General features: G+C 49.1%; 1 protein-coding gene, 1 long non-coding RNA gene, 1 other non-coding gene and 1 pseudogene across 3 annotated transcripts; 2 read left to right on the top strand and 2 right to left on the bottom strand.

The window, feature by feature from the left end:
- Nucleotides 1-30480: 30480 nt before the first annotated feature.
- On the bottom strand, nt 30481-30927 carry LOC123356352 (annotated as a pseudogene).
- Nucleotides 30928-32129: 1202 nt separating this feature from the next.
- Nucleotides 32130-32203, bottom strand: TRNAT-AGU. Its single transcript has one exon. It is a non-coding gene; the product is annotated as a tRNA-Thr (tRNA).
- A 4707-nt stretch (nt 32204-36910) lies between these two features.
- On the top strand, nt 36911-44660 carry LOC123349438 (zinc finger protein 205-like). The gene is made up of 9 exons (XM_044987563.1): nt 36911-36959; nt 38734-38955; nt 39598-39620; nt 40821-40936; nt 41224-41256; nt 42131-42235; nt 43472-43560; nt 44270-44359; nt 44568-44660. The coding sequence occupies exons 4-9, from the start codon at nt 40834-40836 to the stop codon at nt 44658-44660; spliced, it is 513 nt and encodes a 170-aa protein (XP_044843498.1). The 5' UTR covers nt 36911-36959; nt 38734-38955; nt 39598-39620; nt 40821-40833.
- A 7383-nt stretch (nt 44661-52043) lies between these two features.
- Nucleotides 52044-53819, top strand: LOC123356377. Its single transcript, XR_006575346.1, has 2 exons — nt 52044-52993; nt 53632-53819. It is a non-coding gene; the product is annotated as an uncharacterized LOC123356377 (long non-coding RNA).
- The last annotated feature ends 17002 nt before the right edge of the window (nt 53820-70821 follow it).

The raw sequence follows: 70821 nt of genomic DNA, 5'->3' as shown, positions 1-70821 counted from the left end.
AGGCTGATGGTTCAAACCCAGGTGAAGATGGAGGTGGTTTTTTTAGTGAAGAGAATCAAGTACATTTTAACAGGCAGGAAAATGCCTCAATTTTGGTTTAGCCTCATTGGGCAAGCATAAGCAGTACTTTTGCTGGGTGAATTGGTGGTATAGTGGTGAGCATATCTGCCTTCTAAGCAATTGATCTGGGTTCAATTCCCAACCAATGCAATGATGTGATGTCTTCTCAGCTGGGAATTGATTTAATTTCAGTTACATTGTATCAGTTTAGCAATGGAATGAGAGAATCAATGTCCTGCAGGTCATTAAACACACAATGGAGGAAGAAAGGGGTGGTACTATACAATGAGTTGTTGGGGTCATCCTGGTATTGCAATGTTTGGGAGATTGTTTTTTTAAATTTCCTTTACTTCCCTCTCCTGTTTAGACTCAGAGGCTTTAAGGTCAGAAGGGACCAGTGTGATCATCTTGTCCAACCTGCTGCACCTTGCAGGCCAAAAGACCCCCCTCCTCCTGTAATAGACCTATGAGGGGAGTCAGCTCTGTGCACTGCCCCTGTCCCAGGCTGTGCATGGAGGCCCTCTGCTCCCCTCCCCAAATGGATGTGCAGAGATGTGCCAGCAGCACTAAGGTGGCTCCCTGCCCACTCTATCTCCATCCCTCCGTGCTGCTCTCAGAAGTGGCTGGCATGTCCCAGCATCCCATGGGGCAGAGGGAGTGTCTCCATGCACTTCCCCTGCCCTGAGTACCAACTCCACAACTCCCATTGGCCAGGAACTGCAGCCAATGGGAGCTCTGGGGGCAGCGCCTGCAGGCAGCGGCACACGGAGACCCCCTGGCCCCGCCCATTTAGGAGCTGCTGCCGGAGTGTTGTGTGTACCGGTCACTTTGGGAGCTGCAGTGCCTGGGGTAAGTGCCACCCCTTCTGCACCCCAACCTCCTCCCCCAATTCAGAGCCTGCACCCCGCACCCAAATTTCCTCCCAGAGCTTTGCTTGTCTTCCTTTCACCCAGAACCATCTTCCTTCTCCTGGGCTGCAAGTAGCCATCCCTGGGAAGCCAAGAGGCGGGGACAGTATTCTGCCTCCCAGCAGCCAACTGCACCTCCCCAGGCTTTGCAGAACGAATGGTGACGCTCTACTAACCCCACTTAGCCGCACTGAGGCGCTTAGCTTCTGCCCTGTCTTCCTCAGCTTGACTTTCCTCTTTTTCCCCATTCCTGCCTCACTTCCTCCTTTGGAAAGTCACACAAAGGAGGCCAGCAGGAAGAGCTGGCTGCCATAGGCCAGCCTCCAAGGGCAGAAGAGGCCACAAGGCTTCAAAAGGTGACTGGCTAAGATCCTCTAGCTTTCCCCTGCTGATGCCAAGGCTTTTTCTCAGCTCAGTTCACCACCCTGTATCCTGCAGGGGTTGAGGTTATAGCAGGTGTTACCCGCAATTGGGCCACCAGAGATTGGCAGAAAGCAGCACATTTATTATACTGACAGCTAAGCTCAAAAGAAGGAGGGGTGTCACACTCGCATACTCACGCTCTCAGGACAGACACGGCACTGGAGATGTCAGGATTCTGCAAGGTAAGTGTCCCACAGTGCACCTATGGATGGTGCGATGAAGGTAAGTCTCCCTGAGGCACAATGAAATACAACGCAGAGAACCACTGGCCAGGCGGTCCGGGCAAAGGGCATTCACTGGAGGTACAAGCTTGTGAGTGCACTCCTGAGCACAGGGCCCCTTCCCCTTTTAAGGACTTGCACCTAATGGCCTGTGACTAGAGATGACTTGGCTGCATCTGGTTGGTCACACTCCACCTTGGGCAGTGTCCATGCTCTGGGTGTGTGATTGCTGCCTAATTGTCTACCTGGAAGTTCTTCTGCTTGTCTATCTGGAAGTTCTTCTGCTCTTCAACCAGCCCATTCATCCCACGAGCATTCCAGGAGGGGGAAAGCCACTTCACAGGCATTCAGAGAGGGAGAGGAGACAAAAGTGGGAGCAGGGGAAGTATAACAGACCATTTGAGCTTAGAAATCACTGCTGCTCCTATGGGAGCAGGGACTGGCCAGTAGGAGCTGAGAAAATTTAACCAGCATGTTTCTGCCTGGTTTACAAACCAGAGACCTTTTGCATGTTAGACAAACATGATAACCACTACACTACAGAAACTCTATCAGAGTGCTGTGCCACTCCCTTCATAAGAACGGCCATACTGGGTCAGACCAAAGGTCCATCCAATCCCGTATCCTATCTGCCAATAGTGGCCAATGCCAGGTGCCCCAGAGGGACTGAGCCTAACAGGTAATGATCAAGTGATCTCTCTCCTGCCATCCATCTCCACCCTCTGACAAACAGAGGCTAGGGACACCACTCCTTACCCATCCTGGCTAATAGCCATTCATGGACTTAACTTCCATTAATTTATCTGCAAAAAGAACGAGGAGTATTTGTGGCACCTTAGAAACAAACACATTTATTTGAGAATAAGCTTTCCTGGGCTAAACACCACTTCATTGTATGCATGCAGTGGAAAATACAGCAGGAAGAGATACATATATACGCAGAGAACATGAAAAAATGGGTGTTGCCATACACACTATAAGGAGAGTGAGCACTTAAGGTGAGCTATTATCAGCAGGAGAAAAAATAACCTTTTGTAGTGATAATCAGGATGGCCCATTTCCAACAGTTGACAAGAAGGTGTGAGTAATGGTAGGGGGACAAATAAACATGGGGAAATAGTTTTACTTTGTGTAATGACCCATCCACTCCCAGTGTTTATTCAAGCCTAATTTAATGGTGTCCAGTTTGCAAATTAATTTCAATTCAGCAGTCTCTCATTGGAGTCTGTTTTTGAAGGTTATTTGTTGTAATATTGCAACTTTTAAGACTGTAAATGAATGACCAGGAGATTGACATGTTCTCTGACTGGTTTTTGAATGTTATCATTCTTGATATGTGATTTGTGTCCATTTATTATTTTACGTAGAGACTGTCTGGTTTGGCCAATGTACATGGCATAGGGGCATTGCTGGCACATAATAGCATATATCACATTGGTAGATGTGCAGGTGAATGAGCCTCTGATAGTGTGGCTGATGTGATTAGGTCCTATGATGGTGTCCCCTGAATAGATATGTGGACAGAGTTGGCAATGGGCTTTGTTACAATGATAGGTTCCTGTGTTAGTGTTTTTTGTGTGTGGTTGATGGTATTTGCTTCAGGTTGGGGGGCTGTCTGTAAGCAAGGACTGGCCTGTCTCCCAAGATCTGTGAGAGTGGGGGATCATCCTTCAGGATAGGTTGTAGATCCTTGATGCGCTGGAGAGGTTTTAGTTGGGGGCTGAAGGTGACAGCTAGTGGTGTTCTGTTACTTTCTTTGTTGGGCCTGTCCTGTAGTAGGTGACTTCTGGGTACCCTTCTGGCTCTGTCAATCTGTTTCTTCACTTCAGCAGGTGGGCATTGTAGTTGTAAGAGTGCTTGATAGAGATCTTGTTGGTGTTTGTCTCTGTCTGAGGGTTTGGAGCATATATGGTTGTATCTTACAGCTTGGCTATAGACAATGGATTGTGTGGTGGGGTCTGGGTGAAAGCTGGAGGCATGTAAGTAAGTATAGCGGTCAGTAGGTTTCCGGTATAGGGTGGTGTTTATGTGACCATCACTTATTAGCACTGTAATGTCCAGAAAGTGGATCTCTTGTGTGGACTGGTCCAGGTTGAGGTTGTAGGTGAGATGGAAATTGTTGAAATCATGGTGGAATTCCTCAAGGGCTTCTTTTCCATGGGTCCAGATGATGAATATATCACCAGTGTAGTGCAAGTAGAGTAGGGGCACTAGGGGACGAGAGCTGAGGAAGCATTGTTGTAAATCAGCCATAAAAATGTTGGCATACTGTGGGGCGATGCGAGTACCCACAGCAGTGCTGCTGACTTAAAGGTATACTTTGTCCTCAAATGTGAAATAGTTATGAGTGAGGACAAAGTCACAAAGTTCAGCCACTACGTTTGCCATGCCATTATCGAGGATACTGTTCCTGATGGCTTGTAGTCCATCTTTGTGTGGAATGTTGGTGTAGAGGGCTTCTACCTCCATAGTGGCCAGGATGGTATTTTCTGGAAGATCACCAATGGATTGTAGTTTCCTCAGGAAGTCAATGGCGTCTCGAAGATATCTGGGAGTGCTGGTAGTGTAGGGCCTGAGGAGGGAGTTTACATAGCCAGACAATCCTGCTGTCAGGGTGCCATTGCCTGAGATGATGGAGCATCCAGGATTTCCAGGTTTATGGATCTTGGGTAGCAGATAGAATACTCCTGCTGCTTTTTTGGCCTGCTGTTTCTCTGTCTGGGATGTTTTTGTCAGCCCTGGCACACAAAAAGGGCATCATTGCAAGTGCCCACAAAGGCGAGATGAATTTTTGCCTGCCTTGCTCAGCTTGACTTGCTTCCTCACCCCATTCCTGCCTTAGATCCTGGGTCACCTGGTGGCTGAAGATGGTCCATTGTCTCAAGTGGTGCCAGAGCCTGACACAGTGCCCCTGGGCAGCCTTTGCTCTGCACATGCCGGCCATGCACATTTGCAAATACCTTAAAGCTCCTGTCAGTAAGTTCTGGGGACAGTTGCTCACCTTCAGAGGAAGCTCCCGAAAATTGGCCTGTCTCACCCAGTGGTACATTGACCTCTGTTCAGATTGAGCCAAAGGGGGGGGCCTCATTGCTGTGGCTGCCACTGCTGTGAGGGCGGCCACTGTTGCAGATGAAGCCATCCTGCAAGCATCTTCCACCTACCCACCCACTGAAAATCCTGTAGGATGTAAGGTGGGAATAGAAGAACACTAGAGGGGGGGGGGCTCCCCCTTCCACCACCATCGGCCATCCCATACCCAGTGCTGCACCCAGCAGGGTAAAAAAAAATACAGCTATATCGGAAGAGTCAGTTACGTTCTTTGTGGTTGCCCCACCAATCCCCTCAGGCCTGACCTGATCTCCAGCTCAGCCACAAACTGAAAAACAAAAAAGTAGAGCCGTACAAGGCTTCAAAGCCCACCAGGCCCAACCCCTCTTCTAATACAGCAGAAAAGCCACACTTCTCCTGACTGGGTAGGGACATCCTATTGCCCCACAAGAGGTGGCAGGCCATCGTGTTTGGTCTCAGCAGCACTCGTGGAGCAGGGGGAAACACATGGCTGAGGAAATTCCCCACAGCCGAAAGATAGGTCTTGAGCATTACAACCTTGTAGGCTAATGAGAAGGTCCACTTACGCCACTGGCTGAGCCTTTCCTCACAGGCCAGCAACTGCTTCTCCCAATTTGCATTCCCCACCTCGTCCCCAACCGAATGCTACAAGGCCCAGCTCATCAACCTGCCCATTCTTGCAGCCCTCCTCTTCTGCCCTGACTGATAGGGATGAGTATTGAGCCTCCCTCCCTTAGGCCCTTCAGCATCCCTGGGGAACACCAACACCGCCCAAGTGACTTTGGGCCAGTAAGTCAACCAATAGGGCTGCCTCCTAGGCCAGGCTGCAACCCAGCTTCAGGACTCAGAGGAAATGGAGCTTTGCATCTCTACCTACAGGACTCCAGCCATGGCCAGGCTTCTGGATCAAACGTCCCCTCTTGTGCTCAAGTCATAACTGCTAGCGGGTAAAAGACAGGCTTTCATGGCATTTGAGAAAGCAAGGTAGAGTCTTGGAAGACTAAGCAGGGTTTGTGGCACAGGAATTGTCCTCAATAGGGAACCCCCAGACCCCTGCTGAGTTCTGGTGTGGATGACCCTATGGGGGCAGCCCTGCATTTGCTCACCAAGTTGGCATGCAGCAGTTTGCTGCAGCTCCCAGAGGCCTTTCTTAATCCAGACTGAGAGGCAAGTGGGCATGTGAGGAAGTTGCCCCTTCAGTCCCAGGCAGTACATGGCCCTTCCTAGGAAAGGTGAAGTCCTGAGGGAAAAAAAGTGATGTCTGATAACATTCAGTTTTTAGGGAAATGTTGCTCTTTCTTCTGACCAGGGACTCGAACCCTGGACCCTCAAAGTAAAAGTCTTATGCTCTACCAACAGAGCTAGCCAGCCTCACATTTAAGAAAGGGCAAATTTCATGCAGAAGAGAAACTATTCAAGAAAATGAGTGCAGGGGACAATACAGAAAACCTGCTACTCTCGCTCTCTTAGCCACAGCCTGATCCTTCATCTGGCGCCCGGAGAGCTTATTCTTTTTTTAGTTAAATATCAAATCCAGGAGAAAACACAGTTATACAAAGCAAAATGGAATCACAAACAGAAATGTCATTGGAAATACAAAAATTAAAAAGGAAAATGCAATCCCTATCGCTTTATCGTGTCTGGGCCATTCCTGTATCGAGAGCACCTGCTAAGGTCCCTGTGTGCTTATGAGAAACCTGGAGGAACTCATACCACAGCCTGAACATGAAACTCAACTGCTCCCAGGTGCCGCAGTAAAACCCTTTCCCTGCTGTGACGTTGATGATTTTATGAAAATATGCCAATGAGTGTGAATATAATGTAACTGGAATATGCTTCATGCAAAAGGTCTCTTGTGCAGTATCATTACAAAGCTTATTATCTACTGTGTGTGTTCATCCTATTTGTATGAACCGATCATTCTTGTATCTGAAACTAGAAATATGAAATATAACTCTGAGGTCCTGTTGTAATGATGCAAAGTGTGGGCCATTAATAGTGGTTTGGACTCTTGATGGCTCCCATTAACCACGACAATTAACTGGAGATGGCTCTGTCCTGCACCATCTGTGAGTCAGGCCAGGAAGAATGAAGGCTTGGGGGTCTCACAGGACATGTGACCATGTCATCTTAAACCTGGGGCTTTTCCCCAGGAGAGAGACAAAAAATTCCTGCCTTGTACCAAAGCTGTATAAGGGGGTGAACAGAAGAAAGGTGGCTGCAGTCATGAGAAATCCCCTAGCTACCACCTGAGCTGGAACAAGGACTATACCAGGTGAAAAGATTGGGCCCAGACAAGAAATAAGTCTAGTCTGCAAAAGAAGCTTATTGGAAGATCTCTGAGGGTGAGATTTTATCTGTATTGAGTTTCATACTGTATTAGGCTTAGACCTGCATGTTTTTGTTGTATTTTGCTCTATGGGGAATACAAAGTCCATAGAGAAGGAAAAGTTAATGCCTTGGAAAAGTCTCTGTGTGTTGGATGGGTGGGAGGGTGTCTAAAAACCACTCTTCTCTACTTTGTTTTCTCTGAATTCCTTTAGAAAATCCAAAGCAGGAAACAGAACCATTTTTTTCTCTGAGGCTTGAGCTCAGAGATCTTCAAATTATGAGACTGACACGCTGCCAACTGTGCTAAGAAGGCCCAGTGAAATGTTTAGGCTCAGTACACATAGGATCCTCCTACAGCAGTGACTGGGGCAGGGAAGGAGCCAGGGGTGTGCTGGAAAAAGCAGGGAGATCTAGTGCCCACCGACCTGTCCTGGCGGCTTTCACAGGAGCAAATAAATCAATTCTCCCTGCAAATGAATAATGTACTGGAGCTAATGGCAGCACAGGGTGGAGGTTTCCAAGATATGCACCCACTGTCACATTTTAGAACTCAGTCTCCTTTCCCTAGTATGGCACTTTCCCTGTGCATTGGGCAAAGCAAGTTGGGGAAGCTACATGGGTAACAAAAACCAGTGTTTCAGACAAGACTTGGACTCATAATCCCAGCAGTATCCCCCTTTATACCAACCAGTTGCACCACTGCAGGTGCTTTTTGGAGAAAACTGGGAAGCAGGCAGTTATCAGTCTCTGTGGTTCAAAGAACTCTTCATTTTAACAGGAAGAAAATCTTCTCAATTCTGGTTTAGCCAGACTCCTGCCCATCTTCTCTCCCTGCCTCCCTGCCCCACCCCGCCCCGTCTCTTTCCTTCCCCATTGGGGGTGTGCAGAGAGGAGCCCCAGTCAGTCTCTGTCACAGAGTCTGTATCCCATAAAGGGAGGGAGGGGTCGCTCTAAAACATTGATAATGGGGAGGGGAGTGGTGGGCGTGGTTAGGGGGAGAAAGGATGGAGAATTAACAGTGGGGCCCAGAGAGATTCCCCCAGATTGGAGATATCCCCTGCTGCCCACCATCAGCCAGCTGTGGGAAGAACAACTTGGGATTGCTTGGGGAAGCCACCTTTAAAAACACAACTGTAACATGCTAGTTATATTTTAATAAGACAGAAGCCTCCTCAAACCCAGGGTCACAATCACTGGAATGATTTTGCCTTGATATTTTACCGGCCGCAGACACAAAGCGAGTCAAATTACAGTTTCCGTTCTGAGTCAGTGCACACACAAGAATCCGGAGGCTTTTAATTCCTTAGGTTCTGCTGCCATTTCATTTCTGTCCTGTTCCAAGATTTGTTGTTGTGCGAAGCAATGTTAGGCCCTTGGGAGTGTCCCCCTGGTCCCACCTGCTGCCCCGGTCAAGTTAAAAGGGCCCAAGGATCCCTGCCACCACCACCACCAGCACAAGGGGACTAAGGCAGTTTCCTGCCCACCTTCGCTCCATGCGGTAAGCCACTCCCAGAAGTGATTGGCACGTCCCTGCGGCTCCTGGGGTGGGGTCTCCACGTGCTGCCCCCGCCCCAGGAGCCAACTCTGACAACTGTGGCAATGGGAGCTGCAGGGGTGGAGTCTGCGGGCAGCCATGCTCAGAGATGCCCCTGGCCCTCTTGCTTAGGGGCTGCTGCCAGAGGGGGGTGCGGGTTGCTTTCAGGAGATGCCCGAGGTAAATGCTGAACCTCTCACCCTCTCCTGTATCCTCAACCCAGACCTCACACCCGCACCCAAACTCTCTCCAAGACCCTGCCCCCCACACACCCTCCTGCAGCACAACCCCGTGACTGAGCTCAGACCCTGCATCCAAACTCTCTTCCAGAGCCCAACCCCTCTCCCTCCCACACCCAAACTCCCTCCCAGAGTCTTACACAGCTGTGGGGTGGGGCAGGACTTGGTCCTATTCCGGGAACTACCAAAAATTATACAAACCTGCCGCCCCTGTCCAGCCCAATCTTCTCCAGATGCACCTCAGCCCACACCCACGCAGGGTTTGAAGCTTCCATTGCTTAAATTCCAGGACAAGGAGGGATTTCAGCTCCCCTTTGCCCAGAGGGAACCTTCACCCCACTCCCAACCAGGTTCTTGTCCATGGGATCACTGTAGGGGGGCTGGGTCCCTCGGTGTGTTTTCTCTCTCTAGGACAGGCCAGGGTGCAATAACTGGGGCATCTGAGCACCCAGGACCTTCTGTGGGGCTGCCATTCCCCTTCCCCTTCTGTGGTCTCATCTGTCATTGACTCCAGCCTTTTTTCTATCCATCATCAACACCATCCGAAGCAAGCTGCACTCACCTCAAAAAGACAAAGAGTCCTGTGGCACCTTAGAGACTAACAGACGTATTGGAGCACAAGCTTTCGTGGGTGAATACCCACTTCATCAGATGCATGTAGTGGAAATTTCCAGGACAGGTATAAATATGCAGGCAAGAATCAGTCTAAAGATAAGGAGGTTAGTTCAATCAGGGAGGATGACGCCCTCTTCTAGCAGTTGAGGTGTGAGCATCAAGGGAGGAGAAATTGCTTTTGTAGTTGGCTAGCCATTCACAGAATTCCCACTACATTTATCTAATGAAGTGGGGATTCACCCATGAAAGCTTATGCTCCTGTACGTCTGTTAGTCTATAAGGTGCCACAGGACACTCTTTTGCTTTTTATAGATCCTGACTAACACAGTTACCCCTCTGATACTCAGAATGACAGTGTCCCCTGGTGGGTGTAAATCACTGACTTCTCTCCTCTCTGAGCACTGACTGCCCCTCTGTTTCCTTGCCTCTCAGTCTGAGCAGATGGGACCTTTCCCTCCAGTGCTGGAGGATTCGCCCTTCTCATCTACCATTGTCCCAAGCAGCACAGCGGGTGGGAATCTTAAATGTACCAAGGTGACTTAGGAACAGAAACCCCCTCAGACCTTCCATGCAATTGGCACTTGCCCCTGACTGAGCAGGATTGAAACTCCTGCAGGGAGACTGCTGGGTCACATCCCCTCTGGGCATGAGCAAAGAGCAGGGTGAAAAAAAGAACCTGGAGATTGAACCCAGGGCCTCATACAGGCAAAGCATGTGCTCTACCACTGAGCTACAGCCCCATGTGGATTGTAGGTACTATGAGCTACATTCAGAGCTCTCCTGTTCCCAGAGCATCCAGTGACCTACAAGCGTCACAAGAAGCTCATTCCCCTCTCTGAGGGCCAATCCTGCTCTCCTGGAGGTTACTTGTTCATAGGGGTCACTTTGCAGTAGGGCCAGAGTCTATGTGTGGGGCAGAGAGAGTTTGTGCCCTGGACTCAGGTTGCAGAGATACACTCAGCCCTCTCCCCTGCATTGGGTGGGTGGTGCTGCCACCTCCTGCTGGAAAGTCTTGATGGTGGTGGGGCTCTGTGAATAGCTCAATCCCTGACCTTGGTGGCAGAAGTGATGAGAAAGGGGTTCCAGCTGTTTCTAGGATCTACTATTTCCACCTGCCTGTAAAGTCCAACTTTCCCCACCACATTCACTGTGGTGCAACTGGGTCACTGTTTCCATGGCTGCACAGCAAAGAATCACTCCCAGTTTCCCTTCTATCTGCAGCAGGATTAGCCTGTGTCAGTGATTAATGAGGTGGATCTAATTGTAAATTGTTATTCATTCCCCACCTTAACAATTCACACAGTCCCTTTCCCATGCAGATTCCCAGCACCTCAGTGATCCTGGTAGAAGGGGTTGGGGCCTGAGATTTGCTGCACTGGTGCCTGGAGCCAGTCCTGCCATGGAGACACTGGGAAGATGGGGGAATCAGGAAAAACCCATGGATTTGTTTACATTGCAAGTGAAAAATAACTGAAGGTTTTTTGGTTTAAAAGTAACTTGCCCCTGAGGGGAAATTGAACCCAGTGTGTGGTAGTGAAAGTGCTAAATCCTGACCACCAGAGAGCCAATTATGTTATTTTTCTTCTCACTTATGCTACACTTTCTTAGGCTACTTTCTATCCACTTTCTGAAACTGCTCCATTGTCCACTCCCTGAGGGGTTAAGAGCAGAGAGTGCATGAACAGGGGGTCGCAGCTGGGCCAGGGGCTCAGGCTCAGGCTGAGGATAGGGTGGGCGAAGAGCTGGGACACAGTGGGGCTGAGTGGTGCTCCCTCTCTGACCTCCATGGGGGCTGGCTCAACCCTGAGGTGCCCCCATGAACATTCCTCTGTGCCCTCCTAGGAGGCATGCCTCACATTTTGGGAATCACTGCCCTAAACTGACCCCTAGTCACTAAGCAGGGGCTAGTGATGCCAAAACCCAGGGACAGGAAGCGTTGCCAGAGTGGAGCCTATAGGTCACATGCGGGGGCCCGACATAGGCTCAGTGCTCTGAAACAGCTCTGAACCCAATCCAGGCAGAGTCCCATCAGTGTGACACCGCCCAGGGGACGCTGTCACTGGGGGAACCTCCTTGCCTTCAGCATGTCCTGGGACTGACCTTGGAACTTTCAGCACCCCTGTTCCATGCCAGGAGCTTCCTGTAGTGAGTCACCTTAGCAGGACACCTGGGAAAGCCTTACACCCCCACCCCAAAGAAGTCATGCACCCCCAACTTCCACAATCACCAGTGACTCTCAGCCAGCGTTGTAAAACAGAAGGTTTATTAGTGGTCTGAAATAAAGCCTGGGAAAGTTTTTTGTTAGCACAGGAAGTAGGAAGATTCAGCAAAGTCCATGGGCAGAACTTAAGGAGGCAGAATTGTATTCCGCACCTGGGATTTTGTCCCATAGAATCACGGGGGACATTAGGGTTTGTCCTTTTTGTTTCACCTCTTCCTCCATCCATCCCTCCTTTCTCTTCGTCTCCTGCTTCTTTTGTCCTTTCACCTTTCCCCTCCCAACACCAGGAGCAGGGTGTGTGTGTGTGTGTGTGTGTGTGTTGCGGGGGAGTGCTCGGCAGCTCCCACTGTGGGAGGTCCACCCAAAAATGTGGGGCTGAAATAGTGCTCGGGCAGTGATCCCCACCGGTGGCCTGGGCCATCCTTTGGGCTGTCTTGTGAGAACCCTCAGCCTCCCGTCCTCAGTCTCTACCCTGATTGGCTGAGCAGGGGGTTATTGACAGGGAGGAGACTCAGGTCCTTGTTGTTCTCTTTTAAGACCAAGTAAATAAGTCATAACCAGTCATATGTTTGACAAATTTTGCTGTTTCGCTGCATTAATGGTCTCTGAGCACTTCATGATTCTCTCTAACATTACAGTTCTCCTAAAATACTTGCTGAATAATTACTGTGCACTGTTGTTGGTCTGGAGCTCATTTGAGAGCACTTTATTCAAGTCATTCAATGTTTGAAATTGTGATGTGATGGTTAGTTTGAAAATCAGGGCTCTTGGGTCCTATTCGCAACTCTGCCACTGGCTGGCTGTGTGACCTAAGACAAGTCAATTCTCCTTTCTCAGCCTTAGCTTCTCCCTCTTTCAACTAGGGATAATAATGATCCACTCCTATCTACCTCAACACACTTACTCTTCCCCAACACAGACACTCCCCCAACACACACACTGCCTCTCCCCACACACAGCAGTTGAAAAGCAGCTGGCAATCTAGTAGGATTCCCATGGAACAATGGGATAGAGAAACCTGCATCATGTGATGCTGTACCAGCCCATGAGGCATTGCAAACCCTTCCCAAAGCACCCTGCAGCCAGTTGCACAGTGGGATAGCTACCCACAGTGCACTGCTCTCTGCGGCAATCGGGGGAGGTCACGGATGACTGGAAAAAAGCTAATGTAGTGACCATCTTTAAAAAAGGGAAGAAGGAAGATCCAGGGAACTACAGGCCAGTCAGTCACACCTCAGTCCCTGGAAAAATCATGGAACAGGTCCTCAAGGAATCAATCCTGAACCACTTAAAGGAGGGGAAAGTGATCAGGAACAGTCAGCATGGATTCACCAAGGGCAAGTCATGCCTGACTAACCTAATTGCCTTCTATGACGAGATAACCGGCTCTGTGGATGAGGGGAAAGCAGTGGATGTACTATTTCTGGACTTTAGCAAAGCTTTTGATACAGTCTCCCACAGTATTCTTGCCAGCAAGTTAAAGAAGTCTGGGCTGGATGAATGGACGGTAAGGTGGATAGAAAACTGGCTAGATGGTCGGGCTCAATGGGTAGTGATCAATGGTTCCATGTCTAGTTGGCAGCCGGTATCAAGTGGAGTGCCCCAAGGGTCGGTGCTGGGGCCGGTTTTGTTCAATGTCTTCATTAACGATCTGGAGGATGGTGTGGACTGCACCCTTAGCAAGTTTGCAGATGACACTAAACTGGGAGGAGTGGTTGATACGCTGGAGGGTAGGGATAGGATACAGAGGGACCTAGACAAATTAGAGGATTGGGCCAAAAGAAATATGATGAGGTTCAACAAGGACAAGTGCAGAGTCCTGCACTTAGGACGGAAGAATCCCATGCACTGCTACAGACTAGGGACCGAATGGCTGGGCAGCAGTTCTGCAGAAAAGGACCTAGAGGTTACGGTGGACGAAAAGCTGAATATGAGTCAACAGTGTGCCCTTGTTGCCAAGAAGGCTAATGGCATTTTGGGTTGTATAAGTAGGGGCATTTCCAGCAGATCAAGGGATGTGATCATTCCCCTCTACTCAGCACTGGTGAGGCCTCATTTGGAGTACTGTGTCCAGTTTTGGGCCCCACACTACAAGAAGGATGTGGATAAATTGGAGAGAGTCCAGCGGAGGGCAACAAAAATGATTAGGGGTCTGGAGCACATGACTTATGAGGAGAGGCTGAGGGAACTGGGATTGTTTAGTCTGCAGAAGAGAAGAATGAGGGGGGATTTGATAGCTGCTTTCAACTACCTGAAAGGGGGTTCCAAAGAGGATGGATCTAGACTGTTCTCAGTGGTAGAAGATGACAGAACAAGGAGTAATGGTCTCAAGTTGCAGAGGGGGAGGTTTAGGTTGGATATTAGGAAAAACTTTTTCACTAGTAGGGTGGTGAAGAACTGGAATAGGTTACCTAGGGAGGTAGTGGAATCTCCTTCCTTTGAGATTTTTAAGGTCAGGCTTGACAAAGCCCTGGCTGGGATGATTTAGTTGGGTTTGGTCCTGCTTTGAGCAGGGTGTTGGACTAGATGACCTCCTGAGGTCCCTTCCAACCCTGAGATTCTATGATTCTATGAAGAGATTCTAGCATGGAAATGCTCTGATGACATAGGGTGGACATGCAACAGCTGTTCAGTTAAAACACTTTAACTAAAACCACATCACCCATTAGTGTAGACATAGCTTAAGAGTGAGACAAGACCCAGCTCCCTTGAAACTAAAGAACCACAACTTTCTCTGTAGTTGGCAGGATTCAAACCTGCTTAGGGAAACCCCAATGGATTTTTAGTTTATTGTTGGAACCACTCAGCCACAACTACTTGTTCAATGTGTGACTCTCACTATGCTCTAGTTCTGTTCTCACTGACTGATCAATTCCAGTTGTTTCCTCAGACCAGCTTCCACAACACACTCACTGCTGTGCCATTGTGTGCAGGGGCGGCTCTACAAATTTGGCCGCCCCAAGCAGTCATGCCCGGGAGGCGCCCCCGAGCCGCGGGAGCAGCGGACCTCCCGCGGGCATGACTGCGGAGGGTCCGCTGGTCGCACGGCTCGGCTGGACCTCCCGCGGCTGCGGGCGGTTCGCTGGTCCGGCGGCTCTGGTTGAGCTGCCGCAGTCATGCCTGCGGGAGGTCCAGCGGAGCCACGGGACCAGCGAAGCGTCCGCAGTCATGCCTGCGGGAGGCCCACTGGAGCCGCCGGCCGAGCGTCCCCTCCGCAGTCATGCCTGCGGCAGGTCCGCTGCTCCCGGGGCTCCGGTGGACCTCCCGCAGGCATGACTGCGGCAGGTCCGCCGGCCCAGCCTGCCGCCCCCCCGGGAAAGGGCCGCCCCAGGCGGGTGCTTGCCCCGCTGGGCTCTGGAGCCGGCCCTGATTGTGTGTGTCCATGGCTGAACAGCAAGAATTCCTGCTCATTTCCCTTCTGGTTAGGAGCATGAGGAGAGTGTGTTTGTGGTTAATGTCGTTGCTGTAGACTGTTGTCCATTTCCAGCCTTGATCATTCAGACAGTCCCTTTCCCTTCATATCCCCAGTACATCACTGATTGCGATAGCAGAGGGCAGGTTTTCTCTTGGGCACTGAGCTTTGCCAGGGGGTTGGTGGCTCCTTTCTTTCCTCACCCTGGAGTAAACTCAGCTTTTTATTCCATCCTTGCTGATTCACAGAATAACAACAGATGACCAAAGAAAGAGGTGGACAGGATGGGTCTCAGGGGAGTGGCAGAGAGGTTCGAGAGGTGGGCAGGGGAGGGTGCAGAGAGGCATGGGTGGTGAGCAGGATGGTTCTCAGGGGAGAAGTCAGAGAAGTGAGAGGGGTGGGCAGGGTAGCTCTCAGAGGAGGGGCAGAGAGGTGTAAGCACTGGGCAGGGCAGGTCTCAGGGGGCAGAGAGGTGCAAGTGGTGGGCAGGGCTGGTCTCAGGGGAGGGTCAGAGAGGTGGGGGCAGCAGGCAGACCTTGGGGTAGGGGGTGGAGAGGTGCGAGGAGGCCTTGGGGGAGGAGAGGAGTGAGCGAAAGGTGGACAAGCAGGCCTCAGCCTAAGAGGTAGAGCAGGGGTAGGAAGTAGCCAAATGGGAGTGAGGGCGGAGCACAGGTGGGGCCTCAGAGGGAGGAGAACGAGGGAAGGGGGTGGAGTAGGGGGACAGCACCACGGCCTGGGCAGGGCCGCCCAGAGGATCAGGGGGCCTGGGGCAAAACAATTTCAGGGGCCCCTTCCATAAAAAAAAAGTTGCAATACTATAGAAAACTGTATTCTCATGGGGGCCCCTGCAGGGCCTGGGGCAAATTGCCCCACCTGCCCCGCCTCTGGGCGGCCCTGCCCTCAGCCTCTCCTTGTAAGTCCCCTACCCCCTAATCATTTTTGTTGCCTCCCCTAGACTCTCTCCAATTTGTGAGGGGCAAAAACTGGATGCAAAGCTCCAGATGTGGCCTCACCATTGCCGAATAGAGGGGAATAATCACTTCCCTTGATCTGTTTGCAGTGGTCCTACTAATCCAGCCCAATATGACCAGTTACCCATATTGAATGCAGACACAGCAATATTTGATAAACTGGTTCCCGTCCATTCAGGAGGTTATTTCCCACCTATTCATAAATAATGAATATGCTCTAAGTGGAGGGGAAAGAGCTGTCCCGTCCGTGTAGTTAACCCATCTCCCCGAGAGATGGTAGCTATGTCAGTGGGGGGAAGCTATGTGGGTGGGTGTGCAAGCTGTGGTGTCTACATGTATATATAAAGTTTAATCAAACCCCATTTTTAAAACCCCTGTGGTCTGGGAATAGAAAAGGAGCTCTCTGAGGCAGAGCCTGTCCTTCAAAATCCTTAAGATCACTGACTTGCCTAGGCAAATATCATGGGGGTATAGCTCAGTGGTAGAATGTTTAACTGCAAATCAAGTGGTTTTTGGTTCAAATCCAAGTACCCCCTCAAAAACCTGTTCCTTTAATAAAAATAATTCCCTTTCTACTGTGGTCAGGAGCTTTACTAAATAGGGATCCCTGAAATGAATGGAAACACTCAATGCTTTCCCATGCAAATTCCTTAAAAACCTAGCAAACATGTCCCCCAGCTGAAATCAGTTCCAATCCTCTAAGTGTCTAGGTTTGTTTTCATCAATTAAAGAAAGGCACATGAAGACACATTTGCAGGTCCTTGGCCTCCATGGGCTACATTGTGCAGAAGAACAAGAATCATATCCACTTGGGAGGAATGGATTAGTCTGTATTACATTTGGTAAGTTGCCATTGGGACTGAAAATTCTACTGGAGGTGGACAGGAGCCTGTTACAAAAATAAAATAACCAAGATTTACCAAGCTCCCTGTTACACATTCAATCCTCTGTGCACATGGTATCAATTGGGGCTCTAATAAATGGCAACCTTCCTTTAACACAGATCGTTGTTCCCTGTAACTTTCAGATACATTCAAATGGCAGCTGTTTAGAGGTCATGTGCTTCTAGTTCATGAGCAGCAGCAGAGTCTCTGTACGTTTACCAACCATAGAGCTGGGTGTGTCTGCATCTAAGTAACTGCAGAGTCAGTGTAGTACCAGACAGTTAATTGCACAGTCTCACTTTCTGGTCTCATTGATCATTTGGGTAGAAACAGCAATGGTTTGGTGTTTTTTTTTCCCCTTCGTTTTCTCCTAAGGAATGTGTGATCTTGAGCATGTTAGTTTAAGTTCCCTGTGGGTCAGGAAAATTCCATCTCCTTGAAATAGCTGGGGAAGTGACCTGTTTGTATAACCTAAAATAAAAGAGCTTTTGTAAAGCAGTTTTGCCTTTAAATATACTGGGATAAAAATAGTAAATACCACAGCCAGACACCAGGCCAGGATCAATTGATGGGGCCAGGATCAATTAATTACAGAAGAAACAAACTCCTGGGAAGTAGATGTAATTTGTCCCCAAACCTTTCCTTGTTCTCATATGCTATCACGGATTCTCTTCTAGAGGGCAGAGTTAAGGTTATCTGGGCATGTACCCTCACTCTGTATTCCCTCTTTTTCCAGAGTTTGAGTTTTACTGAACTTGATGTTCTGGAAAGTAAGAGATATTCACAGTCAAAGTTAACTCTGTGTTAATAAAGGCTGTTGTTAGTTTCAAGTAATGAGACTAATCCCTCACTGCGATAATTCCACTGACTTCAATGTGTTCTTTCCTCATTTCTAGTTCCAAAGAAATAAGCAAATTAAAACAACATTGAGAACTAAAATGTTGTGAGAAAATGGAAATTTTAGAAGCTCAAATAATTCAGTTTCTTCTGTGTCTTGTGCGTGTGTAAATGGCACAACACATTAATTTATAAGCACATCTTTCTTAACTTCTTTAAATATTCTGTAGTACATTAACTAGATCAAGTGGGTTGTTCAATGCAGTGAGGTTTTCATGCATTGCCCAAAACATATTTTTTCATGTGATGTAAATGAACACAACTCATTGAACACAAAATTGTGTATTTCATGCTGTGAACTGTGTCAGTAGCTCAAATTAATAGGTTTGTTTTTTCTCTCTCTCTCTCCATGAAAAAAGGAAGAAACCATGAAAATACCCATGGGAGAGAGAGGGTTTCTGAGAGCAGGGGTAGATATGGAGATTTTTATGAAAGGGGGAGAGGCCAAAGTAGGGCCTTTAGTTGGAGCAAAGGGGGAGGTTTTTTGTGCAGTTTCTTTTTAGCCAGCTTCACATCCTGTAGTCCCTACTTCCCCACCCCCGCAACAAAGCCACCTGTGACTCCTGAGACAGCCCCACTGGTCTGGCCCTCCTCCCCACTTCAAAAACTGCAGATCCCCCAGCACTCCCTCTCCTAGCTGGATCCCCTGGCAGCCAGAGCTCTCCGCAGAACTGCTGTGGTTGCTCTCTTGGGTGTCTGGTCAAGGATGGTTACCGGCTTCTCCTGAGAATGCAGCTGAGAAATGACTTGTCCTCCTCTAGATTCTCATCTGTGGGCTCTGAGAAGCAGGATGGGGCCTGTATGATAAAGTCCATGTAACATTCCCCTCACATCCCAGCCCTGGTATGTCACCAGTAGCCTGCTGTCCCTGGGTAGCAGCAAAGGATGTTTCCTATCATTCAGGAGACTCCAGCCTGGGACTAAAGTCAGCTTCAGGCTTCTCCTCTCTTCCTTCTTGGAATCAAGATCATGTTTTTACCATGAATTAAAGCAGCCCGAACCCCCAGAGTCTGGATCAATGTCACAAGTTCCCAGTGTCTCCATGGAAGACAATATGTTAAATCCCAGATGAGTGGAGTTAAATCAGTTCTCAGCCTGAGGGCTTGGCTACACTTACAAATTTGCAGCGCTGCAGCAGGGTGTGAAAACACACCCTCTCCAGCGCTGCAAATTGCGGCACTGCAAAGCGCCAGTGTGGTCAAAGCCCCAGCACTGGGAGCGCGGCTCCCAGCGCTGTCCGTTATTCCCCACAGGGAGGTGGAGTACGGACAGCGCTGGGAGAGCTCTCTCCCAGCGCTGGCGCTTTGACTACACTTAGCGCTTTGAAGTGCTAAGTGTAGCCACAGCCTGAGTCTTTAGGTCTTAATCCTGAGGATATTGTCCCATCATGGGGCCATTTCCCACCTCTCTTTCATGCAGAAGCAAAACTTTCTTTGCACAGACACAGGAGCAGCAAGATCTTTCTCTGTCCCTTGTGCAAAGCAGGGGGCCTAATTCTATGGGAACAATGGACAAGCAGGGGGCCCTGGGCACAGCCAGCCCTGGCAGTGAGATGTTCCCTCCCCTCTTTCTTTATGCTGCTGTTGTCATTTCATGGATTGTCTGGGATGGGGGAAAAGCTGAGTTCACTCCAGGTGGAGGGGGAAAGAACCCTGAAAATCTCAGGCCCTGACCCCTGCTACCAGGATCACTGAGGTGCTGGGAATCTGCATGGGAAAGGGGCTGTGTGAATTGTCAAGGTGGGGAATGAATAACAATCTACAACTAGATCCACCTCATTAATCACTGACACAAGCTAATCCTGCTGCTGACAGAAGGGAAACTGGGAGTGATTCTTTGCTGTTCAGCCATGGAAGCAGTGACCCAATTGCACTTCAGTGAATGTGCTGGCGAAAGCTGGACTTCACAGGCAGGTGGAAAGAGCAGATCCTAGAAACACCTGGAACTTCCCACAGCACTTCTGCCACCAGGGTCAGGTGTTGAGCTGCTCACAGTACCCCCACCCATTACCTTCCAGCAGGGGGTGGCAGCACCCCCCACCCAATGCAGGGGAGAGGGCTGAGTGTATCTCTGCACCCTAAATCCAGGGCACACAGTCTCTCTGCCCCACATATTGAATCTGGCCCTGCTGTAAAGTGACCCCTAAGAACCAGCAACCTCCAGGACAGCAGGTTTGGCCCTCAGAGGAGGAAATGTGTCCCCCATGCTGCTCTTAGGCCACTGGATGCTCTGGAAACAAGAGAGTTCTGTGTGTAACCCAGGGGTCAGCAACCTTTCAGAAGTGGTGTGCCAAATCTTCATTTATTCACTCTAATTTAAGGTTTTGCGTGCTAGTAATACATTTTAATGTTTTTAGAAGGTCTCTTTCTATAAGTCTATAATATATAATTAACTATTGTTGTATGTAGAGTAAACAAGGTTTTTTAAAATGTTTAAGAAGCTTCATTTAAAATTAAATTAAAATGCAGAGCCCCCAAGACTGGTGGCCAGGACCTGGGCAGTGAGTGCCACTGAAAATCAGCTTGCGTGCTGCCTTTGGCACACGTGCCATAGGTTGCCTACTCCTGGTGTACCCCATAGCCAACACTGCCTATTTGGGGATGTAGTTCAGTGGTCATGCACATGCTTAGCATATATGAGGTCCTGGGTTCAATTCCCAGCATTTCTAAGTTCCTTTTTCACCCTGCTGCTTTGCTCATACCCAGAAGGGATGTGGCCCAGCAGTCTCCCTGCGCAAGTTTCAATCCTGCTCAGTCAGGGGCAAGTGCCAATTGCATGGAAGGTCTGAGGGGGTTCTGCTCCTAAGTCACCTCAGTACATTTAAGATTCCCACCTGCTGTGCTGCTTGGGACAATGGTAGATGAGAAGAGTGAATCCTCCAGCACTGGAGGGAAAGGTCCCATCTGCACAGACTGAGAGGCAAGGAAAAAGAGGGGCAGTCAGTGCTCAGAGAGGAGAGAGTTCAGTGATTTACACCCAGCAGGGGACACTGTCTTTTTGAGGTGAGTGCAGCTTGTTTCTGATGGTGCTGATGATGGATAGAAAAAAGGCTGGAGTCAATGACGGATGAGATCATAGAAGGGGAAGGGGAATGGCAGCCCCACAGAAGGTCCTGGGTGCTCAGATGCCCCAGTTATTGCACCCTGGCCTGTCCTAGAGAGAGAAATGACACAGAAGGACCCAGCCCCCCTACAGTGATCCCATGGACAAGAACCTGGTTGGGAGTGGGCTGAAGGTTCCCTCTGGGCAAAGGGGAGCTGAAATCCCTCAGTGTGCTGGAATTTAAGCAATGGAAGCTTCAAACCTTGCACGGGTGTGGGCTGAGGTGCATCAGCAGAAGGTTGGGCTGGACAGGGGCAGGAGGTTTGGATAATTTTTGATGGTGCTCAGAATGGGACCAGCCCACCCCCACACCGGGCCAGCTTTAGGCCGATTCACCCGATTCCCCTGAATTGGGCCCCGCGCCTAAGGGGGCCCTGTGCCCAAGCCCCGGTACAGCGTACCAGCAAGAGCCGGTGTGCTGCACTGGGGTGGCCCAGCTTCCCCAGGGGGCAATTTAAAGGGCCTAGGGCTCCCAGCAGGCGCTGGGATAGGGCTGGGGTAGGGCTGCAGAGCTCTGGGGGCTATTTAAAAAGCCCAGGGCTCCCGTTCCTTCTACCACCCCGGCCCTTTAAATAGCCGCTACAGCCCCGTCGCTTCCCCAGGGCTCCCTCGGCTATTTAAAGGGCTGGGGCGGTAGAAGCAGGGGAGCCCCAAGCCCTTTAAATAGCCCCTGAGCCCCGGGCTGCTGCTGCTATCCCAGTGGGGGAGGGAGGAGGAGGGGGCACTTACCATGCAGGGTGGGCTGTACCCCCTGTACCTGCACCCCCTGCCCGCACCAGCCCTGCACCCCCTGCCCTGCCCACAGCCAGCCCCTGTCTCCAGCCAGCCCCGCACCTCCTGCCCACAGCCAGCCCGACGCACCCCCTGCCTGCACCAGCCCCGCCCCCCACTGCAGCCAGCCCCACACCCCCTGTCCTCTGTCTCCAGCCAACCCTTGTCGTACACCCCTGCAGCCCTGCCTGAAGCCAGCCAGCTCCCCACACACCCCTGCCCACACTAGCCCTACACTGCCAGCCCCACACCCCCTGCCCTGCCTGCAGCCAACCTCTGCTGCACCCCCCTGCCTGAAGCCAGCCAGTCTCGCACTCCTCTGTCTCCAGCCCTGCCAACTCCTGCCGCACCCTCCTGCGGCCCTGCCTGAAACCAGCCAGCCCGCCCCACACACCCCTGTCTCCAGCCAGCCCCGCACCCCTTGCCCTACCTGCAGCCAGACCCTACCTCCAGTCAGCCCCTGCCCTGCCTCCAACCAGCCCCATGTCCACTGGTGCCCTGCAGTTCCCAGGGCAGGAACCCTGCACCAGGGATGGCTCTAGCAATTGCGCCGCCCCAAGCTGGGCGGCACGCCGTGGGGGACACTCTGGCGGTCGCCAGTCCCAAGCCTCTGGTGGACCTCCTGCAGACGTGCCTGTGGAGGGTCCGCTGGTCCCGCGGCTCCGGTGGAGCATCCGCAGGTCCACCCGAGCCGCTTGCCGCCCTCCCGGCGGCATGCCGCCCCAAGCGCGCGCTTGGCTTGCTGGGGTCTAGAGACGGCCCTGCCCTGCACACCTGCTTCAATGAGGGGGGCAGGAAGCAGCTGGGACCCACACATGTGCACACCCTAGGGTGACCAGACAACAAGTGTGAAAAATTAGGATAGGATGTGTGTGTGTGGGGGGAAAATAGGATCCTATATAAGAAAAAGACCCAAAAATCGGGACTGTCCCTATAAAATCGGGACATCTGGTCACCCTAGCACATCCCCAGGGAGTGGCGGGGACCCACACATGGAAAACGTGCATGGGGTTCTAGTGCAGGCCCATCTTTTTAAAAAAGAACTTTAGGTAGAGTTAACATACATCCATATTTTCCAGGACATGTCAGGCTTTTTGGTTCTTAAATCATCATCTTGGAGGAATTTTTAAAATTTTAAAATTTAAAAATTCCTCCTTGGAAAATACGGACATATGGTAACGCTATTGGTACAAAAAATACGTATTGTGGCACATCCCTTATATCAGAACTTTTTATAGGGAACCGGTTCCTAAGAAATGAAAGTCTTATATATATATATATAAATTTTTAGTCATCCCTGCCGGGGCCCTGCCGAAAATGACTGCCCAGAGTTCGAGAACTGTCCCTGTTCTCATTGGACAGATGGGGGGAGCCTGAAGTACAGAGAAGGGAAGTGACCTACCGAAGGGCCTACACAGCAAGGCGGTGGCAGAGCCAGAAAGAGAAGCCACCAGTCCTGACTCCTGTTCTAATGGACAAAAAAAACCCAGAGCAAGGGATAGAACCCAGGAATCGAGATGGTGGGGAAATTTCATTGAAACCGTTTCTGTCAGAAAATCCCATTCAGACTAAACCACTTTGTTTCTCGAAATCAAAACAAGTGGGATGCAAAAATATTTTGTTGCAAAACAAAAGCATCTCCTGTTTGTCAGAGTGTGTTAAATTGTCTCGTCGCACACAAAGAGGAGATACTTAGATCTCAAAAATTAGATAAGATGCTTCAGTCTGAGCTAAGTAGTTACTGCTTTAAACAATTTCAAAATAAAAAAATACAAATAAAATAGACTATTTCAGCTATTCTATTATGTCATAATCTGCTCTGAGTAAACGTGATAGGACACCTCAGATTATGCACTACTCCTAGTGACACTCTCCAGTGGATCCCCATCCTCCACCCACTCTGAGATAGGTAGGAGCGGATCATTATTATTCCTACTTGAAAGAGGGAGAAGCTAAGGCTGAGAAAGGAGAATTGACTTCTCTTAAGTCACACAGCCAGCCAGTGGCAGAGTTGGGAATAGGACCCAAGAGCCCTGACTTTGAAACTAACCATAGGATCTTGAATTTCATACATTGAATGACTTGAGTAAACTGCCCTCAAATGAGCTCCAGAACAACAGTGCACAGTAATTATTCAGCAAGTAAGTGAGGAGAACTGCAATGTTAGAGAGAACTGCAATGCTCAGAGACAATTAATGCAGAGAAGCAGCAAAATTCATCAAACATATAACTGGTTATGACTTATTTACTTGGTCTTAAAAGAGAACAACAAGGACCTGCGTCTCCTCCCTGTCAATAACCCCCTGCTCAGCCAACCAGGGTAGAGACTGAGGTTGGGAGGCTGAGGGTTCTCACCAGAGAGCCCAAAGGATGGCCCAGGTCACTGCCCGAGCACTATTTTAGCCCCACATTTTTGGGTGGACCTCCCACAGTGGGAGCTGCAGAGCACTCCCCCACAACACACACACAGAGACACACACACCCCTCCCTCCTGGTTTTGGGAGGGGAACAGGAAAAAGGACAAAAGAAGCAAGAGACAAAGAGAAAGGAGGGATGGATGGATGGAGGAAAAGGTGAAACAAAAAGGACAAACCCTAATGTCCCCAGTGATTCTGAGGGACAAAATCCCAGGTGTGGAATAAAATGCTGCCTCCTTAGGTTTGTGTTTTCCATACCTAGAATTCAACTGTCACCAGATGGATCAGTCTGAACAGGTTTCAAACCTCGAGGAGGCTCTTACCTTCTAAACAGGGATGGCTGTTTTCTAGTAAAATCAGGAAAAGGGAAGGAGAAAACTCAAAAGAGGTTCCCCCTAGCGCTCACGTATGTGAGCCCGAATACTCTCTCTGGGTATGGCTACACTGGCGATTTGCAGCACTGGAAAGCCTCCACCAGCGCTGCAATTAGTAAGTGGCCACACCTGCAGGGCACTTCCAGCGCTGCAACTCCCTGACTGCAGCACTGGCCGTACACCTCACTCAGCATGGGGAATAAGGATTCCAGCGCTGGTGCTGCAGCGCTGGTCATCAAGTGTGGCCACACACCAGCGCTGTGATTGGCCTCCAGGGTATAAGGATGTATCCCAGAATGCCTGTTCAGCCACTCTGCTCATCAGGTCAGACTCTACTGCCCTGGCCTCAGGTGACCCGCCCTTTAAATGCCCCGGGAATTTTAAAAATCCCCTTCCTGTTTGCTCAGCCAGGTGTGGAGTGCAATCAGTTAATCTTTACAGGTGACCATGCCTCCACGTGGCAAACGAGCCCCAGCATGGAGCAATGGCGAGCTGATGGACCTCATCAGTGTTTGGGGGGAGGAATCTGTGCAGGCACAGCTGCGCTCTAGCCGTAAGAATTATGATACCTTTGCCCAGGTATCAAGAGCCATGCTGGAAAGGGGCCATGAGCGTGACGCGCTGCAGTGCAGGGTTAAAGTAAAGGAGCTGCGGAGTGCCTATTGCAAAGCACGTGAGGGAAACCGCAGATCCGGCGCTGCCCCCATGACCTGCCGGTTTTACAAGGAGCTGGATGCGATTTATGGGGGTGACCCCTCTGTAAATCCAAGGACCACGATGGACAGTTCAGAGCCGGTAGAGGAGTGGGAGGGGGAGGCAGACAGTGAGGCTACTGTGGTGGGGGAAGACACCCCGGAGTCCCAGGAGGCATGCAGTCAGGAGCTCTTCTCAAGCCAGGAGGAAGCTAGCCAGTCGCAGCCCCTGGGACTTGGTGCAGAAGAATCACAGGAGCAGGTCCCAGGTAAGCAACTTTTATTGCAATGCAAAGGTTTTGGGAGAGGAGGGGGGTGGTATGGCTGCATGCCTGCATGCCTAGACATGGAATATCCCATTGATGTGGTCTATCACGTTGCGGTAATCTGCCTCTGTAATCTCTTCAAAAGTTTCTGCAAAAGCATAGGCAATTCGCGTGACCAAGTTTAAAGGGAGAGCCAGTGTGGTCCCTGTCCCAGTCAGGCTAACGCGTCCGCGCCACTGTTCCAGGAGGGGTGGGGGGACCATGGCTGCACACAGGCAAGCTGCATAGGGGCCAGGGCGGAATCCGCATTGTTGTAGGAGACCCTCCCTTGCTTCCCAGGTAACCCGCAGCAGGGAGATATCTTCAAGTATTAACTCCTGTGGGAAATGGAGGGAGTGTTTCAGTGCAGGTCTCCCAACTGCTGCTTGCTTCCTGCCTTTAACAAAGCCCCAAAAAAGGCAGTGTACCCATGAAGCAAAAAGCACCCTGCCCAGGCAAACCGCGGCAGGAACCCCAGGGTTAATTCCTGAGGGACATGGCAGTGCAGGTCTCCCAACTGCTGCTTGCTTCCTGCCTTTAACAAAGCCCAAAAAAAGGCAGTGTACCCATGAAGCAAAAAGCACCCTGCCCAGGCAAACCGCGGCAGGAACCCCAGGGTTAATTCCTGAGGGACATGGAGGTTTTATTGACTACTACCCTCACTTACCATTTCTGAGAGGCTGTGAATTCTCTAGCTGTGTTTGAAATGTCTGAGGAATGCTACAGTGTGAGACTTGAAACTAACTTCAGATTATACACAATGCAGGCTCTATTAAAATGTATCATTTGCTGTATTTTTACAGTGTCCTTGACTAGTCCTGGTCCGGTGTTATCAGTGACTGAAAGAAAGCTTCAAAACCTAAGAAGGAAGCCTAACAAAAGCAAGGAAGATTTGGTGAAGGCAGTTATGAACCAGTGTGCAACAGAGAATAAAACTGCGCAGGAATGGAGAGAAAAGATGCAGCACTGGAAGGAAACAGAAAGCAGGAGAAAGGCGTTGATGCTGAAGAAAACCACGAGGCAGCTTATAAACCTCATGGCGCGCCAAACAGACTGTATGCAGTCACTGGTAGCAATGCAGGCAGAGCACTACCGTGCCAAACCCCCACCCTCCCAAACCTCTTTCCCCTATGCACCAATGCCAGCTCCAAGTCCCGTTCCCCAGCATCCAGGTTCTTACCTACACCATCACCAGCTGCCCCCGACACCTGTATGGTCACCTATGAGCCCAGAGAAGTACGACCCTTACCCTCTGCACTCAACCCCCATCACCATGCAACAGTACAATCCTGAGGTGCACAACAGCACTCCTGGCAGTACATATGCAAAACTATGAATGTACAGTTCAACAACCAACCCCCCTGCCCGTTTACTACCTTTTTTTTAAATAAATGATGTCTTTGATTATGAAACAGTTTTTATTATTGTATAAAGTGAAAGATAACAAACCCCAAGGAAAACACAGGTAACAAACAGCAAGGAAAACACAGGCACTTAAAAGCACTGTAACCAGTGCACGTCACTCCTGGTCAAGGCAAAAAGCATTACTGTTGGCTTTCAGCCTCAAATTCCTCCATCAAGGCATCCCTAATCCTTGTTGCCCTGTGGTGGGCATCTCTAGTAGCCCTGCTGTCTGGCTGTGCAAATTCAGCCTCCAGGACTTGCACCTCGTTGGTCCATGCCTGGCTGAATGTTTCACCCTTCCCTTCAAAAATATTATGAAGGGTACAGCACGCGGATATAACCGCAGGGATGCTGCTTTCCCCCAAGTCTAGCTTCCCATAAAGCGCCCGCCAGCGCCCCTTTAAACGGCCGAAAGCACACTCCACAGTCATTCGGCATCGGCTCAGCCTGTAGTTGAAACGGTCCTGGCTCCTGTCCAGCTTCCCTGTATAGGGTTTCATGAGCCAAGGCATTAATGGGTAAGCGGGGTCCCCAAGGATCACAATGGGCATTTCAACGTCCCCTACTGTGATCTTTCGGTCTGGGAAAAATGTCCCTTCCTGCATCTTCCTGAACAGGCCACTGTTCCGAAAGATGCGTGCATCATGCACTTTTCCAGGCCAGCCTGTGTAAATGTCAATGAAATGCCCACGGTGATCCACAAGCGCCTGGAGAACCATAGAGAAATACCCCTTGCGATTAATGTACTCGTAGGCTAGGTGGGGTGGTGCCAGAATAGGAATATGCGTCCCATCTATTGCCCCTCCACAGTTAGGGAAACCCATTTGTGCAAAGCCATCCACAATGTCCTGCACGTTCCCCACAGTCACGGTTCTCCTTAGCAGGATGCGATTAATGGCCCTGCAAACTTGCATCAACATGATTCCAACGGTCGACTTTCCCACTCCAAACTGGTTCCCGACCGACCGGTAGCTGTCTGGAGTTGCCAGCTTCCAGATTGCAATAGCCACCCGCTTTTCCACCGTCAGGGCAGCTCTCAATCTTGTGTCCTTGCGCCGCAGGGTGGGGGTGAGCTCAGCACACAGTCCCATGAATGTGGCTTTTCTCATACGAAAGTTCTGCAGCCGCTGCTCGTCATCCCAGACTTCCATGACAATGTGATCCCACCACTCACTGCTTGTTTCACGAGCCCAAAAGCGGCGTTCCACGGTGCTGAGCATTTCCGTTACCGCCACAAGCAATTTCATGTCACCCGCATTAGGCAAATCCATATCATCGTCGGACTCCTCACTGTCACTTTGGAGCTGAAGGAATAGCTCAACTGCCAAATGTGATGTGCTGGCGACAGTCATCAGCAAAGTCCTCAGCAGCTCAGACTCCATTTCACACAGAAAGCGTGCTGCACTCACAATGGCAAGAAACGTGGACAGCGAAACTGTGATTGCTGGGAAGTGAAGCGATGCACCACGGGGCGTTGGAACAGGAAGCGGAATGACCCACACACTTCCTTCCCCTTCACACAATACTCAGCGCCAAAACGGTGCCAAAACGGGATGAGGTGCTCTGTGGGATAGCTGCCCACAATGCACCTCTCAGTATAGCGCTGCAAATGCTGCAAATGTGGCCACACTGCAGCGCTGGTAGCTGTCAGTGTGGCCACACTGCAGCGCTGGCCCTGCACAGCTGGACGACCAGCGCTGCAAACTACCAGCGCTGCAACTCGCCAGTGTAGCCATACCCTCTGTCTTCAAAGAGAGACCTGGAGAAGGAGACTTGCTGAAGCAAAGCCACAGGGGTCTCTGAGGTTTCCCTGGCCCCTCTCCCCTGTCCTGCCTGGCTGATGTCAGCATCTCTCTGTGAGGTCACCACCTCCCCACCACCTTTGACCAATAGTCTGAGGTCCTGCAAAAGGCCTTTGTGATGTCACTGCCACACCCCTCCCTTGCTGTGCCAATGTCCTGCCCATGGACTTTGCTGGATCTTCCTACTTCCTGTGCTAACAAAGAACCTTCCCAGGCTTTATTCCAGACCACTAATAAACCTTCTGTTTTACAATGTTGGCTGAGAGTCACTGGTGATTGTGGAAGTTGGGGGTGCATGACTTCTTTGGGGTGGGGTGTAAGGCTTTCCCAGGTGTCTTGCTAAGGTGACTCACTACAGGAAGCTCCTGGCATGGAAAAGGGGTGCTGAAAGGTCCAAGGTCAGTCCCAGGACGTGCTGAGGGCAAGGAGGTTTCCCCCAGTGGCAGCATCCCCTGTGCGGTGTCACAGTGATGGGACTCTGCTTGGGTTGGGTTCAGAGCTGTTCCAGAGCACTGAGCCTGTGTCAGCCCCTCAGCATGTGACCTGCAGGCTCCACTCTGGCAACGCTCCCTGTCCCTGGGCTTTGGCATCACTAGTTCCTGCTTAGTGACTAGGGGTCAGTTTAGGGCAGTGATTCCCAAAATGTGAGGCATGCCTCCTAGGGGGACACAGAGGAATGTTCATGGGGGCACCTCAGGGTTGAGCCAGCCCCCATGGAGGGCAGAGAGGGAGCACCACTCAGCCCCACTGTGTCCCAGCTCTTCGCCCACCCTATCCTCAGCCTGAGCCCCTGGCCCAGCTGCAACCCCCTTACCTGTGTCTGCACCCCTCTCCCCAGCAAGCCACAGCCCCACTCCCAGCCCTGGTTATCGACCACAGCTTCCGGGGGGCCTCAGCCATTGATAAGAGCGCACAGTGTGAAAAGTTTGGGGACCATTGGTTTAGGGTGATGTCTTCAGTCACTTCTATACAGTCCAATAAAAGCTATTCCTCACCCACCCACTCACCCCTCCATCAGGACCGACTGGGTATGTTCTGCTGCCCTTCACTCGTACAGGAAGGAGAATAACATTTCATTCCACTCAATCCTAAAGTGATTTGTAACCCACCACAGCCAAAACTGGTCATTTTGGGGAAGCGGCCCCCATCATGCTGCATACCTAGGCAGAGTAGGTGTATCTATGCAAACAGAGTCTGTTCCTGAAGTCTTTCCCCCAGCTCTTCACCCCTCCTTTATAGACAACCATCTCCCCCTTTGGTACAATGACAAAAACCTACTCAGAAACACCCCCCCTTGCGTTAAATTAAATGTCTAAATCCCAGATTTCTAAAAAAACATTTCTCTAGTCTCGTATTTCTTAGTTTTTATCCCAAAAGGTAACATCCTAATAATCTCCCCCAAACACCCTGGGACCTGGTCAAATTATTAAAATACCCCCATCCTGAGCAAGGCCACAACCATGAACCAGAGCTAGTATCTAGGCCAAGCTGTTCTGAAGGAGGCAACTCAAACATTTTCTCCCTGCTTCCCTTGGCAAGGTCTGACTGAGAAAACAAAATCCCCCAAAGTGAAAATTTTCTGCTGAAAAACCCATACTGGTCTGTTTCGGGACTTTGATTTGAATGTATTATTATTATTATTCTCTTCTGATTGATCTCAGTTCAGTGTTTGTCCTCCAGATGTGTTTACAGGTATTGAGTTGTGGGGGAGAGAGGCCAATTCATAATGTCTCTACCCCGCTTTCACAGTTTCTTCCAACTTGCTAGGAAGTACCTTTGCTACGATGGGAGTCAAGCAGTGTTCATTGCTGCTGTGCTATCTCGGAGAAGTCTGAATTGTACACGTTTCCTGGGATAATCCTTGGGAGTGTGGATCCCTTTAATGGGCCAGCAGCGAGTCTGGCTCCTCCATTGTCACACCTGAAAGGCTGGTGTTTTCGAAGCAAATTACTGGTACAGGTTAGCCTCCAAATCCGTACAGAGTACGACCCTGGCGCTTTAAGGCATAAACAACGTCCATAGCAGTCACAGTCTTCTGCTTCGCATGTTCGGTGTAAGTAACAGCATCTCGGATCACGTTCTACAGAAACACCTTCAGCACCCCACGAGTCTCCTTGTAAATGAGACCTGAAATACGCTTCACTCCCCCATGATGAGCCAAATGGCGAATAGCGGGTTTCGTAATGCCCTGGATGTTATCCCTCAACACCTTTCTATGGTGCTTAGCGCCTCCTTTTCCGAGACCCTTGCCTCCCTTACCACGACCAGACATATTCGCTAGAGTTACAGATAAAGCTGGTGGTGGGCATTTCCCAACCTCATAACATATCTCAGTAACGCACACAGAGCAAAACTTCGTAACTTCCCAACCAATGCGAGCACACACAATCCAACATGATATTAATGTGCAACAGATCAAGACTTTTGAAATGATACCTCGCCAGGCAGACTTTGTACCAAACCATGTCATCATTATATGAGAGTGGTGAATATGGGGCTTCCAGGTGCTGCTTTGAGCACAGCGTGTCACACCTGGGCTTACATTTCAATGGAGACTTACCCTTAGAGACCATCTCTCCTGGGATAAAGATGGCAGCAGGGCTGGCCTGGGTCATCTGACTTGGGCTCCTGGATGTAAACTGAGGGGCTAAAAACTGCGGTGCAGATATTTGTGTTCACATTGAAGCCTGGGTTCAGAAACCCTCACCCCTCGTGGGGTCTCAGAGGTTGGGCTCAAGCCCATATGTCTGCCCTGTAATTTTAGTCTTGCAGCCCTAGCCCCATAAGCCTGAGTCAGCTGACCCGGGCTTTGGGACAGGTGCCCTGGGTGTGTTAATCAAAGTGCAGACATAACTTTAGGCTACGTCTCCAGTGCAATGAAATACCCATGGTTGGCCCGTGTCATATTAATCAGGATCATGCAGCTTGGTCTGGATAAAGTTGCAGTGAACGTGTCTCAGCTCAGGCTCAGTCCCCTGCTCTAGGAGCCCAGAAGGTTGGGAGGGAGTTTAGCGAGTGGAAATGGTAAAACTGCAGTGAGGTATTACCCTGGACTCAATGGCATTTCTCCATTGGTCTGTCTGCTTTTGGGGCAGGGACAATAACACGTCCTGCTGCTTTTGTTATTTCAAAGGGTGGTTTAGGATTTTCATTCTCAGACACTGGGCACAAAGTAGGTCTCAACCCTCAGCATAAACTAGGTGACCTGCCCACAGATTCTGGCAGCCACAATGAAGCATTTGGTGTGAGAGCTCAGACCTGCCCCTGTCCCAGAGGGAGGGGGTCATCTGCGATGGGCTGGAACACTGACCTATCAGCTCTTAACACCCAAACTTTCAGTAACTCTATTGTCAGTGCCTGCAAGTGTAATTTAAACCATAGGAATAGCCATACTGGGATAGACCATTGGTCCATCTAGTTCTGAATCTTGTTTTCTGACAGTAGCCAATGCCAGGTGCCCCAAAAAGCCACTCCCCAAGGCACCACTGGGAGTTGAACCCAGGATCTCCAGTTTACTAAACAGGTGCTTTAACCACCTAAGTCATGGTGCCTGCTGTTACTGAAAGCATCATGTCTGCCCACACCTGCCTGTCTGCCAACCCCCACAGGGGCCTGACAAGCTTTGCTTGTGTTTGGCGTCTGTAAAGCAGAGGAGCAGGTGAAGTTTTGCTCCCAAGGTGTGTGTGTGATTCTTTGCACAGGTCTATGCTGCAAAATTAGGTCGGTGTAACTATATTACTTAGGGGTGCAAAAAATTTACACCCCCTCCCAAGCAATGCAGTTATATCAACCTAACCCCAGTGTAGATAGCCCTGTGTGAACAGGAGGGCTTCACCCATCAACATAGCTTGGGGAGGGGCTTGGTTAGTGAAGACCCAGAGAATAGGTGGCCCATGACTCAAGAGTCATGGGCCATTGTGGGGAGGCTGGGCATGAGTGCTGGAAGCTCCCTAGGAGCTAGTCTGCCTCTTGCTCGCTCCTCTCCTCCCCTGAGGCCTCCTTGCCTGTTGCTTGTGCCTCAAAACCCTCTGCCCCAAGATCTGCCCACCACTCGCACCTCTCTGCCCCTCCCGTGACACCCATCCTGCCTGCCACCCGCACCTCTCTGCCCCTCCCCTGAGACCGGCTCTGCCCACCACCCACACCTCTCTGCCTCTCCCCTGAAACCCGCCTTACCACTTTCTTCATGCTGCTGTTGTTATTCCGTGAAACATCAAGGATGGAATAAAAAGCTGAGTTTACTTCAGGGTGAGGAAAGAAAGGAGCCACCAACCCCTGGCAAAGCTCAGTGCCCCAGAGAAAACCTGCCCCCTGCTATCGCAATCACTGATGTGCTGGGGATATGATGGGAAAGGGACTGTCTGAATTAAGGCAGGCCCCAGGGGATGGGGGGAGTAGAGGGGGGAGCGCAGGGGGCGGGCAGGGAAGTGACTCTCCACAAGCGGCCCCTCCTCAGCCCATCTCTGCCCCCCTGTGTCTGTGGCTCCCAGCGCTGCTGGCCCCACTGACAACTCCCACTCCCACTCCGGCTCTGGCTCCCCTCAGGAGCAGCCAATCCAGCTCCAGGAGAGCACATGCCCCCAAGGAACGGGACAGGGGTCAAGTGTCCCAGCCAGAGGGGGAAGGGGCAGCCGAGGAGTTCTCAGACTGGGGCTTACAGCCGCTCGTGTGTGTGTGGTGGGGGTTGTTATGTAGGGGTCGCAAACCGCCCAGCTCTGCAGGCAGCCGAAGTGAGGGTGGCAATGGAGCAAAGTCTGCTGTGAAAAGTGATATTGACAAATGTCTTCACACCCCCAGTATTAAACAGTAACTATTTTAAATTCCCTTTTCTGCTTATAACAATAATTCAATCAAAGTGTGTTTTAGGCTTAATTGAAAAGTGGTGAGAAAAGTTAAACTCATTTTAAAGAATTGGGTTATAAATTAAGCATTTAAAATAATGTTAAATATGAAAAAATGTGTTTTGAATTGATCGGGGGGGGGGTCGCACTCGGCACCTTGCTTTGTGCAAGGGGTCACCAGTTCCAAAAGTTTGAGCACCACTGGGTTACACAGGGAAAGAGCAAAGGGAGACACTGAAACAGGCCTGCAGGGGAAATACCCAGGGAGAGGGGTTCCCAACTCACAAATCTTCCCTGCTCCATTTACTGCCCCATCCCTGGGCTGTATCTCCAGTGCCGAGGACATCACAGATCCCCCTCCCTGCCAAGGGTGCTTGCACAGGTAGTTCCTTCGTGCCAGGCCTCTGCCTCACAGAATAATTGCATAAATTCACTGGTGCTTCTCCCCTCGCCCTGCTTCTTTCTGTGACCCTTCTGCCAGTTGGAGTCGGCAGCAACATGGCCCAGGGTTCAATATCTTGGGGATCCTTTTTAACAACACAACACAGAACCCGCTCGAGCCCCCACCCAGTAATCTGGGACAATCCCACCCCACCCCCTGGGTGTCTCTAGAGGCAATACTTCCCCTCGCCAGCACCGAGTCTGAGCCTGTGTCTACACTACCAATGCCAACAATGGGTTCCGCTCGACAATGATTCACAGCAGTGCGGACCGACACACGTTCATTTTCATCCTCTGAGTCAAGAAACCCACAAAGCCTCTTCTTTTGTACTGGGGCAGGCAAAAATAAGGTGACACTAAATTATTCTGATTGCTAAAAGCAGGTTTAGGGGGTTGTGTATTTTTTTTTTTAAATCAATACTGATCCTTCTAACTAGCAGCAAGAGATAAAGAAAAGAACATGGACAAACCTTGTCAGTAACGGCTAATGTCCTAAATGGGAAATCAGCAGCGGTTTGTAGCTGGGGGAGCGAACAGTCTGAATGTGTATGAACCGACCCCACCCCCCAGCCCCCACACAGCAGTAGGGCTTGGCACTCTCTCTGTGCATTGGTGTGGTGGCTGAGTAGTTAACGAAGCAGTGACAATCCAAGGAGGTTCCCTGAGTCGGTTTCACTCCTGAGGAGATTCTGCACAAAAAAAATAAAAATTCTGTGCACAATATTTTAAAATTCTGCAGATTTTATTGGCCAATAAATAAATGTGGAGGCTCCCGCATGGTAGAGGGGAGCACAGGCTCCTGGATGCACAGAGATGGGATATCACCCTGGAGCCCCCTCTCTCCTCCAGGGAAACAGACTTCATGGTGAGGCTGCACCTCTCTACCGCCAACTCCAGGAGCCCCAAAAAGGCTCCCCAGAACTGCTCATGTGGGGTGCATGACCACTCTTGTGGCTTCCCTATCAGAAAATCAGATCAGCTGGCCCTGGGGGCTCCTGCCACTACTACCAGCAGCACAGTGGGGCTAAAGTGGATTCCTGCCCACCCTCACTCTCCTCCATGTAGAAGTTGCTGTGGATCACTTTCAGGAGCTGCCTCAGATAGGTGCCACACCCCAACACTCTGCCCCAGCCCAGATCCAGCACCCTGCATGCACCCAAACTCCCTCCCTGAGTCTGCCACTGCCCCCCCCTGCACCTCAACCCCCTGCCCCAGCCCAGAGCCCACACCCAAATTCCCTCCCAGGGTCTGCCCCCTGCATCCTCTGCATCCCAGCCCCCTGCTGCAGCCCAAAACCTGCACCTCATGCACCCAAACTCCCTCCCAGAGCTTGCACCCCCTCCTGCAGGGAAACTCCCTCCCAGAGCCTCCCCCCATCTCCCCTGCCCATCCCTGAATCTGCACCTCATGTACCCAAACTCCCTCCCAGAACCTTAGGCAGAGGTGTGGGGGAGGGGAAGGGGCAGGACTTGGACCCGTTCTGGGCATCACCAAAAGTTACATAAACCTGGCCCCCCTGAGCTGGAGCCCTAGTCACTACCCATCTCTCACCTTCCAGGAGGGAACTCTGTGGGGCAGGGCTCTGCTGGGGCTTTATTCCTTCCTTTAATCACGTGGAAGAGTGAAACAGAGAGAGAATTTGTTCTTGTTTTCTCTGCAGAACACATGCAGGCAGCTGGATTATTTCCAGGGCTGTAATAAAACCCAAATTAGCAGAGGATGGTTTCAATCCATTGACCTCTGGGTTATGCGCCCAGCACGCTTCCGCTGCACCACTCTGCTATAGCAGGAGGAAGCTTCCTGCAGGGTGTATTCACAGTGCAACTCCCAAGCTGTGCACTACAGACTTGTGCCCATAGGATTTAGACGCTTTAGAGGCCGGTGATTGACACGTGCTGGGGCCCATCTCCAGCGCTGAACTGACACGTGCTCGCTGCCTTCGCCGCCGGGGGCTCCTTAGTCTGATGGTTCAGCAGCCCCAGCCCCAGCTTTTCTCCTGGGGAGACCCAGCCCCTCTCCTGCCCCCCTCCGGGCTGAGGCGGGTCCCCACTTCCCAGCGTGTCCCAACCCCCCTGCGAGGAGTCCGGGGGCGGGGCCAGGCCCGGGGAGGACCCGCCGCTTCCTGCCCCCCCCGCCGGCCCAGCCCCCGCCCCTGTGTGCGGCAGCGGGGCCATGGCCGGGGCTGGGATCGCAGCGCGGAGGCTGCTCCAGCCCTGCAGCCCGCGGGGCAGCGCGGTGGGGCCGGGGGCAGCGCGGGGCGGGGACACGCGTGGGGCGGACACGCTCCTGCCGGGAGGGGCCGGGCCCGGCTGCCTGGTTCGACCCCTGCCCCGGGGGATCCCCGAGCTTCCCGCGGCCGGAGCGGGGCTGCGGGGGGCGAGTGTCCCGCGCGGGGCGGAGCAGCCCCTGCTGCGGGGCCGGGGCGACGGAGCCCGGGAGCTGCAGGAGGGGCCCGGAGCGCGGCTCGGCTGCAGAGCTCGGAGCCCAGGCTGGGCCCGGGAGCGAGGGGAGCCGAGGGGCGGGGTCTAGGGTGTCAGAGCCGGGCGGGGGGGAGAGCGGCTGGGGGGTGGGGCTGATGGGAGTTTGGGGAGGGTCAGGGCTGGGGATTGGGGACGTTTGGGGGCGCTCCATGTTCAGATCTGGCCCTGCGGGAGCTTTGGGGGCTGGAGCTGGGGAAAGTGGGGGACTGTCTGAAGTTGGCTGCTTGGGATGTGGGTGAAGCCCCGGGGAGCTGGGGGTTGGGCTGCACCCCTGTCACTGCAGCCTGGGGCCCTGCGTTTCCTCTGGAAAAGCTGCTCCCCATTTCACCAGCTCCTCTCAGTCTGAGTCCCAGCGACTCTGCACAGGCGTCTGTAGGGCAGGACGGGCCCTGAAATCTGGCAGCTGGGAGGCCATTTGCAGCAGTTTCTAACCCTCCCTCCCCTGCTTCTCCCAGGAGGTACCACAAAAGCATCTGGCCCCTCTGGGAAAAGAGAGAGAAGCAGCCAAAGCCGAGGAGGAGGAGCAGCAAAGTGAGGAGTTGCTGGTAGGTGCCCAGAGCCCCTCTTAGGTTTGCCTGGCATAAGAATGACCTGGTGAATGCAGGGCCCACCCTGCCCGCGCGCCTCAGCCAGGGACCCATCCCCACTGGAGCCCAGGGAGAGGGCAGCATCAGACACGGGGGTAACATGATGCCTTTAGGATGCAGGAGGCTGCTGGGCAGGAGAGGGTCAGTGCGTGTTAGTCCAGAGTCCCTGCCCACGGGCTGTCTGGATGTCACAGTGACCAGGGATCCTTTCTAGCTCCTGGGGGGGATGGGGAGGAAGGAGATGAAATGTGGGCTGCAGAGATGGAGGATTTGGCTCAGTGCAAGTTGATGAGGTTTTGGGAAGAAGTGTCCCTCCTGTTGGTGATGTACAGCTCACCCCGGCCCTGATCCCACCTCCCTTCCTGGGATAAATTAACTTCCCATCACTCACCGCAAGAGATCTTGTGTTCTGGTAAATAACTCTGCCACCCGCCCCAAGGCACATTTATGTTTTTCCCCAATTACCGAGCAGATGAATTTCAGTGTTGATAAATGCAAAATAATGTACATTGGAAAAGATAATATCAAATACACATAAAATGATGGAGTCTAAATTAGCTGTTACCACTCAAGAAAGAGGGGGGACGGATAGCTCAGTGGTTTGAGCATTGGCCTGCTAAACCCAGGGTTGTGAGCCCAATCCTTGAGGAGGCCACTTAGGGATCTGGGGCAAAAATTGGTCCTGCTAATGAAGGCAGGGGGCTGGACTCAATGACCTTTCAAGGTCCCTTCCAGTTCTAGGAGATTGGTATATCTCCAGTTATTACCTATTACCTATTTTGGAGTCACTGTGAATAGTTCTCTGGAAACATCCACTCAATGTGCAGCAGCTGTCAAAAAAGCTAACAGAATGTTGGGAATCATTAGGAAAGAGAGAGACAATAAAACAGAAAATATCATATTGCCGCTATATAAATCCATGGTACATCCACATCTTGAATACTGCCTGCAGATCTGGTCGCCTGATCTAAAAAAAAATACATTGGAATTGGAAAAGGCCCAGAGAAGGCCAACAAAATGATGAAGGGTGCGGAACAACTTCTATATGAGGAGAGATTAATAAGACTGAGGCTATGGCTACACGCCGCAGTTTTTAGCGACACGGCTGTGCCGCTACAGCCGTGCTGCTAATAGGCGCGCAGTGTAGCTGCTGTTTGTCGGCAGGAGAGACGTGCCAGTGTAGACAAAGCCTGAGACTGTTCAGCTTGGAAAAGAGACGACTAAGGGGAGATATGAGAGAGGTCTATAAAATCATGACTTGTCTGGTGAAAGTAAATAAGGAAATGTTATTTACTCCTCATAATAAAAGAACTCAGGGTCACCCAATGAAAGTAATAGGCAGCAGATTTAAAACAAACAAAAGGAAGTATTTCTTCACACAATGGACAGTCAACCTGTGGAACTCCTTGCCAGAGGATGTTGTGAAGGCCAAGATGCTACCAGGGTTCAAAAAAGAACTAGATAAGTTCATGGAGGATAGGTCCATTAGTGGCTGTTAGCCAGGATGGGCAGGGATGGTGTTCCTAGCCTCTCTTTGCCAGAAGCTGGGAATGGGTGGCAGGGGATGGATCACTTGATGATTCCCTGTTCTGTTCATTCCCTCTGGGGCACCTGGCATTGGCCACTGTCAGAAGACAGGGTACTGGGCTAGATGGACCTTTGGTCTGACCCAGTCTGGCTGTTCTTATGTTCTGTGTTCCCCTGTTACTGAGCCGCCCTCTCCCTGTTGCAGAAACAGACGGAAGCCGAGAGGCAGAAGATCGTCTGGGAGTGGAAGGAGCTGCGAGGGTTTCTGGAGGAGCAGGAGCAGCGTCTGCTGGCCCGGCTGGAAGAGCTAGAGAGAGCCATTGTCCAGAGAAGGGATGAGGGCGTCTGCAGCCTGTCCTGGGAGATTTCCCTGCCCAGCGAGAGGGGAGGAGAGAAGGGGCAGCAGCCGCTGAGCCAACCCCTGCAGGTCAGGCTGTCATTGCAAGGATCATACGCAGCGTTTCTATAGGTGTTTCTGAGCTCTGGACCCCAAAGCACTTTACAGAGTGGCATCAGGGGCATTATCCCTCTGGGACAAATGGGGAAAGTGAGGCAGAGGGAGGGGCAGAGCCCTGCCCAAGGTCACACAGTGAGTCTGTGTCAATGCCATGGATGGGTCCTGGGAGTCCTGGATGCTGCAGCCCCAAGACCTTCTCTTCTGGAAATGACTCTCTCTATTTGCACTTGGAGGGTGAAATCCCCTCCCCCACCATGCTGAGGTCCCGAGCCAGGCCCAAGGCCCCTCTCACTGCAGGTTAATGGGTTTAGTGGGGCCAGGGGCCTTCTGGGTCTCTCAGCACTGAGGGGAATTTGATTCCCAATGCAGAGAAATATCTTCTGCCTGTAAAGTGCCCGGGGAGAAGATTTCCGCAGTGGCGACCTGCCCGCAGGGATTGCTGGGGCTGCGTAGGGGAAAGTCCCTGGGGGGCGGGGGGCAGCAGCTGCTCTGGGAATGTAAACCTGAAATTCCCCTACTGCCCAAGGCCTCAGTGGTGACCCCTGCAGAGCAGGAGGCCTCCCCACCCAGGAACACCCCCACTGACGGCCTCCTCTTTCCCTCCCTCTTTAGGGTGCTGGAAGCATTGGGGGCAGGTAAGTTCTGGGCTCCATTTCGCTCCCCCTCATGGGCCGTTAGGTTTGATAACTGTGCTGAATAGGAAGCTGCCCCCTGCCCTTGGAGCGTGTGATTCTGTCCGAGGGTGCAGAAACTCAGCTTTCACGTTTGTTAAAGTGAGTTGGTGGCCCTCAGCACCTCCCCAGTGTAAACTGAGACAGTGTTGCCTTGCTGGGGCTGCCAGCAGCCTGAAGCCGTAGCTCAGAGACCGTGAACTCTCCTGTCCCCTGTTAATGTCATCGGGGTGTCAACTGAAATAGCAACACTTTGATGTCAACATTCAACATTTCCTGGCTGATCACCTGAGCATGTGGATCAGGGAGAGGGCAGGAGTGAAGCCTCTGTGAGGTGGGAATAGGGGGTTGCTGTAGGGAGGGAAGAACAGAGGAGAGACACAACAACAAGGAAGCAAGAGAGAAATGGAGAAAGGAGGGTGGGAAAGGCAGGGAAACACAGGGAAGAACCAGCAGGGCCCTACAGGGTGTCCGGGAAGGGGCTGTTTTCCTCCTGAGTGACACTGAGTGTGACAGACAAAGACTTAGCAAAATACTAAGAACTAAAATTTTATTTCCGATGCGAAGGGCAGATTCTCCCCTTGTTCCTTGTACGTGGGTGTCCCATGGAGAGCAGTGGGTGTTCTGCTGTGAATGGAGTAGGACACAGAGTCCTAACCTGATGCCCTAGGCCACCGGCCGTAACGGACAGGGCAATGTGGCCCTCTCTACCAAATGAGCTGGACACCCCAGGGTTACTGCTTCAGCTGAAGGGCTTGAGGGTTTTGGTGTTTAAGGGCCCACGTTCATTCCCTGCTGGAGCCCTGAGCTGTGTCTGTGGCCACTGTCAGCATGTAGGACCTGCCCACTCTCTGGTCTGTGTCTCCTCCTTTCCACATAATCCCAGTGCTGGTGCCGCTTGTTACTGCAGTAAACCAGCGTAGGGGGTGGCTCTGCCCCCCACAGAACCAGAGCGTCCCTGAGAAAGCTCCTGAACAATTTCTCCATTCCTTGCTCTAGTGTCTCCCCACTTCCCGTCTCTCTGGGGAGCACAGGGCTGAGGTGACTCACCATGACAACGACCATCTCAGGCTACAAAGCTCAGATCCAGGTTTCCTGGAGTTTGGGGGTTGCTGGGCTCAGGGTCTGGGGCTCAGGCCTATTTCTCACCCCTCCTTTCCCCAGCAGGGAGGACGGGATGTTTCGGAAGCCAGAGCCGTCGTTTGCAGAGCTGGAGAAGAGACTCGGCAATTTCTGTCTGAAAAGTGCCATGCTGCAGGAGGTGCTGCTGGGATTCAAAGGTGAATTGGAGTCTGGGGGTGGCGTCTCCTCTGGTTAGAGCGACCCTCACCCTGGGCAGGGGTCGGGGACTCTAGTGATGTCACTGATCCTCGGCTTCATCTCACAGCCCAGCTCAGCGAGTCGCCCTTCCCCATGAAGCAGCCCTGTGGGGCTGGCTCTGCAGCGGCCCGGCCTCTGATCTCTCACCATCTCGTAGTTAACAGCAGTTCCATTAATAAGCAATGGGGATTTCTCCATGAATGCGAGGGCCTGAATTCTCACCTCTCCCATCTTCTCCTTCCCCTAGAGACGCTGCGACGGGGGCTGGGGAGCGACACAGGTACGTGTCTGTCTGACTGGCCATGGGGAGATTTCAGACCAATAACCATGTTAACGACAGGGGATCGCAGCCTCCAGCACCTGGAAGCTGTGTAACAATGGGAAGGGATGTTACTTTGTTCTTGCAGCACTATATTTTCAACTGATTGTCTCTTAAATGTTTTAGCTCATCAATGTCACGTAAGCTTTTAAAGTGTTTTGCAGGTTTTTTAGTACTCATTTTTTTTGCCTTTACTTTCTTTAATTATTGCATTTTTACAGACTACATTAATTTTAAGAATTTTATTTTTCCGTTTTAATTGCAGTAATATTAATAGTGTTTTTAATTAAGTTTGCGTAGTCTGATTTTAAAGCATTTTTTTTTTAAAGACCACTAAGGTCTTTGACAACTTTTCCTGTATTTGAGTGACTGCTTGATACTTTAAAAAAAAAAAATACAAAGGCTGAGCTTTTTTTTAAAACATTTATTTGAAAGTTTGTTAGTACAATTAGAGTTTTTTGGCTTTTTTTAAAAAAAATATAGAGACTTTTTTTGTTGTGACTCTTTAAATTGGTAATGTATTCACATTTTTAACTTATAATTATTTTAGTGCACTATTTACCTCTTGTGACAAAGGTTGTAGCTGATTTTTACACTTTAAATAAATAGAACATCTATTAGCATCTGATTTGGTTAAAACAGCAATTCAGTATTTCTTTTTTGCATAACCTGCACTTTTTTAAGAATGCAACGTTTCTTTGGTTCTTTTAACTAACTTTTTCCTCTAAACTTTTTTTTATGCTTACATTATGCCTTAAATTAATATATATTTCTTGGAATGATTTTATTCATTTAAGATAGAATCTTAACTTTTCCTCCCCCCGTACATTCCTAGCCATCCCAATGATAATTAATTTCTGGGAAACATCCTCAGCAGAATTATTTGAAGGTGTTGCACCAGAGAGTAAAGGCACAGAGACCGTGGCTTGTGGGAACGAGGGTAAGTTTCATTACTAATCCTGCTCTTAAAAAGAGGGGTCTCTTTAGAAAAATAGTTTAACGTACAAGCACTGAGAGACTTTAAGAAAGTCACTAATCATGGGAGCAATGTGTCTCTTTGGAACATATTTTAACTGACAAGCCCTTTGAGCCTTTCTGAGAAACAGGACAGAACTATGGTCAACATTAAGTGCAAATTAATGATCCTGCATCATGAGGGGAAAGAGGAGGGAACACAAGTTAAAATATAATGAAAACAAAGCCTCTCAGAAAGGAAATGTAGCAGTTTAGTAGCAGTGTTGCCATGTTGGGGTGAGGTGGCAGATTATCCCCCCCCCCAATCTTTTTTTAAAAGTCCCAAAAGGAATAAAAGTGGGTGGCATCGTTTCTTTTTTATTATTTTGTTTACTAATTAAATCCATGTCCCTAAGGCCAAGTTTGGCCTAGATAACTTTGTTCCCACGTTTTCTTGTTCACCAAGCATAGAGCTTAGTGCTGGCCCTGAACGACATCATTAGCCCCTTTTGTTTGGACTAATTAAATTTTCTGTCATTGGTTGTCTTGCACCTGTGCATGGCCTTCATGGCTGAAAAGAATTTAACCTACTTTTCATCAACTTGCTGCTAGAGGTTATTGTAAGATCTTACGAACTTTTGTCTGATTTTTACAGTGAAGTAAGGAAGAGAGTTCAAAATGCAGGTGTTACAGGGGAGATTGCTCAGTAGTTTGAGCATTCGCCTGCTAAACCCAGGGTTGTGAGTTCAGTCACTGAGGGAGCCTCTTAGCAATCTGGGGCAAAATCAGTATTTGGTCCTGCTACTGAAGGCAGGGGGCTGGACTTAATGTCCCTTCCAGTTCTATGAGATAGGTATATCTCCATATATTATAATTATTATTTTATTAGATTATATTTGTCTCTATTGACAATGGCTTCCATCTTAATATTACCAGCAAACTTCATTTCATTTACTGCACCAGCACTGGGCAGTCTTTGTTCTGTCCCTGCCTCCGCCTGGTCCCCACCGTTGGGGGAGTTGCCCTCAGGGTTTAAAACTAGCACAGCGGGTTTAGTGCTGGTGGGAAGGGCTGGGTCTGGGCTGTGATAAAGTGATGGAATATTTTCCCAGCATGCGAGTCAGACACATCTTGTGCAGGGAAAGGGCCGGGGAAGATCATGATGTGACAGGAACTAAAGTTCCTTTTGAAATCTTCCCTGTCACCCTTCTCACCCTGACAGGCGGCAGAGTAACACCCACCTTTGGCTCCAGATTGTCCCAGCCTCCCACGGGACAGGGAAGGGAACTGGCTGTAGTGGAGCCAGTCCAGGTAGGGATTATTGCGGGGTTGCTAGTGGGTTCCTGCTGGGGGGAGAGGGGCAGGAAATACTGAGGGCCTGGGATCTTTGGGGGAGCTCAGTGTGGAGGTGGGATGGGTGCAGGAAATATCCAGGGTGGAGAAAGGGAGGGGGACAAGGCGTGTGACAAACTTGCTGGGAATTGTTTAACCCAAGTCCTGGATTCCAGGAACAGACTCATGGGGTTTGGGGGAGGAAACTACCCTATTTGTAGAACGGGGCTGGTGGGGGAACCCTGGACAGCGCAGGGAAAATGTATCAGATTCCCAGTGCAAGAACATGAACCTACTCACCAGAGGCTGCTAGGAGATTCGAAGGAGGGGGTGGGAGGTTACCCACCAGTGGGGCCTAGAGTAGATAACCCCTCCCCTTCCTTCCAGCTGCTGGCAATGGGAAGCCTGTTGGGATTCCTACTGGGGAGCTGACCCTGGAGCCTGCTGGGGGCCCCATCCCCTGTATCAGCCTCTGGCTTGTAGGTGCCCCCTCTGTCTGCTGGGGGGGATGAGGGGATTTCTATCTCCCCTCCTGTTTTGCCTCCTGGCTGCTCTGAGCAGGGTGGGGGTGAGACTCTGCTGACTGTGAGCCTGCCAGAGCTTCCATTTAATTGGCTCCTCTCCCCCATGAATAGTGGGGCTGTGAGTGGGGCAGCAGGTTGTGAGTGAGGGGCTCTTGCTCTTTCAGGGGCCGGTGACCTTCGAGGAGGTGGCTGTGTATTTCACCAGGGAAGAGTGGGCTCTGCTGGACCCCCGTCAAAGAGCCCTCTGCAGAGACGTCATGCAGGAAAACTATGAGAATGTGACCTTGCTGGGTAAGGATTCCTGTCCCCTCGGTTCTTAGAAGAGGAAATGGAGTTAAGGTTCATGCCACCTCCACAATGCCACCTCGGCTCTGCCCTGTTTCAGCAACAGCCCATTGAGTGCATTGAAATGGGGCAAACTAGGTCCCTCAGGGTTCACATGCACCTCCCTTCATATCACAGTCACAGCTCTGCCAAGCTGCTCCAACTCCTCCCTCCACCATCCAGTTACAGCTACAGCTGACCCAGTGCACACAGCTGGAGGCATGCGGCTAAATGCTGGTATTCCCATCTCTGAACACAACACAAACAATGGCACGTTCTTAGTCCTTCATAGCTATTGTAGAATCATAGATTTTATGGCCAGAAAAGGCTATTAGGTCATTTAGTCTGACCTCCTGTATAACACTAGTCATAGAATTTCATCCAGTTACTGCTGTACTGAGCTGAATACCTTGTGTTGGACTAAATCCTCCCCCAGAAAGGCATCCACTGCGACTTGAAGACTTCAAGAAATGGAGAAACCTCCACTTCCTTTATTAGTTTGTTAACCTTTGCACCAGCCTTACTGAGCCATTCCCAGTGGCTAGTGCCAGCTGCAGGGCTGGGGCAGAGTTAAGGTTGCACTTTAGGGATGGTGTGTATATTAACTCTTCCTTTTCTGGTTTTCAGAGGTTTAAGTTTAGCCACCACCCACCTAGTGGAAAGGCATGCAGCACAACTGGGCAGCCTGTACTCAGTGTTTATGTAGGTTATGGGCATTTGATTTCCTTATTTTTTTAATAGACTTTTTCAGCACTCTGTGTCCGCATGAGAAATTTTGCCAGCATAATTCTGTCAATTAAGGATGTGGTTTCCATTAATTGACAGAATCCCTAACAGAGCTATGCTGACAAACTTTGCAGCTCAGAAGAGGCCAGAGTCTGCAAGTGGATTTTAAAACACTTTAAAATATTGCTCTCAGCCCTGAAATTTTGGAATCGGGAGAAACATCTAAGAGGAACTCCTTCAGAATGCAAGCAAAACGCACAATACACCTAATCTGAAAGTTAACAGTGGTACGGCTCTGACTCAGATGAATGAGTAGGTCAGAGGCAGTGGCCACAGCATGTCCTCTTGACTCAACCAACAAATGACTGTGAGAGCAGTGTGAGGTTCCTATTCAGGAGTTCTTGGGGGGTATGGGGGAAGGAGAGCGGGGAGCAGTGGGAGTGGAGAAGATGATGGGGGAGCTAGTGCTTGTGGGGTGCCACAAGGTAGGGAAGGCTGAGTGTAGTGGGAGGAAAGGGATAGGTATGTGGAAGACTAGAGGGAATCAGGAAGGGATGGGTACCATGGAAGGAAGAGGAGGTGAGGAATCAGAGACAGAATCTCCTGGGAACAGGGAGTGTGGTGGTTTGGGGGAGTGGGAGCCTGGGAATGGAGAAAAGGGGTGGAGGTCCCAGCAGTGGTGCTGTTGGAGGGGGAGGATTGGATAGGAGATCTGGGATCCTTGGAAGTGGAAAAGACTGAGGGTAGTGGGAAGGGGATGGGGAGTGTTTGCTCCAAGGAGCAGGAAGGATCTCGTGGCAGTGGGAAGGGAAGGTCTCAGGGAGGCAGATAGTTGGGGCTCTCCACTGAGAATGCTTTTGCCATAGTCTCTAATGACCTCTCCCTAAGCAAAGCTCAGAACCAGTGCTCCACCCTTATTCTTCTTGACCTGTCAGCCTCCTTTAATACCACTGACCATGGTCTCTTCTTGACATCTTGTCTTCTTCCTGGCTCTCCTCCTACCTCTGTAACCATTTCTTCAGTGTGTCCTTAGGAAGATCGTCTTCACCCCCACTCCACTTTTCTGTGGAGGTTCCACAGGGCTCGGTCCTTGGTCACTTCCTCTGCACTTTATCTCTGGGAAATCTCACCCACAAACACAAATTCAGCTACTGTCCATATGCTGATGAATCACAGATCTACCGCTCTACTCCAGACCTGTCTCCTTCTGTCCAAACTGAAATCTCTGCCTCCCTCTGATGACTCCTCGTGGATGGCTAGCCATCAGCTCAAGATCAACAGCTGAAATGTTGATAACAGAGCTCTTAATCCCCAAAACCAGCCCCCCACCTCCTTTCTTGCTGTTCAGCCCAGAATTAGCTGATGGAATCTCAGAGCCTCTGGCAATATTTGCAAACTCAGATGACAGGAGAGGTCCCAGAAGACTGGAGAAGGGTTAACATAGTGCCCATCTTTTCAAAGGGGAAAAAGGAGGAGCTGGAGCCTTGTCAGCCTGACCTCAATACCAGGGAAGCTACTAGAGCAATGTATAAAACATTAAATTTGCGAACACCCGGAGGATGAAGGGGTAATTGGTAGCAGCCAGCATGGATTTACTAAGAATCATAGAATCTCAGGGTTGGAAGGGACCTCAGGAGGTCATCTAGTCCAACCCCCTGCTCAAAGCAGGACCAAACCCAGAACATAGCATGATAAAGCAGCTTGATATCCTTCTTTGATTGGGTAATTGGTTTGGTGGCTAAAATAGACCTGGACTTCAAAAAGACTTTTGACACAGTCCCATGAGTAAGCTGGAGAAATGCAGGCTCAACGGAACTCCCATTCAGTGGATATATAATTGGTTACACAACTGCAAACAAAGAGTAACTATTATTGGAATGATGTCAGATTGGAGGGATTTCTCTAATGGGGTTTCACAGGGATCTGTTTTGGGTCTGGTGTTGTTTAACATCTTCATTGACGACCTGTATGTAAGAATAGAGAGCATACTGATCAAATTTGCAGATGACACAAAGCTGGGGGTGTTGTCAACACTTTGGAGGCTAGAGCAAAACTTCAAAGGAATCGTGATAAATTGGCAAACTGGGCTATAGACACCAATGAAATTTAACAAAGACAAGTGTAAGGTGCTACACTTCGGGAAGAAAAACCCAATGCACAAATACTGACTGGGGGATAACTGGAATGGCAGCAGTACCGCTGAGAAGGATCTGGGAGTTGTGGTGGATCACAACCTCAACAGGAAGTCAACAATGTGATGGTAATGTAAAAAGAAGCAAATGCTTTAACAGAAGCATAGCATGCAAATCACAGGTGGGGATAGTAGTGATCTACTCAGCACTGGTTAGGCCTCGGGGAGTCCCTGTGTCCAGTTTTTGTCACCAGTGACTAGACAGGATGTAGAGAAACTGGAAAGAATCCAGAGGCAAGTGACAAAGATAATCAAAGGGGTGGGACGCAAACCAGTGAGCAAAGGCTGATAGAACTGGGTGTGTTTACTTTGGAAAAAAGAGTTAATGGGGGGGATATAACAGCGATTGTCAAATACTCGAAAGGCTTTGAGAGCGTGTGTGGCCGTCCCTCCTGGTCTGTCTCAGGGCAGAACTGCAAAGTCTCCAAGCCCAGGCCCTCAGGCAGGGTGGGGCAGCAAACAATTAGGGGCTTTGCCCAGGGCGAGCACCAAACAGTCTAACGTCCTAGCTCGGCGGACTGTCGACCAACACAGGCCTCCTGGCCGAAGGTGGGTGGCAGGAGGTAGGGGGACCCTGGCCCACCTGACTCCACTGGGTCCCAGCCCCAGACCCTAGCAGTGGCAGTGTAATCCACCACTGTATCAGCGGGGATCTGCTCATAACACCCTTACTTAGTGTCAGGCCAACACTCAGCCAGACGATGGTCTAGTTTCTCTGGGCTACTTCCTACAATCCCCAGGGTTTGGTACCTCTGGCCTCCATTTCCCCAGGGTTGGTGTCTGTGGCAGCCCCATCAGCTCATTGGCACCTTGACTGGCTGGTGACCCTGGGAGCTCTGGCCAGTCCTCTGGCATCTGCCCCAGCAGGTCCTCAGTGTCCCGCTCCAGCAGCAGTGATAAGTGTCTGTCTCCCTCGGCAGCTCCAGCCCAACTGAGCTGCAGGGCCCCCTCCTTTTGTACTTCTACTTCCTGTCCTGCCCCTCAGCTTCCGGAGGGGTGGAGATGGCTTTCCTGGCTCTGTAGCCCAACAGGCGCCTTGTGGTCCCTGCTGGTCTTCCCCGCTACAGGCTGCCATACAGAGGATGGAGAACAGTTCTTCTCTCTTGTCACAGAGGGCAGGACAAGAGGCAGTGGGTTCAAACTACAGCACAGCAGTTTTAGATTAAATATCAGGAAAAACTTTCTAACTGGCAGAACAGTAGGAGAATGGAACAGATGCCTAGGGCAGTGGTGGAAGTTTATTCCCTGGAGGTTTTCAAAAGGAGGCTGGTTTAGTCACAGCAAATCCTGCACCTTGGCAGGGGTTTAGACTACATGACCTTTGTGGTCCCTTTTAACTCTATGGTTCTAAGGGGAACCAGGGTTCACCCTTGGAAAAAGCTAAAGCGAGCATGTCGCCCATTAAGGGTATGTCTGCACTGCATCTGGCAGCTGCCTCCCAGCCAGAGTCCCTACTGACTCACTACAAATAACGGTGCAGGCGCTGTTGGTTGGGTTGTAGCTTGGGTTCTAAAGCCAGGGGTTGAGGGGGGTAGGTGGGCTGGATGGTCTGAACTCCAAGCAGAGCCCTAACATCAAAGCAATGTCTCCACAGCCATTTTTAATGCACTAGCGTGAGACTCAGCCTGGAAGGCGGCCGACTCCCTGCTGCACCTTAGACATACCCTAAAGAGGACAGTCCCAAGGGAGACTGTATGAAGGTTGGGTCACCTAACTCCCTGTAAATCCATGATCCAGCCCCCTCCCTTGGCACCCTGTCACCAAGCCTTAGCGGGTCATAACTGAGGATGCCAAATTCAGGACGAACTGCTGAGAAATGGGGCAAACACAACCCAAAACTGGTGGTTATTCTTTTATAAGTTTCAGAGTAGCAGCCGTGTTAGTCTGTATCCGCAAAAAGAACAGGAGTACTTGTGGCACCTAAGAGACTAACACATTTATTTGAGCATAAGCATGCATCCGATAATGTGGGCTGTAGCCCATGAAAGCTTATGCTCAAATAAATGTGTTAGTCTCTAAGGTGCCACAAGTACTCCTGTCCTTTTATAAGATAAATCAAACCAGCCACAAAAGTAAACTCCTGTTTCACCACACTGGCTAACAAGAAAACATAAAGGCAGTTTTCTCAGGCATTCTGGTTCTTATAACACCACCAAACACGCTGGATTCAGAGATGAGTGGTTCTTTACAGCCAGTGTCATTAAATGATAGTTTCTTCTGATCCCAAAGGGCCAGCCACTCCCAGGTCAATATACAACTTAAAACTTACCCAAAAATCATGCTGGTGCCAATCCTTTAGTATCTAAAATCTAAAGGTTTAGTCATAAAAAGAATGAAAAGGGAGAGTTAAAATTGGGTAAGGGAATCAATTACATACATTAATGGCAAAGTTCTTGGTTCAGGCTTGTAGCAGTGATGGAATAAACTGTTGGCTTAAGTCAAGTCTCTGGAGTACATCTACAGCTTGGATGGGTCATTCAGTCCTTTGCTCAGAGCTTCCAGAGGTAAGAAGCAGGATTGAAGACAAAATGGAGGTGTTTCCAGGGCCTTTTATAGCTTTTGCCATGTGAAGGGCATCCCATGGTTCTTACTGTGGAAAATTAGAGCAACAGGATGGAGTTTGGAGTCACATGGGCAAGTCACATGTTCATGCCCAATTTCCCTCAGTCATTGCAGGAAGCCATTACCTAGATTCCAGACAGCACATGTCCATGACGGTCCACTCAGTGTAGATGGGCTTCTCCCATGATCCACTGTCAACTAAGTGTGTCTTGATGAACCACTTAATTTGAACAATCCCTCCAAGATGTGCTAGCTAGCTACTTTGTGGGTGTTACCCTGTTATGCTTATAAGAAGCATACGGCATCTTTTTCACGGGAAAAGGCAATATGCTGCATTTATTGAAGATATAACAATTCGCATATGTGTTCAGTCACACACCACACACACTGTCCCACCAGTCGATGTTACAGTTACCAGTCCAGAGTCCAGATCAACCTAGTGGCCAGCTAGGTTGATCATGGGTAGGAGGAGCTGGGTTCCATTGGTCATGACACGATGCTCTGGGGAAGTCTTGGCAGGATGAACCCAACGTTTCATAGCAAGGCACCTTGTTTATATAGTGATTTTCCTTCATTGGGACCAATGAATTTTGCACCGTCATGCTGTAATCAATTGTTGTTTGATGAGTGCTTGTTTTCTTAAATTGTCCTTCTCATCCTTTATCTTGTTCTTTCATCAAGTCCCTCAGGGAGTTATCCCATGTTGGTTTAGATCACAGCTATCTTGTCCCCACTGATAGGTGCCTGTCTCATCTTTAGAATCATCAGTCTGCCCTCCTCTGACATTTCAATAGGGGTGTGTTGCAGCCTCCTGGCGCCCTTACGTCTTTCTTCAGTTCCTCCCTCATACATCTGGTTCAGCGATGACCTTCACACTTATCTCTTAACATGTACATTCCTTATTCAAACACAAAACAGAATTAATTTACACACAACATTTTACACAGGAACATCAAATTGCAATGCAAAAGAAAACAATTACGGCATTCTTTTACTTATTTTAAAATGCTAAATCTACAACAAATTGGTGACCCTCAAAGGTCTGTTACTGCCTTGAAATCAGTCCAGACACACATTCTGGCTGATGTATCTCTACCCATTGGCCCATTAGGCCATTCCTTTCTGTTATTCAAAAAGGGTGGCTGGCAGGATATGATCAAATCATACACCAATACACTTAATACATGCTACATAATTATTCTTTATCCTTCATTCCAAATTATATAAAATACCAACATAAAATCCCACCACTACATTTGGGGGAAGAGTTTGGGGGAATCTAGTTCCTGATTTTTATTTGACCTCTCTCCAGCACTTGTTTCGGTTTGGCCTTCTCCTTTCCATGCCTGTTTGAGGTTTCTGTCTCTATCACAGCAGGTGATGCAATGGTGTGTGAGAAAGAGGAGCAGAATTCTCAGCAGGAAAATGTTGAGCAAGTGGATAAACACAGAGCATTATCACAAAGATCAAAAAGGAACGTGTCCAGGACTCATGAGCAGGGAAATTCCTGTGAGATTCAGCACAGACCAGAAAGAGAGCAAGGAAACCAGCCAGGGGAGAAAGTGGGTAAATTAATTTCACGAGAAGGAACTCAGAAGGACCTCAAGGAAACCACAGCACAGCAGGAAATCCTTATGGGAAAGAGCAAAAATACATGTACTCAGTGTGGGAAAAACTTACGTGACTATTCAGCCCATAAAGAGCATCAGAGAATCCACACAGGGGAGAAACCCTATGAATGCAGTGAGTGTGGGAAAACCTTCAAGCGCAGCTCACATCTTATTTCCCATAAGAGAATCCACACAGGGGAGAGGCCACATGGATGCAGTGAGTGTGGGAAAACCTTCAGTCGCAGCTCACACCTTATTACCCATCAGAGAATCCACACAGGGGAGAGGCCCTATGAATGCAGTGAGTGTGGGAAAAATTTCACTCACAGATTCAGCCTTATTAATCATCAGAGAATCCACATGGGGGAGAGGCCCTTTAAATGCCATGAGTGTGGAAAATGCTTCATTAACACCTCAACTCTTTCTAAACATCAGAGAATCCACACAGGGAAGAGGCCCTATGAATGTAGTGAGTGTGGGAAAAACTTCACTCACAGATCAGGCCTTACTGAACATCAAAGAATCCACACAGGGGAGAGGCCTTATGAATGCAGCGAGTGTGGGAAAACTTTCAATCGGAGCTCAAACCTTATTACCCATCAGAGAATCCACACAGGAGAGCGGCCCTATGAATGCAGTGAGTGTGGGAATACCTTCGCTTGGCACTCGGCCCATGTTAGTCATCAGAGAATCTGTAAAAGAGCTCAACACCATGAAAACCTCTAGGGCAGGCCTGCACAACTTGTAAAGCAGTGAGGGCCATATTACTCCAAAGAAAACAGCTGAGGGCTGAACTCCCCCATCCCAGCGCTGCCAGAACACCACCCCCGCGCCCCCAAAACACAACACACACACACCCAATGCTGCCTGCACTGTGGAAACAAACCCTCCTTCCCCAGCGCCACCCCGCTGAAACTGCTGTGGGCCAAAAAGGACGATTGGGAGGGATACTTTATTAAGAATTTTTCAATTAAAGCAAACAATTTTTAAATTTTTTGTTATGAATCATGGAAAAATGAAAAACACCTGTTTCGTTGAAAGAAAACTTTGTACTTTTCATAATTACCTTGCAGATTTAATGAGAGATAGTACATCTCTTTTGGGCAACAAGCTTGTTGTATTCAGGGGTCATATCTGAAGTGGATATTTTCATAATGTCTTCCAAATGGTCGTCTATCAGATAAGAACATTGCTTGTTTTTATTCATGTTCATGTTGGAAAATGTTTGTTCACATATGTAAGTGCTTCCAAAAATGCTGAATGTTTTCAGTGCAATTTCAATAGGATTCTTGTATTTTTCATCATCCAGACTTTTGTAGAAGTCCCACAGGTTGCTTTCTCTGTGCTTATTTCAGTAAACTGCCGAACATTGAAGTTCAATAACCTCCAACTGCAAATCTAGTGGCACTTCCTCTGGATCCACAGAAAAGGGATCTTCAATCAGCTTCAACTGGACGTTGTCGTCTTTAGACAAAGTAAGTCTTCTGTCAAATTCTTCAATCAAAAGATTGATGTGCTTTGAGTATTTTTCTCCTAACTCAGCGTGTTTGTGCTGAGGGATACACTGTGCACAAGTGGGAAAGTGACACATTTCACCTTTTGACAGCCGACTTCTGAAAAGTTTCAATTTCATTTTGAAGGCTTTCACTGCTGCACACATTTGAAATATAAGTTGATTTTTTCCCCTGAAGTTGAATGTTGAGATCATTCAGGTGTGCTGTAATATCACAAAAGAAAATGATATTGATTCCAGGACTCATTTTCAAGCTCTGGGAATTTTATTGGCCCATTTTCTATGAATTTTGCTACCTCCTCTTTCAAAGGAATGAAACGACGGAGCACTTTTCCTCGACTCAACCACCTCACTTCCGTATGGTACATCAAGTGACTGCACTCAGTGTTTACCCCTTCAAGAAAGGCTCGAAATGTCCTATGTTTTAGTCCTCTAGAACGGATGTAGTTTACAATGGAAACTACCACTGATATTACATGCTCAGATTTTAAGACTTTGCTACACAAAACCTGCTGATGTAAATGCAGTGATGTTTGGTTATTTGTCTCCCAATAAATTCTTCAAGAAGAGTAACTGCTCCAACATTTTTTCCACACATAGCTGGAGCACCATCAGTACAAATGGCCACCAAGTTTGTGAAATCTAATCCCGACTGATCATTCATGGACTTCATCACTTCACTGGAGATTTCTTTTCCGGTTGTGTGACCTGTCATGGAGCACATGCCAGCAAGTTCTTCTGTAATTTCAAGGTTTTTATCAATACCTCTAATAAAAATAAGAAGTTGGGCGATGTCTTTTAAATTGGTGCTTTCATCCCTAGCTAAGGAGTAAAAGCAGAATTCACTGACCCTCTGCTTTAACTGATCACTTAGATTGGTAGAAATGTCAGCTATTCTTCTCTGTACAGTCATGCATGATAGACTGACATTCTCAAATATTCCCCTCTTTTCTGGACATAACTCAGATACAGCAATCAAGATACACTTTTTTAAAAACTCACCTTCTGTGAAGCATTTCCCAACAGCAGCAATTTCCTTAGAAATTTGAAAGCTTACTTTAGTAACCTTATCGTTCTCAGTATGTAAGTATTTATTCGTCCATTCAGTGTTGAAAACGCTGTGCTCTGTTTCTCTTTTTCTTTTCACTCATGGTATCCATTATAAAGCTCAAGATTTTGTTGAATAAATTCACACACAAGGGAAACACTCACAGTCACACACAAAGAGAAGAGATCTCTCACGGGGCATGGCTCACTAGCAAGGCACTGATGGTATGTGGTAGCCTGTAGAGGGGGGCAGAAACGGTGCACATAGGGTGACCAGATCACAACTGTAAAATAGGACCGCCCCCTCCCCGCTTGGCCGCACCATCACACCCCTCTTCACCCCCTATCCCCCCGCTGGCTTGCTGTGTCCCTCCTAGTCAGTCCCCCACCCTTCACTTGCCTCTTTTCACCTCCTCCCTCTCCTGCCAGAAACCCCCATGCCTGCCCCTAGAATCCCTGCTGCCTCACTGCTCGCCTCTTTGCCCACCTGCCTGCCTCTGACTCGCCGCTCACCCCCGACATTTCAAACATTGAGTTTATGCGGCTGCAGCTCAGTAATGGAGATGCTCTATGCCAGGGTTTCTCAAACTTCCTTTCACTGCAACCCGCTTCTGCCAAAAACACTTACTACATGGCCCAGGAAAGAGGGACCAAGCCCCTCCACACAAGGCGAGCGGGGGGGGGGGGAGCCAAAACCTAAGCTCCACCCCAGTGGGGGAAGGGCAAATCCAAAGCATGAGGGATTCAGCCCTGAGTGGTGGGGCTCAGACTTTTGGCTTCAGCCCTACAAGTCTAATGCCAGCCCTGGTGACCCCATTAGAACAAGGTCATGACCCACTTTGGGGTCCTGATCCACAGTTTGAGAACCACTGCTCTGTGCTGATGGGAGAGAGTTTTCATGTGGGTGTAGTTAATCCACTTCCCCAGGATATGGCAGCTATGTCAGTGAGAGAAGCTATATTAGTGGGTGTGCAAGCTGTGGTATTTACCACATTTAAGAAGGTTAATCAAACCCCATTTTTAAAACCACCTGTGGTCTGGGAATGGCAAAGGAGCTCGATGAAGCAGGGTTTGTCCTTCAAAGTCCTGGAGATCACGATTCCATGTGCTTGTTGTCAGGAGAGTATAGCTCAGTGATTGAGTCTTTGACTACAATTCAAGTGGTCCTTGGTTCAAACTCCAGTGCCCTCTTATGACCTTGTTTCTTTTTTAAAAAAAAGAAAACATTTTCATTTCCATTCTCCATTATGTTCAGGAGCTCCACTATACGGGGGTGCTTGATATGAATGTAAACACTCAACATTTCGCTGTCCAAATGCATAAAAACCTAGCAAACCTGTCCATCAGCTGAAATCAGTTCCAATCCTCTAAGTGTCTAGTTTATGTTTTCATCAATTAAACAAAGGTAGCATATGAATGTACATTTGCAGATCCCTCTTCTCCAGGGGCTGTGTTGTGCAGAAGAACAAGAACCACATCCAGTTGGGATTCAGGAGTCTGATGAGCAAAGGCAACTTGGTGCAGGCTAAAGTCACCAGCACCTTGGCTCCTTCACATTCAACCAGAATCTGGGCCCCCAGGACAAGGCATGAGAAGAAGACAGTGGCTGTGAGCAGGAAAATAGCCACCAAGAAGCTGGCTAAAGCTGTCTAGATCCTCAGGGAGGTCACAATGCCCATGTCTAGAATGTGGTTGTGGAGATTAATGGAAGGAGGAGGCACATGTCAGAGCCCTAGGGGGGCTCACGTCAGGGTTCTAGTGGGGCTCTGGGTGATCGCTGCTTCCCACCACCCAACACAGATGTAATGAGGTTGAATAGTGTCCACAAAAGAGAAACTAAACAACTAATTATTCCTCAAGAAAGGTTTTTAATGACTTACAACTATAAAGGCAACACAAACAGAATAAGAAAAACAGAATTAAAGACCAGCACTGAGTGAGGATTAATACAAATGGCAAGTTATACTGGAGACAAGCTCAAGTCCAAGTAATATTATGCATTAATACCTATTCCTATAAGTGCATCTATAAACGGTAGATAATATTGAAAATAGTCACAAGCACATGCAACGTTACTATTACTGATCGCCCAGCAATTTTACATGTACTGTAACCACCCCCAACAAATACAATTCTCTATGTAATACTAATACATTGATTAACTATATTTTACTAACCTTAACCTACCTATAACCTTATATAACAACTTATAAACTTTGATTTACTTTTATGATAAACTTGATGGTAACTTATACTGAAGACAATCACAGCGACTTGTAAAGCTATTATGGTTTATAAACTACTAGCTTCAGCAGTGAAGGACATAAATCAACACCGTATAGAGGTCAAGCATAGGAGTTTATTACACACAGCGCTGGCGGAGTGTCACCTTGCTTATTAGGCTCAGAGACACTGCCAATCAATTGATTACAATAGAATGTATAGATTTTCCATGGGCAGGGAAAGTGACGAGGTAGGCAGTTCCACACCCCTGGGTAGGTTTTGAAGCAAGACAAGATAGCACATAAACCAATGGTTAACAGGTTACATAAAATCTCCGTCCATGGTCTTAAGTTATCAAGTTAACATTTAATTAATACTTTGATAAAATGTTGTTAGTATAAAATATATAGGTTGAATTCTGATTTGGGGTCCATAGGAATGGAGCAACTCCTTTGATTGTCCAACGGGTACATTCCTAGAGGTTAAAGCAAAGAAACAGTAAAAGTATATGGCAATAAAGATTGTTTTCTGTGTGTCTAAAGGCAAGGCATTGATCCCTGGGAAGGGAGGTGGAAGGATGCCATATCTTATACTGACATATGACAACTTCTCATAAACTCAGAGTTGGATCTGTGGGAAGAACGTCTCCCTACAGAAGAAACAAACACAAGAGAAACGGATTCTTTGTTCAATCTGCAACTCTGAATAAGACACAATTCTTTAGTTCTTAGCTCCAACACCTGGCAATTTGCTGACCAGGCCTATCTTAGCAAGCAAGGCTTTCTGTTTACCCCAGATTTCTGTTAGCTGATCACCATTTGCTAGGCCTACGGTCCCTTGACCATGCTCTGGACTTTGGGTCTGACACAATCCATATACCAGGTTGTTATATAAAATGCACATAGGTTTTAACCATTCACATACAGTAATAGCAAAGTTCTTGATTCAGGCTTGTAGCAGTGATGGAATAAACTGCAGGTTCAAATCAAGTCTCTGGAGTCCATCCACAGCTGGGATGGGTCATTCAGTCCTTTGTACAGAGCTTCAGTTTGTAGCAAAATCCCTCCAGAGGTATGAAGCAGGATTGAAGACAAGATGGAGATGAGGCATCAGCCTTTTATAGTCTCTTGCCATGTGGTCTTTGCTTTCTTTGTCCCAAGGACACTCTATCCAGCATGTGGCATAGAAAAACCTTAGAGTTCTGTCCATAGGCAGGTCCCTGCATACCTTGCTGAGTCACAAGGCATATCTGCCTTCTCTCAGTGGGTCGATTGTATAGCTGATGGTCCTTAATAGGCCATCAAGCAGGCTAGGCAGAACTGACACCAACTTGTCTGGGGTGTTCCCCGGAAGCAGAGCAAAGTTTGAATTATGGACAGCATAGAGCCAATATTCATAACATCAACTACAAAAATGATACACATCTAGAGATAGTATAATTATAATCAGCCAATCAGAACCTCTCCATAGACCCCTTACACAACAACCTTTCTACAATATTGGCTGCAAATATAGAACAGTGGTCACAACAGTGATCTATATAGTGACAGATTGTGTCAATAGCATCACAGGAGGTGACATGGCACCAGTGAGACTGATATTGGAATATTGCCTCCAGTTTTGGTGTCCTCATTTGAAAAAGATGTCTAGTTGGCAGCCAGTATCAAGCAGAGTGCCCCTAGGGTCGGTCCTGGGGCTGGTTTTGTTCAATATCTTCATTAATGATCTGGAGGATGGCGTGGATTGAACTCTCAACAAGTTTGCAGATGACACTAAACTGGGAGGAGTGGTAGATACGCTGGAGGGTAGGGATAGGATACAGAGGGATGTAGACAAATTAGAGGATTGGGCCAAAAGAAACCTGATGAGGTTCAACAAGGACAAGTGCAGAATTTGCCAAGAATGCTAATGGAATTTTGGGCTGTATAAATAGGGGCATTGCCAACAGATCACCTCTATTCGACATTGGTGAGGCGTCATCTGGAGTACTGTGTCCAGTTTTGGGCCCCACACTACAAGAAGGCTGTGGAAAAATTGGAAAGAGTCCAGTGGAGGGCAACAAAAATGATTAGGGGGCAGGTGCACATGACTTATGAGGAGAGGCTGAGGGAACTGAGATTGTTTAGCCTGCAGAAGAGAAGAATGAGGGGGGATTTGATAGCTGCTTTCAACTACCTGAAAGGGGGTTCCAAAGAGGATGGATCTAGACTGTTCTCAGTGGTACCTGATGACAGAACAAGGAGTAATGGTCTCAAGTTGCAGTGGGAGAGGTTTAGGTTTGATATTAGGAAAAACTTTTTCACTCGGAGTGAAGCAGTGGAATGCGTTACCGAGGGATGCAGTGGCATCTCCTTCCTTAGAGGTTTTTAAGGTTAAGCTTGACAAAGCCCTAGCTGGGATGATTTAGTTGGGAATTGGTCCTGCTTTGAGCAGGGGGGGGTTGGACTAGATGACCTCCTGAGATCCCTTCGAACCCTGATATTCTATGATTCTATGAAAATGGAGCTGGGGCAGCAAAGAGCCACCAAATGTTGTGAAGGCTGGAGAAAAATGCCTTCTAGTGAGCTATTGAAAGAGCTCAACCTGTTCAGATTATCAAAAGAAGATTGAAAGGGGACTTCACTGAAGTGTTGAAGTAACTTAATGGAGAGAAAAGATTGGACATTAAAGGGCTCTTTAATCGAGCAGAGAAAGGCATAACAAGACCCAAAGGTTGGAAGGTGAAAAGAGACAAATTCATATTAGAAATAAGGCACAGATAGTCAACAGTGAGGATGATTCACCACAGGAACAAGCTACCAAGGAAAGTGGAGGATTCACCATCTCTTGATGTCATTTAATGAAGACTAGATGCTTTTCTGGAATGTGTTTGCCCCCAAAGTAGCGATTGTGTCATACAGGAGGCCTGTGAGATGCAGGAGGTCAGATTAGATGCGCTAATGGTCTCTTCTGGCCATAAAGTCGACTAATTTCTGAAAAACTGAGTGTAGCATTGGGAGCAGTGTCTGATGTTTTCCTGTCTAGCTGGCTTGCTTCCTAGAACAAACGCTCCTTGAGTGGGGTGATCCACAGGGAGTAGCTCAAACCTCCAAAGTGCCTGGCCAGGGTAGGACATTAGCACAGCAAGGGAGGGGTGTGGCAGTGACATCACAAAGGCCTTTTGCAGGACCTCAGACTATTTGTCAAAGGTGGTGGGGAGGTGATGACCTCACAGAGAGATGCTGACATCAGCCAGGCAGGACAGGGGCGAGGGGCCAGGGAAACCTCAGAGACCCCTGTGGCTTTGCTTCAGCAAAGTCTCCTTCTCCAGGTCTCTCTTTGAGGACTGAGAGAGTATTCGGGTTCACATACGTGAGCGCCAGGAGGAACCTCTTTCGAATGTTCTCCCCTTTTAGTTATTTTACTAGAAAACAGACGTCCCTGTTTAGAAGGTAAGAGCCTCCTTGAGGTTTGAAACCTGTTCAGTCTGATCCATCTGGTGACAGTTGAATTCTAGGCATGGAAAACATAAGCTCAAGGAGGCAAAATTTTATTCCGCACCTGGGATTTTGTCCCTTAGAATCACTGGGGACAGTAGGGTTTGTCCTTTTTGTTTCACCTTTTCCTCTCTCCCTCCTTTCTCTTCTTCTCTTGCTTCTTTTGTCCTTTCTCCTGTTCCCCTCCCAACACCAGGAGAGGGGTGTGTGTGCGTGTGTTGTGGGGGCGTGCTCTGCAGCTCCCACTGTGGAAAGTGCACCCAAAGATGTGGGACAGAAATAGTGCTCGGGCAGTGATCCCCACCAATGACCTGGGCAATCCTTTGTGCTCTCTGGTGAGAACCCTCAGCCTCAGTCTCTACCCTGATTGGCTGAGCAGGGGGTTATTGACAGGGAGGAGACTCAGGTCCTTGTTGTTCTCTTTTAAGACCAAGTAAATAAGTCAGAACCAGTTCTATGTTTGATTAATTTTGCAGCTTCTCTGCATTAATTGTCTCTGAGCAGTTCATGATTCTCTTTAACATTGCAGTTCTCCTAAAATACTTGCTGAATAATTACTGCACACTGTTGTTGGTCCACGTAATGTGCCCCTTAATACCCTGTGTGCCCCCCCCCCATTTCCACCCAGGCTGGGGGTGGGTAAAACTCTGCAGATAAACTTTTGAATTCTGGGGCGGCACTGACCAGGGACAGAAACTTTTGGGTTGTTGGACTTTGGGGTGATTGGACTTAAGACTCTAAGGGGAAAAGGACATTGCCAAAACTTACTTGGTGGGTCTTTTGCTCATGGTTTACGTTATGAATCCTGTTTGTGGTGTTTCCCCAATATGATGCCACATTGTTTCCCTCCTTTATTAAAAGTATTTTGCTACACTCAGAGTCTGTGCTTGCAAGAGGGGAAGTATTGCCTCCTAGAGGCGCCCGTGGGGGTGGTATGTAATTGGCCCAGGTCACTGGGTGGGGGCTCGAGCCGGTTTTGCATTTGCATTATTGAAACGGAACCCCTGGATACTGAACCCGGCCCTTGTTGCTGCCAACTTAGAGGGGCAGAAGGGTTACATTTAGTTAAAAGGACTGACACCGAATGGCCACACGATGCAGCCAGAACATCAGGAACCCAAAGCAGCGAGCTCCTGGTTTGCACATTTATGGTGACAAGGGATTGAGCTCAACTCCCCTCTGTTCACAGACATGTTTGTTTCATTCTCTGCTGCCAAACCTAAGTTTAAATGAATTTCTGGGGCTGATGAAAGGGAGCTTTGGGATTGATTTCACTTGTCCACCAATGCAGCATTTCTTGGTATAAATAGCAGCACAGGCTGGATAGAGAATGGAGCCTAGCCCTGACTTCCCTGATAGCAAAGCCTGGTTTCCCAGCTGCAATCGGACATGCTGCACATCTGCAGGGATGGTGTAAATAGCCCAGCATGGCCCCTTTGGGGCTGTTGTGCCTGGCACAGGGCTGCTGGTAGAAGGGCTCATTCCATGAATGGCTGCACGGTGCATGAGGCCCACACACCCTATGGCAATGGAGGGGTGTTTCCACCCCCAGTTGTGATGCAGGGAGAACAGGAATTAGTTTCACATGCCTATTTTCAGGCTGTAATCTGGGGCACCCGGCTCTGTGCGGGGGATCCTGGCAGCTCAGTTTCAGGGCTGGATCAGGCCCCTGATTTAAAGGGCGGTGACATGGTTTCCAACATTTGGATGTCTCAGACAATCTCTGTCTCCTAAAGCCGCAGGTCTGTGGCCCCAGGGAAGGCTCCTGCACTGTCTCAGCTCCAGCAGCCAGGGTAGGACTGACCCTTGGGGCGCTAGGTGAGTGGCAGAGGCTTCAGGAGCTGAGAGTTTGCCTGAAGCCGCAGGGACACAGTGTGAGGGAGTATCCCTGGCATCTACATGAAAGGAGCAGAAGGGGATTTACTTGGGTTGGGGAGTGAGCTGACAGTGTCTCAGGGGTGTGTATAGATCAGGGGAGGGCAAACTCTGGGCCAGATCCATCAGGGCTTTCAATGTGGCCCAAGGGATTGCCAGCCCCAGGGCATGCGGTGACAGGGGGAGACGAGGACAGAGGGCTCCATGAGCTGCCCTCGCCTGCAGGAGCCGCCCCCCAGAGCTCCCATTGGCTGGGAATGGGGAACTGCAGCCAATGGAAACTTCGGGGGTGGTACCCACTGGTGAGGGCAGTGCATGGCAGAGCCGCCTACCCCACCCCAAGAAGCCACTGCCAGACATGCTGGCTGGTTCTGGGAATGACACGGGACCGGGGCAGGCAGGATGTCCGCCTTACCCCCGCTACACACTGCTGCCGCCTCGGAGCCACTTGAGGTATGTGGGTGCTGGGCCAGAGCCCATCTCCCAAACCCCTCCTGCACCCTCCACCCCAACCCCCTGCTCTGAGCCCCCTAACCCCTGCCTTGAGCCCCCTGCTCTACCCTTCTGCACCCCAACCCCCTGCCCTGAGTCCCCTTCCACACTCTGCATCCCTGAGCCCCCAACCCGCTTATTGAGGTTCTGGCTGTACTTTTCCCCACACTTGTTTATTTATGCACACCCGATCTGAGGCCTCATGAAGTCACGGGACCTCGTCAACCTCCTCCTGGCCATGGTGGCATTGGTAACACCAGGGAGAGGAGGTTGGTGCGGGGGGGAGGGTCCTGCAACCGGGGGGCTGTTTTTCGTTCCTTTATCCATTCACCTACCTGGGCAGAGTTCCTCTAGGCAGCGTCCGCCGGCTCTCTGGATGCCTTCGAGGAGCAACGAGTTATGGGTCTTTGACCCCCACACTTGTTCCCGTTACAGTCTTTATTGTCCCCCGAACTTGGTTGGGTTCTGGGTTTAGTAGCTCCTCCCTAGGCTGGGGGAGGGGCTATTAGCAGTGGGCAGTGCTAGCGTCTGCCCACGTCCCGGCGCTCAACAAGACCATTGTCCTTCTGCTCCCTGGCCTGCTGTATCCCAGTAACATAGAAATTGAATAGCACAGGGACATGCATCTGCACAGTAACAAAGCTAAATGATGCAGTGATACAAGGAATTCAGGGAGTCCCAGCAGCAGATAAAATAAATCTGTGACCTGCTCTGAGACTTGGGAGGGGAAATAATAAAGCCCTTCTGCCCCCAGACCCTATTTTTGCAAACACTGGGGTCTCAGTCCACCGAGGTAACTGTTACCCCCTCTGCCCCTGCCTGTGCAAGGGTTTTGCTCTCTGACACCATCTGCCTTCCCCCTGGGCTTAACCCCAGCTCCTCCCGCCCCGCAGCCTTGATTTTACCCTTCGACCCCTCTCTTAACCCTGCCTCCAGCTGCTTGACCCCCTGACCAGTCAATTTCCAGCCCCTCCTCTGATTTGCCCCCTTTGCCCCTTTTTAACCCCTGTAAATAGGAGTCCACAGAATCTGATTCCAAGTAAGGGCAGGGTAGGGGGAAATGGCTTCAGCAGATGTTACTGAGCCTGCTCAGTGCACCCTGAGTAGGAAATTCCTACAGATAGCAGTGGCACCACCGCAGTCCAGGTCCTGCCTAGGAACGTTCCCCGCCCAGGAGCAGATCCCCAGGGACTGCGAGACCAACTGCTCCCGGAGCCTTTGGGCAGAGTCTCTACTTGCCCACCCAGCGCTGGCCCTGGGGTCTCTCTGGCCCCTGGGGCCTGCAGCTCCGGGCCAAGGGCAGCAGAGCCTGGGATTGGGTCCAGCTGGAGAAAGTCTCCACCTCGGATGGGCACAGAAAGTGCTTCTGTGAAAGTCTGTCCCTGGCCCAGGCCCTCTGGGGCCGCAGCAGCAGCCCGGAGCTCAGCCTGGGCTCCCAGCTCAACCTGGAGGCAGCAGCATCAGCAGCAGCAGTGTCTTGTACCTTACAGAGCCCGGCCACCAGAAGCTGCCCCACGGCTCTTTTCCTGCCTTCCTTCCTACCAATCCCTGCTGCCCCGGCCCCTTCAAGCCCAACCTGGGCTGCAGCTGCTGCACTCACCGGGCCAGGGACTTTCTGAGGTGGGAACTAGCCCCATCTCTGCTCCTCCTGCTGCCTGTGTGTGTCCCAGAACCACTGCAGGGACTGACCCACACCCAGGCTCTCGCTCCTATTAGCACTCGCAGGGGCCGATCCAGCTACGGGAGAGTGAGTGCCCCTGGGAGCAGGGAAGTGACCAAGTCTCCCTGCCAGAGGATGGAGGGAGGGGGAAGAAAGGCAAAGAGGAGAGATTGAAAGGGGATAAGAAGAAATAAGTGGGGAAAGCAGGACCCAGCTCTTTTCTACTGCATCACTCCTGAGTAGATTGCTCCTGAGCTCCGGATAAATAGCCCCCAGTGTCCAGGGTCTCTCAGATCCCCCTGCCTCCCCAGGGAATGCACATAGGGGTCTCCTTCCTGCCAGATGTGATTACAAGCAGCTGTAGGTGTCACCCTTATGCCATGATTTGAGAAAGACAGCAAAGCTTGGGAACATGCATCTGTATGTACAGTCCAGTGTGACAATCCCTGCTCCAGGAGGAGTTTGTTCTTTACTCCTGCTGGATGGGCACAGAATGGGGCAGCAACAGGTTTGTGTCAGTTTTTGTTGTGCACATTCCTTAACTTAGAACAGTATGAAATGAAGAAAATGGAGATTGAATTAAATATACAGAGAAAAGTTCCAGCCGCTGTTGCTTATTGAAAGAATGACTCAGTATCCCAGTTAAAAGTTTATTAACATGAACAAATAAATCCAAGAGCACGTCACTAAGGCTAAATGACTATAGACACCACTCAGCTAAGGGTTAAACAATACAGTGATAAAGTTCAGGTCAAATCAGGAAATCAATGAGTTAACAAGGATATTGCGTTGGAATCAAGTCATCTATTTAGTTCAACCATCAGATTAATGCAGCAGAAAATCAACCCCTATAAATCCTAAAAGAGCAACCCAAGAAGGCAGATGCACATTTAGTGATGCAGAAACCCCAATCAGAGTTTTTTACCCAGGCAGTGCAACCCAGATTTACCCAGCTGAAAATTTCAATGCCGAAATCAAATTATTGCTTACATTTAGCCCACAACCTCAAAGCCAATTAGTTTTCTCCTTATATTTCATTATTGTGTAGCTAATACTTCTCCTCGCCCTCTCGCCCCAGAACACATACAGACCTTAGAGAGACATTAGTTAAAGAAGTTCAAACTGGTCTCGCTGAACAATACATATTTGACCGCTCAATTCCTTGCAATGCTTCCATAGGTGAGGAGCATGCACTGAGTCATTTCATAGGGCAGGGTTTTAAGGCAATTAAGATTTGGGGAACTATTCTTCCTAACATCTTCCCATTGTAGATTTCAGAGGTGTTCACACCCTCACCAGGCCGCAATGTTACACCCCAATCTAATAGAAAGGCTGGGAGGTCTCCAAGTTCATAAAAAGAAACAGACAAAAAATAGAAAAAGGAATAAAGTGTTTCTAAGATAATAAGGGGTTGGATCTCTGCGCCTCTCGGGCTTTGGATTCACCTGGAGTAGGAACTGTAGCTGCAGTTTAGGAACCAGGTAATGGCATAGATTTCCTTTCTCTCAGGCGCAGGGAGTGACCTATGTCTCATTCTCTCTGTCTCCGATCAGGTGTTGGGATGGTGAGTGAGAAAGAGGAGGGGAAACCCCAGCAGGAAGATGCTGAGCAAGCAGAACCACGTGTGCTCTATTTTCACACTTTCTAATCTTTCAAAGAAGCAGGAGGCAGAGAAGTGATACAAATGCATTAGACTCAAGAGCAAAACTAAGGACAGGTCTGCACTAGGAGGGGGGATCGATCTAAGATACGCAACTTCAGCTACGGGAATAGCATAGCTGAAGTCGACGTATTTAGGTCGACTTATCTCGGCATCTTCATGGTGCTGAGTCGACTGCTGCTGCTCCCGTCGACTCTGCTTGCACCTCTCGCGGTGCTGGAGTACCAGAGTCAACGGGAGAGCGCTCACAGATTGATTTATAACGTCTAGACTAGACGCGATAAATCGACCCCCGATAGATTGATCACTACCCGCTGATCCGGTGGGTAGCGTAGACCTGCCCTAAGAGACCAAACCACAGACTCTGGACTCAGCATTCCTGTATCCTGAAGTCTGAACTTGGAATCTGATACATTCCGTCATTGGCTACCATCATTTGCCCAGCATGGAAGTGCTTCTTGTCCAATAAGGCAGCCAGACTGGGACCCATAGGCATGGAATGGCTCTAAAGGAATCAGCTGTTTCTCTCTAATCCAAACAGTAAAAGACAGTTGTTCCCAATTTAATCATGGCACCCTTTAGGAGTGTGATCAATGCCACTTAACTAGGGAGCAGCATTCTAAAAATAGTTTACCAGGGCCACAGGTCACCGTAGCTTCCATCTCTGGGGTGAAAATCAACCACCACTACCTGCAATTTCTACCTGAAGTCTTGTCAAATCTTTGACCTTATTTGGAGTAATGTTACACTTCTCTGGAGTAAAATTCTTCACCAACCACACAACAGATCAATAGCAATAGTGAGGTATAACTCCCCCTACTATGCCCTTTTATGTCTTTAATCTGGTGGCACAGATTTAAAAGAGGAACTAAATTCAGGTATGGCTTAGAATCCCTGTAAGACACCAAAAGGCAGGTGTCTATTAAAAATAGGTATCTTTCTGCAGCTATATCACATTCAACATGGATTTCATTTTCTACACATTTGCAGCATCTCCCATGGGTGAGCTGAAGAGAAATGTCACTTCCATTTTTCCCATCTCTACCTAGAAAGGGATTGCATTTCCCAAATAATAGGCAACATGCATCTGATTAGGAAGGAGATATCTTCAAGAGTAACCTCTTGCAGGGCCTGGGTCAGAATTGCTTTGGGAGCCAAATACATGGGTATTTTACTTAGTTCCAAGTCATTTACTAGGGAATCCTCTTCCCAGCCCTTTAGAAAAAAATACTGACCTAACCAATTGAACAACAGGGGGATTGGGATGGTGATGGGGAATAAGGGAATCCCTCTGACTTACCCTTCTTCTGTTGTTACAGCAGGGGAAATGACATTTTTTCCTATCTCTGCCCTGTTCCTGCTCTTTCTTATAGTTCAATATATTTTAAGTGAGGAAAATGGTAGTAAAAATATCTGCTCTTCAGTACAACCTCAAGCAACATCAGAGCAACTGGGAATGAAACAATTTGTTCCCGAAGGGGGAACCTGATGACTAACAATGGCTTTGAAATGGGGGAACAGTATAACTGTGATGCTCAGGGTTTGTTTAGACTAGGAAGTGATGGAGTTTAGGTCAGGTCAAGGGGAAAGCTAATGCCAACCACTGCACCTGGGCTGCATCTGCACTACAACTATAATTGTCTTTTTACACCAAGATCACTAACTTGATCAGCCAACGCCATGTACAATCCTAGTGGATGTAAGGCACAGGTAGTTTCTACCTCAGTGTAGCTTGTTGGGATCAAAACCTCTCTCCCATCTGGAGCTGATGAACATTCCTGGCTGGAGGGACACACGCTCCTACGACTCAAAAGGAAAGGAGTTGATAGAAAAAAAATCAGAGGATTGACCCCAAAGAAGGGTGAGCTGCAAAAGGCAGAAGCAGGCAACTCATCTGGGGGAACTGAGACACCACGGTGAAGATGGTGTAAAAATCACTATGTGGGAATTAGCAAATGTGATTTAAAAAATAAAAAGCTTTCGTCAGCTCTAGTCAAAGGATTTATAACAGTTCACTCATTTGGATTTTGTGATGTCTGATAAGGTGTGAGCTCCAACTGAAGCTTTTCCCACACTCAGAGCACGTGTAGGGCATCTCTCATGTGGATTCTACAATGTGTGATAAGGTGTGAGCTCTGATTGAAGCTTTTCCCACACTCAGAGCACGTGTAGGGCGTCTCCCCGGTATGGATTCTCTGATGTCTGATAAGATCTGAGCTCTGACTGAAGCTTTTCCCACACTCAGAGCATCCGTACAGTTTCTCACAGGTGTGGATTTTCCTATGTGCGATAAGGTTTGAGTTCTGATTGAAGCTTTTCCCGCACTCAGAGCATCCATACGGTTTCTCACCTGTGTGGATTCTCCTGTGTGCACTCAGGGCAGAGCTCTGATTGAAGCTTTTCCCGCACTCAGAGCACGTGTAGGGCATCTCTCCTGTGTGGATTCTCTGATGTCTGAGAAGGTGTGAGCTCCGACTGAAGCTTTTCCCACACTCAAGGCAGGTGTAGCGTCTCTCTTCCAAGTTGATTCGGACTGAGTGGCTACTGTAGTTTTTCTCTGGCCTCTGCTGAGCCTCACAGGATTTTTTGTTTTCTTGGAGTGCACAACTCCTGGAAACATTCCCTTTGAATCTTCCTGATAACATCCAATGTGGTTCTACTTGCACAGCGTCTTCCTGCTGGGGTTTCTCCTCCTCGTTCTCACTCACCATCCCATCACCTGATGGGAGACAGAGAGAATCCAGACATAGGTCACTCCCTGCACCAGAAAGAAAGGAAATCTCAGAGAGAGGAATGGAAAAACGGATGAACAAACCAAAATATATGTGGGAGAGATCAAACTTATCAGGAGCTGATTTTCCCCAAACCCTTCCACAGAGAAGAGAGGAAGGGATCAGTTCTGGGTCCTCATTGCACCATAACTCTCAGGGGAAAGCGACATCGGGGAGGGACCTGCTGCCAGTTGTTAGTCAGAATACGAGGGAAGCCATGAGTGACATCTGCCATAATGACTCCACATCTGCAGGGAACAATCCTGAACTTGAAGAGCTCACAGGGTCTTTGTAGGGCATCCCAAATGTTTCCTGCATTCCTAAACAGTTGTTGAGTTGGTTTAACCAATTCCTCACCTGTGCAGGCAGCTCTCAGGAGCACTTCTTTCTCAGAGCCCTGGAGGTCCAGGACCCATGGCTCTTCCCCTCGTTCCAGTTGCGAGATCACATCAGGTTTGGAAATTGGAAACCCTATTGCAGGCAAAGAAAACAAGGGAGGTCAGTGGAATTTGTGGGATACATGTCACAAAGAATAGTCCATGGTTTTAACTCCATCTCAGTTTTAAGCAGTAACATCTGTAGCCCTCAGAATTAATCTGCTTGCATGCACAAATATATCTTTTTGTATAAGTACTGTATTGTGATAGGTTTATTAATTCATATTAAAAGTAAGTTTGGCGGTAATGCAAGAAACCCACAGGCCAAAAACCTGCATTTTAAGCTAAAGCAAAGTTAGCATATCTATATCCTGTGCCCTTTTACCCAGAAAAGGGAAGATGACCTTTTAAACTTGTTTTTCCTATACCCAAATAAAGTGCCTACGCTTAGTTCTAAGACCCTTTACCTAGACCAACAGACAATGAAGAATGGCATAGGGGATTTTTCAAAGTTGTACCCACACACTTAACAAGTACACCACAAGTGCGCAGATACCTGTCATCCATACGCACATACATATTAGCCTATGGGGTAAGAGTACCCTAACATTTCTATGGGGGAAGAGTGACATTTGGGCATAAGAGGAAGGATTTCCGGCATTTATTTCTATAACCTACCTCACTATGGTACCCCCCCACCTCGACCTCCTCCTTCTTCACTACACTTCACCATCTTCAACTACATATTCATGCTATCCATCTACAACAGCTATTAACCAGGCCGCACTTACTTTCTTTTCAAACTTTAAGTTCAAAAGGGACTTGGCTAAGCTTGGCCTCTCTAAACTTTATTTTAGTTTGTGTATTAGATTATTTAGTTGAATTAAAAGTAAATTCTAAAGTAGCTTTGATAGCTCTTCACATTAGTTTCCTCTGCAAGAAGTGTGAAACCGGAACCGCCAGAGGGGAGGCCAACACCAGTTTATCAAAACAGGGTGTGAATATTAACCAAAGTTTGCAGCACATAATATTGTATTATCATATGTATCTCTTGGATAACAGTAATGCAATTGTAACTCTGTAATTCTAACTGTTTTACAATTTACTTACTGTTTCACTGATTTTAATAAAAAGTCTTTATGACTATATCTGTCTCAGTGTGAGCTTCCTGTCATACCCCCGAAAGTGCCTTTATAAATTCTGTGGAACCTGATTCGAAACACGAACTTTTATCTTCTGCTCAAACAAACTGGCGAGCCTAAACCCACATTAATTAATATAAATGATTAAGTAGTATTATTATTAAAATTAATTACAAACCAAATTAAATTAAGTTGGTAAATCAAATCAACATTACTAACACACCCCAAATAAGGCTACGCATCCCAAGGCCATCTTCCTTGGCTCAAAGTGGCAGGAGAGTTATTATTATAATAAATCATATTCATTACCTTAGTGTCTAAGGGCCAACTAACAGTAGGTCCCCATTTTGCTTGGCAAAGTACAAAGAATAGTAGATGGCCCATGCCGTGAAGAATTTACAGTCTAAATAGACAAGACAGACACAGAATGGGGGAAGGGGTAGAACCCACTGTTAGAATAGAGATATTCAGGCCTGCCTGTAAAGCCTATACTTTAAGAACTTAGGTGTATTTTTATCACTTTGTCTTTATACCCCTGTAAGTAGCTAAAAATCAAAATCTCAGTCCGCCTGTGTATGGGCCTTCTCTCACTAGGATCGTCTGAGGCCTTGTTCTTAGGTTAAGGCCTTTGGCTAAGCAGCAGGGGCAGCCATAAGCTGGGAAGCGAAGGGTCACATCCTCACATCCCAAACCAGTCACACTGACATAAAGTGCTATTGGGCTGTTAGGAAGACAATCCTGTCTGAATAGTGCCCATCACCACCATTTAAAGAAAAATATTTTAAGATGGTTAAAGAAAACTTAGTTTGATAGCAGCCTATCTGGCAATAAATCACTTATCAGTGGTTGTGGTTCTGAAACCCTCATTTCTGTACTGTTTTATCTTTATGGCCACCACTTTTACCTTGTTAATCAGTCTGGTTCTCTAATTGTTTCTGTCTGCTGCATAATTAATTTTTCTAGGTGTAAGTTAATTATGGTAGTGGAATATGCTTGCTTGGAAATAACCCCAATAAACATCGCATTATCTGTGCTTCGGACTTCTGGTCTTTTGCTGCTTATTGTCT

The sequence above is a fragment of the Mauremys mutica genome, chromosome 1 (assembly GCF_020497125.1).
Source record: "Mauremys mutica isolate MM-2020 ecotype Southern chromosome 1, ASM2049712v1, whole genome shotgun sequence".
Lineage (NCBI taxonomy): Eukaryota > Metazoa > Chordata > Testudines > Geoemydidae > Mauremys > Mauremys mutica.
This window is presented reverse-complemented; position numbering and strand designations above follow the sequence as displayed.

Bases quoted from the DNA above. Each gene is read 5' to 3' on its own strand.
- LOC123349438 (XM_044987563.1), top strand. From the start codon at position 40,834: ATGTTTCGGAAGCCAGAGCCGTCGTTTGCAGAGCTGGAGAAGAGACTC. The intron at 42,236-43,471 runs GTAAGTTTCATT...TCACCCTGACAG, and splicing joins CGTGGCTTGTGGGAACGAGG to GCGGCAGAGTAACACCCACC. The intron at 43,561-44,269 runs GTAGGGATTATT...TTGCTCTTTCAG, and splicing joins CTGTAGTGGAGCCAGTCCAG to GGGCCGGTGACCTTCGAGGA.